This window comes from Bos grunniens, chromosome 28 (genome assembly GCF_055505025.1).
Source record: "Bos grunniens cultivar Pamir isolate PY7600 chromosome 28, Bosgru_T2T1.0, whole genome shotgun sequence".
Taxonomy (NCBI): Eukaryota; Metazoa; Chordata; class Mammalia; order Artiodactyla; family Bovidae; genus Bos; species Bos grunniens.
This window is the reverse complement of record NC_141192.1, coordinates 20,100,946-20,171,804: the sequence shown is the minus strand read 5'-3', so window position 1 is coordinate 20,171,804 and position 70,859 is coordinate 20,100,946. Positions and strand designations below refer to the sequence as shown.

At 50.6% G+C, this 70,859-nt stretch overlaps 1 protein-coding gene and 1 long non-coding RNA gene across 2 annotated transcripts; one reads left to right on the top strand and one right to left on the bottom strand.

Annotated features, from left to right (window-relative positions):
- Positions 1-40,148: 40,148 nt before the first annotated feature.
- Positions 40,149-43,277, bottom strand: LOC147342976 (uncharacterized). The gene is made up of 2 exons (XR_015156677.1): positions 42,559-43,277; positions 40,149-41,217 (listed from the first exon to the last, which is right to left on the bottom strand). It is a non-coding gene; the product is annotated as an uncharacterized LOC147342976 (long non-coding RNA).
- Positions 43,278-43,385: 108 nt separating this feature from the next.
- Positions 43,386-69,004, top strand: LOC147342975 (collagen alpha-1(XIII) chain-like). The gene is made up of 3 exons (XM_086381543.1): positions 43,386-44,256; positions 63,296-63,365; positions 68,838-69,004. Exons 1-3 carry the CDS (start codon positions 43,963-43,965, stop codon positions 68,969-68,971), a joined length of 498 nt encoding a protein of 165 aa, XP_086237669.1. The 5' UTR covers positions 43,386-43,962; the 3' UTR covers positions 68,972-69,004.
- Positions 69,005-70,859: the final 1,855 nt, after the last annotated feature.

Genomic DNA, 70,859 nt, shown 5'->3' with positions numbered 1-70,859 from the left:
GCATCCAGTTCCATCACTTCATGGCAAATAGAAAGGGAAAAAGTGGAAGCAGTGACAGATTTTATTTTCTTGGGTTCCGGAATCACTGTGGACAGTGACTGCAGCCATGAAATTAAAAGACATTTGTTCTTTAGAAGGAAGTTATGACAAACCTAGACAGTGTATTATTTGCTATGGTTTTTCCAGTAGTCGTGTACGACATGAGAGTTGGACAATAAAAAGGGCTGAGCACCGAAGAATTGATGTCTTCAAACTTTGGTGCTGGAGAAGACTCTTGGGAGTCCTTGGGCAGCAAAGAGATCAAATCCTAAAGGAAATCAGTCCTGAACATTCACTGGAAGGAGATGCTGAAGCTTACGCTCCAATACTTTGGCCACCTGATGCGAAGTCAGGCCATCTGACTCATTAGAAAAGACCCTGATGATGAGAAAGATTGAGGGCAAGAGGAGAAGGGGGCTACAGAGGATGGGATGGTTGAATAGTATCACCAACTCAATGGACATGATTCTGAGAAAACTCTGGGAGACAGTGAAGGACAAAGGAGACTGGTGCACTTGCAGTCCACAAGATCACAAAGAGTCAGATACAACTTAGCGACCGAACAACAACAACATAATATATCCAAAATAATGCATGAGAAATACATTAACATTTTTCTGTTGATTATCTGAAGCTAAAATTTATCTAGGTGTTCTTTATTTTTTGTTTTGAATAAATCTGACAACCCTAGCTCTGTGGCTAAAGCTGGCGAGGTTACAGTGGGTTGGAGAAGGATTCCCCGACACAGAACCTTGCAACAGGTGGCTGTGGAGTTGCTACCTCTGGAGAACTTCAGAGAAGATGAAGAGAGATGGTCATTTTGGAAAACACATCATCGTCTGCTTGGAGGGGGATGAGCTTCCAGTACTGTCCCCACTCTAAGTCATTAACTGCAGGCCCTCGTGAGTCTGTGTTTTGAGGATCTGGCTGTATTTAAAGTACTGTGAACTCTGATCTCCCCAGATCTCAGGGGTTAAGCTCAGGACTTCATGGTTTCACATTAGAACTGCAGAAGTCCACTGCAGGTGGCCCTCAATGCCAAAGGGCCTGGAGAATAAAAGCAGAGGAGGGACAATTGCAACAGACATTAGCAGGAAGGGAATCAACTTCAAAATTAGTTTCCGCATATTGTACCCGAGTTTTTCATTGACTTTAATTGTTAAATTGGAGATGGATTCCTCTGGAGGGAAAATTTTGATTTCAGGATGTAATGAAATGACTTAAAAAAAAAAAAAAGGTAAATTGCATATTTAAAGGGAAAATATTTTCCAGTGTAATAATGGCAATATTGAAAGTAAGTTGCCAAGCTTAAATGCAAAATGATTACAAGTATGTGTTTGCATTTGGCCCAGAGTTTCAAAACACCCAGTGACAGCTTAATTGAGCAGAACACAAGGCTCATAAACCTCTTTCCTCAATTTCCTACAGCAGCAGACAGCGCTGTGCTTCTTGGCTGCCTGGGTTGCGTTTCCGGGCACACTGGAGTTGCTGAATTCATAGGTATGATCCAGTTTCCTATAAGCAAAAGCAGGTGGAGGCGTTAACATAAAGCTGAGCAGTGATTCCACAAGTAGCACAGGTGGTCAGGTGGGGGAGGGGCAAACTGCAACGTGATGGGTGGAACGAGTGGTTGCAGGCACACGTCAGGGAGGAGGATCCCATGGAATATTCTAGAAGGTAGAACTCAAGTCTTTATATTTAGAATTAGCCTCTAGACTAATAACAGAACAAGAGCATATTTCTGTGCATTGTGTTTCTTCCTTTGGGGGTCCATCTATAAGCAGGAAGCCTAAAACAGGAAGCTTTGGCCCATCAGAGATACCCTGGAAAATAGCTTTGCAGCACCTAGCAGACACATATGGAGTGACCCACCTCCTAGCGAAGAAGGGAACTCCTCCAGGATTTATTCTAATGTGGGCTAGTCCGCATTAAGGAGCCAGAGTAGCATAGGAGTGGGAGTGGAGGCAGAGGGAGTCGAGACCAGCAGCTGTGGCCCCGTTTTCTGATATTTGCAAGTCTGGCTCCCACTGTGTTTCTCTGTTTCCCTCTTGCTCCACCCTACCTGGCTCCGTCATCCTCAATTTCCGCCTTTCTCCACTTCGCTCTTCTCTGCTTCCACCAGGCCGAGGCGGACCGTGTCCCGGGCCGGGCCATGCCCTTGGCTCTGGCCTCTGTGTGCCGTGTGTGGTGGGTGCACCGGGGGTGGTTTGTGGCTCAGATGATGGAAATTGTTTTCCCCAGTTTGGAACGCTGGCCTTGTGTGGGGGCCGCTCAGATTTTTCCAGACACAGTGTACTGCAAAGAGCTCTGGTGTCTCTGTTTTGCAAGAGCAGGGTTCGGGTGGGGATTTTTAGGCTTTCTTCCCCCTGAAATGGAAAGGTCAGTGAGCAGATGACAACCCCCACAAAGGGAAGCAGAAGGATGTGGCTTTTGGCCAAACCCACAGCTAAGCATAAAGGTAACTACTAAGTGGGTGAATTCAGAGTAACTCTGGAAGGAGAGAGAAGAGACTGGAGAGCTGGAAAGCTTCTGGAGAAGGGCGCAGGGAAGGGTGAAGGGGTGGGGCCTGTGCTAGAGAGCAAGGGAGAGAGAGTGGTTCCAGGGGAGAGAGTTCAGGGTAGGGTGGATACCAGGGTTTGAGAAGAAAGGAGGTTTGGGGAGGGCAGTGCCATGGACGTCTCAGGGGAGAAAGTTTGAAATGGTTCATGTGTCAAGGAAGAAACAAACCTCCTCTCAGATCCAGGATGGGTAATTCTGAGGGCAAGTAAACTCAACTCAGCAGAGCCCCCATGCATGTGGCTTAAACACAGTTATTCATTCTTTTTTTTTTTTCTACTCATCAGACATTTATTAAATACCTACTGTATGCCAGGCTTTATGCTTCCTCCCCTCTGGAAGTTCTTGGGCTGGTGGGAGAGCCCAACTTCCATAAAAATATCCTGTGATATAGTGTAGTAAAGCCTAGATGAACCAGTCATAGTTCAGGTGCTGATGAGAGAAGAGGGCCAGGCCTGTCCATCAGGCTGCTTGTGTGAGGCCTTTGAAGGGTGAGAGAGCTGATTAGTCTCTCCTCCCAGGCTCACGTGAGCTGGCCTCGACTCTCCCATCCGAATATTCAAAGGGGCTTCTCCCCGACTCCAGGTCCTCTGCTCTGTGGACACCGGGCCTTCTTGCCCTGACTCTCCAGAACTTTCTGTGTCAGTCGAGCTTTTGTTCACAGGGTTCTCCTCCCTGTAGATCCTCCCACACTCTATATAACCCCTGGTGTTCTTTTGGGTCACTAGACTAAGCTAATTTGAAAGAGTCATTCCCCCTGAATGTTGAGAATGGATAAAGCCTTCACATCTAGCCGTTCTGAATCATCTTTGTCCCTGTTAACTCCATCGTTGTCATCATATGTTTTGCTTTTAACAATTTCTTAATGACTTTAGGTTGCAGCAACCCAGGTGAAATAGACAAGCAGAGATTCTTGCTCCTGTCTACGTCATCCACCTATCCACCCAACCATCTGTGCGTCCATCCACCTTACAAAGTTGGCACAATCATGGGGAAAGGCTTACTGTGATAAAACAATAAGCATGAGTATTCACTCCATGTGGAATTGGGCATTTCCTTTCTAGATTTTTTACTAAATATATGCAGACATATACATCTATATATTTTTTCAAAGTTGGTACCACTTTTCAGAGAAAGCCTTGTTTGTTTTCATTTAATGATAGGTGACCACTGCTTCATGGGAAGATGAAATACATAGCCTTACGAGGAGTCATGGGGACAGATTCAAGTCTGAGAGTGAGAAAGATGGAGCCCATACACGCCTGGGTGGAAAGCCCAGCCCTTGTCCCTAATCACTAACAAGGTCTCCTTCCTCTGTCTGGGTCTCAAGGAGACGCATCTGCAGAGCGAGGGGATTGTCCCATTGATTTCCAGAAACTCTTTCAGCTTTTGTTTCTCTGTAACAGCTTCTATTTATAGAGCACTTACTGCAAATGAGCTGATTTAATTCCCATGAGCCTATGAGTGGGTGCTATTTCCACCCTCATTTTAGAGACCAGGAAACTTAGGAACAGAGAGGTTGGGTACCTTCGAGGTTGCACAGCAGGGCATGACACAATCAGGACTTGAACTCAGGTCTGTGTAACTTCAGAGCTTGTGTATTTGGTCACCACATCATACCATCTGCTGCATGTCAGTGGACCCAGGAGAGGACACAGCAGGACAGAGAAGGCATGCTGTACTTGGGCTAGTAAAGACCTCGGCGCAGGGTCACCAGCTTGGAGTTCAGAGTAAAGCAAGGCAGATGCATCCTCCCAGACGAGCTGGGCTTAACCCCCAGAGCCTGTGGCATCACAGGGCATCCAGGGATGCTGCCATTTGCTCTGCTGGGCAGGGCAGGCACGACACAGGCTCAGCTGCCCTTGGGGAAAAACCAGTGCTTTTATTCCAAACTGGGTGTCTGGGCCTCCTGGCAGTGTAGGTTTAGGCAGAGTAGTTCCCAGAGACCCAAACACTGTCCTGAGGCTCAGAGGTCACAGGGAGGGTTCATCCCTGGAAACTCCATCTATCCAGAGACTCCAGGTCAGGATCTGGCTGCCTCAACTGAAAATTCACCCCTCCCTGTGAGACAAGCATCCCAAGTGGATCAGCAGGGCCACTGAATGCGACAGGTCTCTGTGTTCTCAATTATTTATCTATCCCCCGCCTCCCGCCACCCCAGTCATCCACATCATCTGGCTGGTCTTGGCGGCAGTGACCAGACAAGGAGATGGCACGCCACGGCTCCCATAGCTCCCAGCGCACCCGCATGGGAGCGGGAAGCCTCAGCCTTGCCTTCCCTCTGCCCCCTCCTCCTCTTCCACCACCACCAGCACCCCAGTCTGCCTGCAATTGAACCCAGATGCCAGGAAATATCTTGGTTGTACGGCTGAAGTGAAAACATATGGGTCTGATGAAAACTCTTCTGTTACAGTTTCATTAGTATCTTCCCCGGAAACTCACAGATGGAGGGGGAGACCTCCGAGGCCAGCGTCTGGCACTCCATGTGCAGGAGGGCGGCACACACGTGCCCTGCTGTCTCGGAGAAGAATCCACGCAGGCTGCTTGGGGGCTGGAATGGGAACGGGGGAAGGGACAGAGGGCCCTCCACCCACCCACTCTGAGCCCTGTTTCTCTCTGCCTTCCCAAGAAACTCAAGATCCTAGATCCTAGTTCTGGCTCTGATACTCACTGACTGTGTGATGGTGGACAAGTCACGACACCCCTCTGAGCCTCAGTTTCCTCATCTGTAAAGTGATGGTAAGTGAAAGTGTTAGCACTCAGTCGTGTCTAACTCTTTGCAACCCCAGGGATTGTAGCCCACCAGTCTCCTCTGTCTGTGGGATTCTCCAGGCAAGAATACTAGAGTGGGTTGCCATTCCCTTCTCCAGGGGATCTTCCCGACCCAGGAATTGAACCCAGGTCTCCTGTATTGCAGGTAAATCCTTTACCATCTGAGCCACCAGGGAAGCCCAAAATGATGATTAAAATGTCCTTTTCTCAGAGTTGTTGAGTGCAGCCAGGGTACTTTGGAGAGTGGACAATAGTCTGAGAATGCAACTGACTGACAAAGTAGACCCTCCCCCCACCACCAAAGCTGTGAGAACCAAAACCTTCTGTGACCCATTTGGCAGCAAAACTTGAGCTAAACTGACATGAGACTACTCATTGAAACTGAGTCCTCGTTGGTGTGAATATCCATATATCCCCCCCCAAATATCATTATGTTTGATCTTGAGGTCCTGCCCCAGTCCCTGCTAGGAGTTTCACATGTTTAAACAGACATTTCAAACCCCAAAAGTTCTGAAGGCTGGAACACGTCCAGCCACAAGGGTTTGGGGTAGGGGTTTGTCAACCTGTTTTTGGAAATGAAGGGGAAATTCATTTGTGGTTTTAGGGGATTTTTTTTAAAAAAGGTCTAGAGTTGTGCTGGATTTGAGGTCTTTTTTCAAAAGACCTCCACCCACATTTCCCAGGTGTTAGCTGTGACCCAAGAATAATTAAGCAGGATTCTATCAAGCACATACTAAGTATCAGGTACTGCACATACAATATTTTATAAGTATTATCTATTGTAACCTCCCAACAGGCCTGTGAAACATTTCTGTGATTTTCATGTTTTACAGATAAGGAAATGGGGGCTCAGAAGGTGGGTGACTTGCTCTTACAGGCAAAGCTGATAAGTTGTTGTTGTTTAGTCACTAAGTTGTGTCCCACTCTTTGTGACCCCATGGATTGTAGCCGGCCAGGCTCCTGTGTCCATGGGATTTTCCAGGCAAGAATACTGGAGTGGGTTGCCATCTCCTCCCCCAGGGGATCTTCCTGGCCCAGAGGTTGAACCCACATCTCTCACATCAGCAGGCGGATTCTTTACCACTGAGTCACCTCAGAAGCCCAGGCTGATAAGAGGCAGATTCAAACCTGGTCTGAGCAACTCCAGAGTAAGTGCCTCAGGGTACCATGAAATCGTGGAGAGAGGAAGGGGCTGTCTTGGGAGGGGTGACATGCAAGGACAAGGTCCTGGAGAGGGTGAGGGATACTCAGCTCTGCTCTCTAGCTGAGGTGCATTCTTCCCAAGCCCAGACCTACATGTCTTTCCCATGCACACCTGGTTCTTGCCCTTCTCCAGCAGGGACCACCACCTCTAATCAGCCCTGAAGCCATGTCTTCTCTTTCCTCAGTGGTAAGGGTGTAAGCTCCCAGATTCTCCTTGGTCCTGTCCTATTGGCCATGGTTCTCAGTCTTCTCAGCCCACCAGATGGACCCCATAAGTTCCAGACAGCTCATCTTGGAGTGACTGAACAGGCTGAACAAGGTCCACAGTCAATGGACTGCTTGGGCATAAGGCGCTACAGACCACCGCCAGGGTAATAGGAGCTGCCCCGGGGAGCATCAGGCCGACATCTCCCTGGGGACATCTTGCCTCTGACCATTTACTCAGCTGCCCCAGCTGCCCTCGGTGGCCAGAGAAATCTACCCTCACTGTCTCCTTTCTCGGTAGATCCAGCTCCACTGGGAGTAGTCCGGGCCTGGGTTTTGGCTTTGTTTTAACATTACACAAGGGGATCATGAACATACTCTCATCAGAAAAAACTACACAAGTGCACAAAGTACACAATAACAGCTCTGCTTTACCTCCGCCCTCTTAAACCTACTCTCTCCCCAGGGTAACTACTGTTTACAGTTCGGTATGTAGCATTGCTGTCCATCTTCTTGGTGTTTATTTGCACATATTTATCATTTGGACTTGTTTGGGGCATTTTATATACACATCTCACATAGTGTTCTGTACTTTGCTTTTTTTTCTGCTTACCATATGTTTTAAAGATCTTCCCATGTCAGGTCATATGAGTCTGCCTCATTCATTTTAACTGTTGCCTCATAGCTATCCCATGGATGTCCAAGGGCTTACATAACCACTGCTCCGCTGATGAACACATAGGTCTTCTGCAGTGAACATCATGTGTTAGTATTATTGTACCTCTGGGTGATTACTTTCTGTAAGAGGAATTGCTGCGTCCAAGAGTGTGATGGTTTTAATTTTTGCTAGGTTCTGCCAAATTGCCCGGAGAAGGCAATGGCACCCCACTCCAGTACTTTTGCCTGGAAAATCCCATGGACGGAGGAGCCTGGTGGGCTGCAGTCCATAGGGTTACTAGAGTCGGACACGACTGAGCGACTTCACTTTCACTTTTCACTTTCATGCATTGAAGAAGGAAATGGCAACCCACTCCAGTGTTCTTGCCTGGAGAATCCCAAGGACAGGGGAGCCTGGTAGGCTGCCGTCTATGGGGTCGCACAGAGTCGGACACGACTGAAGCGACTTAGCAGCAGCAGCAGCAGCAGCCAAATTGCCCTCTAGATGGCTGAATCAATTTAGCATCTCACTAATCCCTTGGGCAGCAAGAGATCACACCAGTCAATCCTAAGGGAAATCACCCCTGAATACTCATTGGAAGGACTGATGCTGAAGCTGAAGCTCCAATACTTTGGCCACCTAAGGCGAACAACCGACTCATTGGAAAAGACACTGATGCTGGGAAAGATTGAGGGTAGGAGGAGAAGAGTGCATGAAAGGAGGAGATGGTTGAATGGCATCACCGATTCAATGGACATGAACTTGGGCGAACTCCAGGAGATGGTGAGAGGCAAGGAGGCCTGCACGCTGCTGTCCACCCCCGTGGACAAAGAGTCGGACACAACTTAGCGACTGAACAATAACAAAATCCCATTTTGGAGTCAGAGGCAGCAGTCTTCCCGGCTGACTGGTCTAGGACTCCCTGGCAGGTGGCTCTGAGATGGCTCGTTTCCCCTCTGGAGAAGTTCTCTGGCAGCAGTGTGGGAAGGGGGACTCTAGCTATGCCAGGGTCATAGGAGGGTAATCAGTATAATAGCGTGATTACAAGCAGGGGATTTGGAGCCATTAAGACCTGAGTTCGAGTCTGGGCTCCATCATCCATGAGCGTTGTGATCTCCAGCAAATATAACTTCTCTGAAGCTTTTCGTGTGAAGAACAAGAGTGGCAATAACTAATCATATTGACAGATGGCCTAAATCTTAAGCCAGATGATACATACATGTAAAGCACTTAGTGCAGTCTCTACATAGAGTAAATGGCAACGAATGGAACCTTGCACTTTATACTGACTCTGATTGCTAAGATCTGGGTCCTGTTACCCAAAACACAGCCCTGTTTCCTCTAGGGTGTCCTTATATCTGTGTCAGCCACTGAGCCCTGCCCCAGTGTGGGCACAGTGTTGGCTGGCTTCTGGCCCATGCCTGTGTCCAAAGCCCACGGGGAGTGGGGGATAGCACCCAGCAGGCAGGACGAGCAGTCCTGGCCTTCTGGCCCCCTGGCCTCCTGGCTAGGAGGGCAGACAGGACACAACTGGATAAACACCAGTAAACAGAGGTGGGGGATCTTACAAACACAGACCTTTGCCCGTGCAGCTTCTCCGAGATAAACACACCGGAGCCAAGTCCCCAGGTGGGAGCAGAGGGAGATGTGGAGTGTATGTGGGTTGTAGGTGGGGACAGGAGGCAGTGGGAGAGGGTGCAGCCAGACAGATGGCACAGTCCGGAAAGGTGAAGTGGAGGACAGAAGTGGGGTGCAGGGGGCTACCCAGAAGATGGCTGTGCTCCTGGCACCCACTGTGGAGGGGAAGATGCCCTGGGCTAGTTGCTACCACAGTCCTCAGTTCAATTCCCAACCTACCTCTTGGCAGCTTGGCCTTAGGTAAATCTTCCTCCTTTTCTAGACTGTGGTTTGAGCATCTTAAAATGGCTTATGTGGGGGTGCTGAACTTGATCATCTAGAATTATTTCCAGCTTGAAACTTCTAGGAATTTCTGCCCTGTAATAAAATCCCTGCTATGACCAGTCTCATCTTGAATTTGAGCCACTGTGGCCGTCACTCTAATCTCTCCAAAGTGCCAGCACTTAACAGTTTATAAACGTTCACATCTGTTTCTTCATCTACTTCTGCCCTATAGCTTTTGATGCAGGTGAAGCTGAAATCCAGATATCATTGTACACAAGATTACATGAGGGACCTGGGGCTCACTAAGATGAAACCACTTACAGGAGGCTGGCATCTTGCCTCTCCAGGTGCCAACTGAGCCTCCAAGGTGCACACAGTGGGTCAGACTGAACCACTCAGTGTCCCCACACACACCACCAGCAAAAGACGTCTGGCTCTGGTCACACCCACCGTGTCAGGCTCTTTGCCCACATCACCTTGTCTAATCCTCATAGCCACACCAAGGTAGGTGCAGTCATGATGCCCAGTGTACAGATGAGCAGTGGGAGCTCAGAGAGGTTGAGTTAGTGCCCAAGGTCATGTAGCTGGTGAGCAGCAGAGCTGAGCTTCCCAAAGCCCCACAAGCAGACCTCACTTCTCCTTTGCTGCTTCCCAGAGAGGGAGCTCACACCTTCACTGACATATAAGAGCTTCACTCACCATTTATTTCACTTTAAACCATTCTCAAGGTCCTGTTCCCTTGCTGTCTCCTCCAGGAAGCCCTTGCCGACCATTCCTGCCACTCCCAGGCATTCGTCCTTTTCTCTTTCCTCTGCACACACTTTTAACCTTTCCATCTGTGTCTTCTTGGTGCTCTTAATCATGTTCTATTGGGTAGAAAAGGGATTCTCCTCCTCTCCAGCTGGAACTTGTCATCGTAAAGTGGGATTTGCCATTTTCTAAATAAATATATTTTAATGTAATGGTAAAACCTGTTTTCATAACAATGAAAACTGTAGAGAACTATTAGGCTAGTACTCTTGCCTGGTAAATCCCATGGACAGAGGAGCCTGGAGGGTTGCTGAGGGTCAGACACGACTGAGTGACTTCACTTTCACTTTTCATTTTCATGCATTGGAGAAGGAAATGGCACCCCACTCCAGTGTTCTTGCCTAGAGACTCCCAGGGACGGGGGAGCCTTGTGGGCTGCCGTCTATAGGGTCGCACAGAGTCGGACATGACTGAAGTGCCTTAGCAGTAGCAGTAGCAGTAACCCTAGAATATAAAGTAGGACCAATCATTTCACAAACGCGAAGCACTATCTTAGTTTGGGCTTCCCTAGAAGCCGACTCTGAGATAAGGTTGTGATTTATTTGTGAGGTTTATGTGGGAGTGGTTTATAGTTGAGTTGGGACATGAGACAGGGAGTGGAAGACAGCCAGGAGAGGGTGTGTTTCCACCAGGTGACCATTATGGACTGTTCTCCATCTTGCTGGAGAACTCAGGGAACCAATTAGGACCCACGACATAGAGTTACCTCCCTGCAAGGGTAAGGGACCTGGATGTTTAACCACAACTCTGTCAGTCACTGGTGGAGAGCTAAGCCCAGGCAGAGCTGGCTCCAGTGGCCAGAGAGAAACCCCAGGCAAAGAGATACAGGTGCTGGAGGGCATGGGAGCTGTTGATGGGGCACCGAGAGCAGCTTCCAGGAGTACCTGCAGGTACCTGGCTCCTGGTAACACAGCAGTGAAGGAGGTAGACCAGGTGTCTACAAACAAGGAACTCATAACCTCTTGTAGACAGAAAAGAATGGAAAACTGCAGAGCAGATGGGACTTCCCAGGTGGCTCAGTCAGTAAAGAATTCGGCTGCAATGCAGGAGACCCGGGTTTGATCCCTAGGTCAGGAAGATCCCCTGGAGAAGGAAATAGCAACCCACTTTAGTATTCTTGCCTGTGAAATCCCCTAGACTGAGGACAGAGGAGCCTGGCAGGCTATAGTCCATGGGGTTGCAAGAGTCAGACATGACTTAGCGACTAAACCACCACCACAGAACAGATATCAGCATAAAGGGACAGAAGTTCCCAGGTCTGAAGTCAGATGGCCAGGATCGGAATCCCACGTCTGCCACTAGTTTTGAGCCAGTTATTTAGTTCTCGATGGAGCTCAGGTTCCTCATCTATAAGACAGATATTATAGAAGTAGAAACATCTTGGAATGATTTTGAATTTGTTAAAATTAATGCACACAAAACACTCAGTGCAAGGCTCATCATTTGCTGTTGTTCAGTCACTCAATCATGTCCAATTTTTTGCGACCTCCCTGGACTGCAGCACAGCAAATTTCCCTGTCCTTCACTCTCTCCCTGAGTTTGCTCAAACTCATATCCATTGAGTTGGTGATGGCATCCAACCATCTCATCCTCTGTTACCCCCTTCTCCTCTTGCCCTAAATCTTTCCCAGCATCAGGGTTTTTTCCAGGGAGTCAGCTCTTCATATCAGGTGGCCTGTATTGGAACCTCAACTTCAACATCAGTCCTTCCAATGAATATTCAGGGTTTATTTCCTTTAAGATTGACTGGTTTGATATCCTTGCAGCCCAAGGGACTCTCAACAGTCTTCTCCAGCACCACAGTCTAAAAGCCCCAGTTCTTTGGTGCTCAGCCCTCTTTATAGTTCAACTCTCACTTCCATACATGACTACTGGAAAAACCATAGCTTTGACTAGATGGACCTTTGTTGGCAAAGTGATATCTCTGCTTTTTAATACATCAGAAAGTGCATTCAATGTTACCATCATCATTCACTAGACATCATTTATGTCCTTAGACTATAAAAGAGGGCCTTGCCTGAGCTTGGAGTTCCACTTTCACAGAGGAAAGGGAGGCTTCCAAGGCTAGTGCAGGGGACCAGTCCTGCCAAGGCCTTCTGACCACCCAGACCACCCAGCAAAGGCCTTGTCACACAGACCACCCAGCAAAGGCCTTGTCACACAGACCACCCAGCAAAGGCCTCGTCACACAGACCAGCCAGCAAAGGCCTCGTCACACAGACCAGCCAGCAAAGGCCTGACCCACAGTTACCTAAGTCTCAGTGTAACATGTAAGCATTTAGCTGCTGATGCGCGGGAAGATAGGAGTCTCAGTGTGGGTCTGGAGGGCTACTGGGGACGGGAGAGGTGCCCAAAGTGCCCTCTGACCCCAGGCTGGGCCCATCCTGTCAACTTGCAGGAAGAGAAAGGAAGTGGAACTGGGGCCTGACGGGTTTTGTCCACACAGGTCCTTGCTCTGGAGATCGGCGCTGAGGAAAGAGGGAGCTGCCCTCCCCTGGCCCTTCTGCCAGTGGCCCCATAGCTGTGGTTGCTGGTGGTCCCTGGCGGCCAGGCTGCTGCCGGCAAGTGCTTCGCACAGCTGCCGTGTACAGCAGCCAGACTCCGAGGCAGCTCCCCGGCCGAGGGAACATTCCAGGACAGATTGGACTCATTAAGCACTCTCTGCTCCCTGCTCCTGGCAAAAGCGTGGATTCGGACCCAGGCCCTATCCTGCCGCCCGCCTTTCTCTCGCTCCCCTTAATAGCCTGTGAGCCTCGTGCGGGGAGGGGACAGGATGTCGCTCAGCCCCTCAACATCGCGTCCTTTCTCTAGATGTGTTTCCCTCTTCTCCCCATGGTTCCGTCTCCTGCCGCTCAGTGTGAAACGAGCCACGACAGCCCCTGGAAGGCAATGAAAGGAAAGCTGGGTTCTGGTGTCGAGTCTGCTGTGTGACTCTGAGCAGGTCACCTAACCTCTCTGGGCAGCTGTCTGTTTGGATTGTCAGCAGGAACTCCTGGTCCCCACCTTCCCCACCACTTTGTGGAGATGAGGAAAGCGTGCCCGGAAAGCATTGATGTGGGAAAACGGATGCTCCCGGGGGCTGGAACACATGTTATCTAGAGGGGTCAAGCCTTGGGCATCTCAGAGCACGCTGAAGCAGAAAACTGAATATCAGAAGCATCCAGTGAACCAGCCTCGCTTTACAAGTAGGGAAACAGGTCCAGCCAGTGACCAAGCAAGCTGGGGTTGGAAGCTGGCCTTCTTTGCACTGTACCACCTTGTCATTTGAAGATGATGATGACCAGACACATGACTTTTGAGCATTTGTGGGCCAGATCCTAGTCTTCATCACTTTCCATGGGCCTGTCTGTTCATTCTTACGAGGTGGTGTTAGTAGCATCCTTCAGAAGTGAGACTGGAATGGTGAGTATGGCCATGCCAGAAATCTGTTCGCTTAAACAGCACTTTTTTTTTCTCCTGGGCCCAGAAACTTCTGAGGATGTTTTGCAGACAGAGAAGGAAAAATTATCTTTCAGGACCTGGGAGTGTGCTGGATGAGAGAAAAGCTTAGAGATATGTGCTGGGCCCCGAGGGGCACGGCCACCTTCTGGGCCCAGTGTGTCTGGGAGTGGGGCACGAAGGGGTGGATGCTTCTCTCACACTCGCTTCTCAGCTTGTGCTGGGGGCACAAAGCAGGGTGGGAAATCTCCCTCGGAGTTGGGGGCAGGGGCCAGCACTTGTGCAAGGGGAGGCGAATGGACCTAGGGGGTATCACCAACTCAGGTGTGACTTCCGACTTCAGCCTCCACTAGCTTTGCAACCCTGGACACATGACAACATATCTAAGCCTGTTTCCCTACTTGTAAAACAGCCCGTATTCAGCATTTAACATTGGAGAGACTTGGAATAAACCGCTGATAGACTCAGCGCGGCAAGCCGAGTTCTATGGTGAAGGCACTGGACAAAGGACAGTGCAGGGTGCGCGGAGCTCAGCCTGGGGAGGGAAACTTGACCCCAGCAGAGGTTAGCTGGCAACAGGGCAGGGAGCCCGCGGTGGGACCTCTCCAGTCCCTCCAGCACCCTCCCAGTAGAAGCTGGTGTCTGCCCAGACACCTCTTGGCTAGGGGCTCCAGGGGGCCCAAACCCAGCCTAGCTCAGGCCAGACAGGCTTTGACAGAGGCCCCCCCCCACCCCGGCCCCCGCTTTCTCCTCCTAACAACATCCTTCTCCCAGCCAAGGGCAGTGAGAGGCGGGCCAGGGAGCTGACAGTGCCAGAGAGACTTCCTGTCTCCCTGCCCTGCCCTTCAAGTTTGGGTGTATCCCGTGGTCTCCCCGCCCAAAGGTTTCACTGGCTATGAGGTAGTGATGGAGTTACACATCCTCCTGCTTCCTGGGCCTCTGGGAAGAGGGACGTGGCAGCTCAGGTGGCTCTGCGCCTTTGTCCTTCAGCCAAGGAGCCCCTCAAGGGGACAGAGCTGAGTCCTCTTCTTCAGGCAAGGCCCCCAGCACAGGGTCCTGGCCTCAGGGTCATTCCCAAGGTGCTGAGAAACCCGCTATTCTCCACCCACCCACCCATCTTAGAAGAAAAGAGCCTCTCCCAACACGGGCATGAGCCCATGTGCGTGTGTGTGCATGTGTGTGCATGTGTGTGCCTGAGCGTGTGTGCGTGGGTGGGGAGGGGTCTGGAGCCGAGGTCCAGAGTGAGCTGCCGACCTCTCCCCTCTCTTCCTTCTGGGAACTCCCCTTCTGTGACAGCAACATGATGACAAAAACAAAACGATCTCAGAGAACAAAGCACGGCAGGAAGAAATCGAACAGTGGGCCTGGGGAGCCGGTGTGATGGGAGCAGGGGCAGGCTGTCCTTACCTCCCTTCTCCTCTCTGATTTTTTGGGGGTACCAGGGAATGAAAGTGAGGTGTGAGAGCTAGGAGGTTCAGAGAACACTCAAGGGTGGTGGGCGAGGGCTGTGTAAGACCCCCGGGGCTAGCTCAGCACTTCTGGACACACCCATGCATGTGGGGCAGGCAGCCAAGGTCTTGGTCCTGGAATCCCAGCGCCCCACTCTCCCGAGGCAGAGGTGGCATCCCTGTCTCTTCTGACAGCCACGGAATCCCTACTCTTTCAGTTCAGAGGCTGGTAGTTTACTTACTGCCAGGGGTAAAAAGGAAGAAAAAGGGAAGAAAGAGGAAATTCCATTATAAACTCTTGATCAAAGCGCAAGCCTCCTCCCTTCCTTCCACCTTCCCCTCCCTCCTTCCTTCTTTCTTTCTTTTCTTCTGTATTTCTCAAGTAGAAAGACCCAGGGAATGTAAACAAAGAATCTCCTAGCACAAATCAGGCTGCCTTGTTCCCAAACCCCAGGAAGAACATGTTTTCCTGGAAGCTGGAATCTGAGAGGTCTGCATGGCCAGCTGGGACAGGGATGTGATCAGGGCACGGCTCAGTCTGTGGGCTTCCTATGGAGCTCTGAAATAGCTGCCACTTAGGTCCAAATGTGCTACCTGAAGGAGGGTCCCAGAGAAGCCAGAGGGGTCCATTGAGGTCACCTGGAGCCAGGGTGCCCTGGGAGCTGATTTGCTCAAAAATGGATCTCAAAAAGTAGGATGAGCCTTGCTGTCCGCAGAGTCCTCAGCCTCTTCTGGGAAGGTCCTTCCGACCTGCAGATGACTCCATCACGTGTACATCGATGCACAAATGCCCCCTCCAAACATTCTGCCCACTGATGGCTTTGTTTTCTTCTGAAATGAAACCCCTAACAAGAAGCAAAGCCCCAGTCGTATCAGTCACTTACACTTGAATATAAATGGGTCATCTGACCCTTTTCCAAGGGCGGGGTTTGGATACAAGGAAGGGAAAGAGCATGAGAATGCTGGGTCTCCAGTAGGGGTCACCTGAGGGGGAATGACCCAGAAAAGGCAGGGGAAGAGCAGGAGAGAGTGTTCTCAGACGTCATACTTTAGGATGGGGCCAACACTTCCTTGAATAAAATTAAGGCTTTGCAAGGCCGTGCCAAACCAGAGATCAGAAAGTCTACCTTCTCATGAACAGTGTGTGTTGAGAAAGGCAGAGGTAACAAGTCCTGGTGCTAGGTGTATATCAAGTGCTGCACCCGTGGCATTTCATGCAATCCTCACAGTCCTTTGTAAGGCCAAGACTACTCACCCCATGTGACCAAAGAGGGAATGAAGAGGCAGAGAACAAGCTGGAGCAAGGGGCAGAGCTTCGGGGGAATGTGGACTCGCATCTGCAGCTTTCAGAGGACCTGCCTTTGCTACCACAGCCTGCAGCCACCTGTGGTGTGCTCTGGCTGTTGGGGCACGAGTGTGTCGATTCCAAGGCTCAGAGCCCAAGGCTCTAAGGCTAGAGGTGGGAAGTGATCTGACCAAGATCATGCAGAGAAATACCAGCACATGTGCAAATGCTTGGTTCAGTGTCTTACACACATTGAGGGCTGGATAAAATATGCACTGTTATCGATATTATTATTACTCCATAGGGATGGAACAAATATCCAGCCCAAACACTATCACAGGATATCAGGATGTCAGGGCTGGAGGTACCCTCTGAAGCAGATCCCCCAGCATGGCCATCCCCCCGTGACAGAATAGAAGACTGAGGTCCATTTATGGGAAGCGATTTGCCTAACGTCACATGCGTGTGTGCCAAGTCACTTCAGTCCTGTCTGACTCTTTGTGACTCTTTGGACTGTAGCCCACCAAGCTCCTCTGTCCATGGAATTCAGGAAAGAATACTGAAGTGGGTTACCATGTACCTCCTCCAGGGAATCCTCCTGACCCAGGGATCGAACCCACGTCTCTTATGTCTCCAGCGTTGGCAGGCAGGTTCTTTACCTCTAGCGCCATCTGGGAAGCCCTGCCTAAGGTCATATAGGTTACTAAAAAATGTGCAAAGTTGGCACCAAACCCCAGCCTGCTGACTCCATGAATGGCACCCTTTCCATTCTCTTTTGCCCAGCTTTTCTGGTGGAGTGGACTCAACAAAGCCCCTTAAATCCCTGTCCTAGGCCTCCTTTCTCCTCCAGCTCCTGTCTCCAAGACAGCATCAGAAGCTGATTTCACTCTGAACCATGGGGCCTGGAGTCTACAGAGGGACCTCCCCAGGCCATATGGCTGGAACAACATCAAGAGACACAAACATCAAGGAGAAGCAGGCTCCCCACTTGAACCTAGTTCCCATAGCTTCCCAGATTCCCTTGGGCCCATGCCCATGGCTGTCTGTGCTGGGTTTGTGGGGATCTGGAGAAGGAAATGGCAACCCACTCCAGTGTTCTTGCCTGGAGAATCCCATGGACGGAGAAGCCTGGTAGGCTGCAGTCCATGGGGTCGCACAGAGTCGGACACGACTGAAGCGACTTAGCAGCAGCAGCAGCAGCAGCAGGGGAAGCCAGAGGTTAATGATGGCAGGTGAAGCATTCATTGGGCCTCCAGCACCAGACAATGAGCTCCCTTCCCAAGATCAGGCTGTGCAAGCTGGCCCACAGGCTGGGGTCTGGTCTAGGGGTCCCATCACAGGGCATTTGGCACCAGAGGGAAGTAGGAGTACAGATGGAACATCCCTGCTTGGACCTGGAATTCTGTCTCTGGCTGAATCTTCTGCCTGCCTGCCTTCCTGCCTCTCCTTGCTTGCTACCACTTTACATTCATCAAAATTCTAGCCTGGTGACACGGAGCTCACACTTGTGACTAAGGGCACAGCAGAAGGAAGCCGTGGTTATCAGCAGACTGGCCCGTAGGCAGTGAAGAGGTCAGCTCACTTAACTGGGGAACCACCAGCCCTGAGGACTAGTCCAAGTCTGGCCATGGTTTCCTGAATGACCTTTGGTAAGTCACAACAACACACTGGGCAGTTCCTCTGCCCACAGCTCCTCTAAAGGCTCTTCCAGGCCTGATATTCTTGTGTTCTTTCATGGTACCTGCCAGCAAGGCTCAATGGAGAACAAGAAACTAAGCATTCATCCTGTGCTATGCAGCCACTAATGCTCAGTACTTTACACTGACCTTTTGGAAGGATGGTATATCGGTTAGCTATTGCCACAATAATGCTGCATAACAAAAGAGCCCAAAACTCATTGGCTTGCCACACTGATCGTTTATTCTCAGGGAGGTTGACAGAGGTTCAGATGGTCTCAGCTGGGCTTGTCTTACACTACTTCTTGCTGCAGGTTTGTGGGGATGAGTCTGCTCCTTGTGTCCCTCATCCAGTGGAGGCAGGGTTGGGGGGATTGGGCAGGACACTGTTCCTCCCATGGAAGTGGCAGAGGTGTACGAGGGAAGCAGAAACACACGAAACTTCCTAAGAAGTCAGTGCCTTGGCCAAAATAAGTCATACGACCTCACCCAGAGTAATGAGGCAGAGAGAAAAGCTCTACTGGGGTGAGCCCATGCCAAGGCTTGGCTGCCAAGGGAACCTATCAGCCAATTCAGCATAAAAGGAATGATTCAGCTTCCTTTACAGGGAGGTTAAATTATTTACCTGATTTCTCTATCGCACAACTGAATACAAATATTTCCCTTTCTTTCTGCATCTAAGGATTGAAGATTTGAGATTAAGCCCTTCCTGCGTGTATGTGCGCTAACACATGTGCTAACACAACACTTGAGTTGTGTCTGACTCTTCATGACCCCATAGACCATAGCCCACCAGCCTGCTCTGTCCCTGGGATTCTCCAGGCAAGAATACTGGAGTGGGTTGTCATGCTCTCCTCCAGGGGATCTTCCCAACCCAGGGTCTTCCTTCCACAGGAAATTTGGCTTGTAAGAACTCCACAGGAGAGGGTAATGGATAGTCCAAAGGAGTGACTGTCTAATAGTGAAATTTTGTTAAACATAGCCACTAGGGGAGAAGGGATTATCAGACATCCACATCTGTAGTTACTCTCTTCATGGATGCTTAAGTCCCATCCTGATTATCATGGCCTAGAAAAGTTTTCCAGCAGTTTCTCAGACCCATGCCATGCTCTTTTCACATTTTCTCTTGCTAAGCCACGATTCTTTGCTTCTAGAAACATAATACCTCTTCCGAGAGAAGTACTATGGAAACCTCACCACAAATACACTCCTGTCCCTGACTGTACCCAATTAAAGGAAGACGTTGGTGGAAAAACGATTTTAAGGAAACATAGCTTTATTATTTTTAAGTTAATCCACTTGCTCAAGTGAACTAACCACTAAGCATTCCACAGAGCTGGTCTGTAGGGGACCTGCTGTAATGGATTTATTGGATGATCCATTAGTTATTAAACATTTATTGCACAACCGCCATGGGCCAAGGGCTGGGGATTCAAAGCTGAGTAAATCCCAGCGTCTGCCCTCCAGGAGCTCAGTCTGGAGGGGGAGACAGACATATAACCATGATTTTAAAGAGGAGTGGATTGGAAAAGACCCTGATGCTGGGGAAGACTGAAGGCAAAGGGTGGGAGAGGATGAGATGGTTAGATAGCATCACCAACTCAAAGGACATGAATCTGAGCAAACTCAGGGAGATAGTGAAGGACGGGGAAGTCACAGACATGACTGAGCGCCTGAACAACAAAGGAGTGATGAGAGTGATGTGTATGGAGACTGCTGGAGCACAGAACAGGGCAACTGTAGAAGGGTGGAGACTGGGGTTACTAGGGAAGATTTCTAGACGGAGGAAAAGCGGACTTCCTACTTGGGTAGGATGAATAGGTGCTTGCGGTGGTAAAGTTGGGGGGTGAGATAGAGCTGTCATGGGACTTCTCAGGTGGGGCACAGCATGTACAGAGTCTCACAAGGGAGAAAAAGTGGGATGACTAGAGACACTGACCACAAATTGGTGTTCCTGGGATGTAGCATGACGTTGCGGGGGAGGTAGTAAGACCTGGGTCTAGAGTCGTCAGCAGAAGCCAGATCCTGGAAGCCCAAAATCCTTGGTAAGGGTTTGAACCTCATCATACAAACAAGGGTTGGGGGACATTCAAAAGTTCTGAGCATGGAAATGATACAAACAAATCTGTGTTTCAGAGAGAAAGAGACAGCATGGAGGATGCGCTGGAAGCAGTGGGATTGGCGGGGACAGACTGGGAAGGAAGTGGCAGGGCCTCTCCCTGGTAGCAGGAGGAGGAATGGAGGGGAGGAGATGTTTCTGAGAAATGCTTAGGGACAGAATTAGTAGGACCTGGTGATTTATGGATATAAAAGAAAAGAGGGAGAAGGAAAATGGCAGAATCACAGATTTACAGCTTGGGTTACAAAGCACACAGTGGTCCCTTCAACTGAAATTGAGAATTCCAAGGGAAAGCAGTTTAGAAGGAGAAAAAACAGGATCAATGTTTGATGTGGAGTTTGAGGAACGTGTGGGTGGGACACCAGTGGAGAGACAGCAGGCAGCTTGCCCCTGTGGAGGAAGATCTGGGCTGGAGGCAAAGATCTGACAGGCATGCACATTAGAAACCACAGAGGGGGGATGGGATCATTCGTGTGCTCATCAGGACACTCTAGGCTTCAAGGAACAGAACAGACACTTGAAAGTGGCTGCAACAAACAAGGGCATTTCACTTAATTTCGTTATTTCACTTAATAAGTTTAGGAGGTCGGTCTTGGGCTTCTTCTCAATATGTCATCAAGGATCCAGAACTTTGCATATTTTAGCTCTACCAACTTTGTCCATCCATAACCGTGTGTCCCACAGTAACGTGAAGATAGATGAGGTTCCCAAAGGACTTGGAATCCGAGGGAAAGAGGGTAGAAAACACTCTCTCTCAATTTGTTCATTGTAGATGAACAAATGTGACACCTGCCTTTTGTTGTGTTTGGAAAGAGACAGCAAAGGGATAGGCTCAGGGAAGAACTGGCTGGTTGATGAGCAGGAATAAGAGGGAATTAGATGTCTACTCATTAGTACTTGTAGGGGTAGAAGAGACAACTGCTTCTTAACCCTAAATGCTGCTGCTGCTGCTAAGTCGCTTCAGTCATGTCCGACTCTGTGCGACCCCATTGACGGCAGCCCACCAGGCTCCCCAATCCCTGGGATTCTCCAGGCAAGAACACTGGAGTGGGTTGCCATTTCCTTCTCCAATGCATGAAAGTGAAAAGTGAAAGTGAAGTCACTTAGTTGTGTCCGACTCTTTGCAACCCCATGGACTGCAGCCCACCAGGCTCCTCCGTCCATGGTATTTTCCTGGCAAAAGTACTGGAGTGGGGTGCCATTGCCTTCTCCATAGCCCTAAATAGTAAAAGGTTAAATTGAAAACTACTTTGAGTGAGAAAGGCTGATGAAAACTTACCCTGTGTGGATTTCTGCTTTGGACTATGGGGGAGTAACAGATATTGGATGAACCCCCACCTACCATAAACAAAGAGAAAAGTGGGGAAATTATATGAAACATCTGTTTTCAGACATTGGATAACCAGCAGAACAAGATTGTGTTCCCCGAGAGAAGGAAAACAAATGAGATGAATTCTATGATCAACCTGACTTTTTGCCTACGGCATTTACCAGACCATAGCCTGGGAAAGGGGGACCCAAGCCCCACAGAAGTCTCACTGTTTTGAGGAGACAGAGATCAGAATTCAGAGAACTGAGGCAGCTGGAACTGGCAAAGAATGATACTGGAGAAGAGGGAGTTATGCAGAAAAAGAGCTTCAGAAAATCACATAGAAATCCTTGTGAGCTCTTTTGGCTAAATACTAAACTGTGCATGTGTATAGTGGGGCTCCCTGAGGTTGGCCAAAGAACAAATAGTGGAGAAAGAATAATCACTGGGAGTTGTAAACTGAATGACTCTCTGAGCTCAAGCAGTTGGGAAATGTTCAAGTTCAAGACAACCAAGGTGGAGAGACCTCACTGAGCTCCCAGCGTATTTAGTGGAAACTTCAGAAAGGTCACACCTTAAGAGCAGAGCTAAGCTAGTCTACTAACTAGTCTATCAACTACTCGCTCAACTAGTTTAACTAGCCCTGGGGTGAAAGCTATTATAGACTCATCATAACAAAGCATAAAGACAAGCCTTGAAATGATCTAACTGATCTCCAAGTAACTTGCCAGAACAAAAGTTGATACTCTTTAAAGAATGATAACAAAACAAACAAAAAAGAATGATAACAAAATCCAGGGCTCAGTAAAATAGTATTCAAAATGACTGTCTTTCAGTCAAAAATGGCTGGATATGAGAAGCCAAGTAATGACACTCATAATTAAGAGGAAAAAAAATCAATCAATAGAAACTGAGACATGACAGATGTGACGGAATTAGCAGATGTGAATTTTAAACAGTTTCTCCCGAAGCAAGCGATCCAAGAGAGAGAATGAGAGGAAGGCTAATACAGAAGCCACGCTGTCTGATAACCTAACCTCGAAGTGATATTCCCTCACTTCGGCCATACTCTGCTGACCACACTGTCCCACCCTAGCACAGTGTGGGAAATGCTTATGCAACATAAACTCTAGGAGGTGGGAATCTGGCCACCACAAAGCCCGTGAAGGAAACAGAGAAGAAGACATCAAGAGAGATGGGGTGATATCACAAAGGCCAAGGCAGAGAGTTCCAGAAGAGAAATGTTTAATGGTTTTCCAACAGTGAGAACCGGTAGCTAAGGACCGAGAAATGTCCACTGAATTTGTCAAAGTCATTAAGAACATTAAGAGCAATTAAGAGCAGCTTCAGTTAACCAGTTTGCCGTGGACTGAAGTTTAAATAGGTGGTGAGCAATTGGAAAAGAGACGATGTGGACTACTGTTTTGAGAAGGTTGGATGAAAAGGAGAGAAGGGAGATGTGGGCAGAAGCCAGAAGAGGACGTGGAGAATTTTGTTTCGGGGGATGTAAGGGCCTGAGAAGATTTTTACGCTAGAAGAAACAGCCACTGGACTGAGAGAGGTGAAGATCCAGGAGAGGGAAGGATGATGGATGGAGTAGCCTCTCGGAGGAGGCAGGAGAATTGGAGGTCAAAGACACAGGTGGGATGCTTGGCTTTGAACAGAGAGACACCTCATCCTCTGAGGCTGCAGTGAAGAAGGCAGGATGTCTGGCTAGGGCAAGACCTGAGGGCGCAGATGCCTGGGAATTGAGAACTCGTACCTGATGGCCTCAATTTTCTCAGGAAGAGTAGGAGGCAAGGTCGCAGTGAGCAGAGAGTGAACAATGATGTCAATTACCATGATGATTGCTTACATATGAAGAAAGTCTCAGAAACAGTCTGTTCTCATAGGCAGGGCAAGCCCTTCCCTTGTAATCTAATTTCACTTTATATCTCTCAGCAAACGCATTTTTCATAGTTGGTGATGTCTTCGGACAGCACCTGTCTGAGTTACCACAAGGTATGGATTAATGGGGTTGAAATGTATGAGGGTGGGAAATACTTCTACTCAGTGAGCGTGAAAAATCATGACATCTAAGTAGGGCAGGGACCTCCAAGGTCTCATTGAACGTTCCACACAAAGGTCTGTCTTGTCATCAAGCATTTGTCCAACTTCTGCTTGATCATCCCACTGACAGGGAACTTACTACCTCTAGGGAGAGTCTTCCCACTTTCAGATGAATCCTTAGGTCTTTTCCTTCAGCAGGGCTGAAGTCTGACTCCCAGTGTCCCTCAGGTCCTATAGGAAGTCCCAGATCAAGCTTGTCTCCCACTTGACAGCCTTCAGTGATATTTCTCCCCTAGAATAAATCTCCACTGTTTCTTCACCCTCCCTTATATGGCAGGGTTTTCTGATCCTCTCCTCAGACCCACCTTCTCCAGATTTCCTTCAACAAAAACAATCGTTCTCAAGATTCAGCTATGACCTGGCCCTGCAGCTTTCTTCTGAGTGCCCAAAGTTCTTAGATGAATGTCAGGCAACTCACAACCACCCAGTGCTTGTGGGTGATGGAAACTTCTTCAGTTCTTGCTCTCCCAGGATGGTGGTCTACGGGTTTCTCACCATGGATAAGCATGACTGAATCCTTCATCTGGCCTGCAGAAAGAGGTTCCAGATTTTCCTTTTGGATCTATGGCTGGAATGGCTTTATGTTTATAGGTCACTTAAATCTCTCTGAGTTTCAGGGGAGCCTTGGCAACACCTTAGGTTAGTGTTTTGAGATGTTAAGTAATGTTTCATTTCTGTGGTATTTCCCCCTTCCATACTTGGCTCCTCTCCTCTCGTCCCAATCCAACTTCTGTCCTGTGCTCTTGTCTCGGGGGAGGACTGTGGCCTCAGGAGGCAGGGGAAGAGGTCTCCTGTTTTGAGTTGCAGATGCCTGGCCCATAAGACAGCAGAAAGGGCTCACACCAGCAAAATGTGGAAGAAAACTTGAGCCATGATTCCACTCCTCAGATTTGCAGAAATTTCCTGCATACCAGGATGGCCCCGCAGAATAAGAATGACCCAAGAGTGGCAGGGAACTAGATGAGAGAGACTGGCTAAGTGGTCTTGTGAGGGGACAAAGGCCATCTCCATGGCAACTTGCAGGGACCATTGAGCCAGGACAAGCATAGTGATGGGCTTCACAAATGATCGTGAAGCCCTGGATGACTGGATACCACTTAAACTTCCTGGAAATTAAAAAGGTGAGGACTCCAGCTTGGCTGGGATGACACAGCTACTGTGTGTGTGTGCTCAGTTGCTCAGCTGTGTCCGACTCTGCCACCCCATGGACTGTAGCCCGCCAGGCTCCTCTGTCCATGGGTTTTCCCAGGCAAGAATACTGAAGTGGGTTGCCATTCCCTCCTCCAGGGGATCTCCCCGACTCAGGAATCAAACCTGCATCTCTTGCTTTGCAGGTGGGTTCTTTACTGCTGAGCCACCAGGGAAGTCCCAACACAGCTACTACTGTGGCATAACAAGGCTTTGAAATAGAAACGGAGTAGTGAAGACTATGGGCTTCCCTAGTAGCTCAGCTGGTAAAGAATCCACCTGCAATGCAGGAGACCCTGCTTTGATTCCTAGGTTGGGAAGATATGCTAGAGAAAGGATAGGCTACCTACTCCAGTATTCTTGGGCTTCCCTGGTGGCTCAGATGGTAAAGAATCCACCTGCAATGCAGGAGTCCAGGGTTCGAACCCTGGGTTGGGAAGATCCCCTAGAGGAGAGAATGGCAACCCACTCAAGTATTCATCCCTGGAGAATCCCCATGGACAGAGGAGCCTGGTGGGCTACAGGCCATGGGGTCGCAAAGAGTCAAACACGACTGAGTGACTACGTACAGCAAAGACTAGGGACAGTTCTTTCTCTGTCACACCTGACCCTAGAATTCATACTCACTGCTTCATGTCCTTCCCAGTGCTTCACTCTCCCCACTCTCCTTTGCGGTCCTCTCCCCCGTGCAAAGGAGCATGTCATCCACTCTAAGAGGTTCCAATATTTTTCTCTCTCCTGAATGAAGCACAGAGAGGTTGAATGATGACTCCAAACCACAGAGCTACCGTGATTCCAGTATTTAGTGTCTACACTCCCAGAGCTCCTGTATCGGCTCCAGTCCTCTTAGCCTTGCCTGTCTTTCCTGGGCCATATCTCTGTTTAGCCTAAGCTCCCATCCCCTACGCATCATCACATCTTTTAAAAACTGACTCATTCCTCTGCTCTTCTCAAATCCTTTGTGCTCAAAACACCAAACGCTTACAATGTGGAAATGGCAACAACCAGGGCTCATGATCTAATGCAGTCAATTTGTGACAGATGAAGTTTGTAGTTATAATATTTGCCTGTGGGTTCTCATGTAGTAGTAGTAGGTAGTTTAGAAACCACCGTAATGCTGCAAGATGTAATTCTTGGCTTTGCTTTCAGCTTGTCAGATTGGTTCAAAGAAAGAAAAGTCCTGGCCAAAAAAGCAAAAAGCTAATTAAGGATGAAGTCGTTATGTGACCATGAAGGCTCAGGTCCTACGGTTAACCCCTTGAATATAATATGATGCTTTCATAAAGCCCTTTGAGTTTTAGATGAAGAGACACAGATTAAGGAAGATGGCAGCAAAGATGAACACGTGGCCTGTATAGTTCTGCGTCTCTGCCCTACTCTTCCCTGGACCCAGACATCCTCCCCCTCTCTCTGGAGTCAGGTTCCCCTTCCCCTTCCGCTGAGGGGTACGTGCCAAGGCTGGCCCAGTGAGTCCTGCCATGCCTGCCTGTGCCCCTCCTCCCCCATTTCTCAAAACACACAGTTCCAACTCCACCTCTCATTCGCCCTTATTTCCTTCAGCCTGTAGAATAGCCTGCCTTCTCACATCCTACCTCCCCCAGCTGAGGTCCCTGAAGAGCAGGGTTGCATCTCATGCACATCAGTGCTTATTGAGCGGCCAGCTGAACCTGGCCCTGGCAGACACTCAGTGATATCTACTGAACTGGACACGATCAAAGCTACACAGTAGGGCAGTGGACACGTGGTCCCACGAGTTATGAGATTCTGTTGACTTGAATTCCACAAGAACGTCTCAGTTGGGTTAAACTTAGCTGCCTGGGACAGACGGGCTGAGCAAATAATATGTGGAATGAAAAATACACAGCAAAGCTCTTCAAATTACTTAGCCATTTGAGGAAGGGCTTGAGTAGGAATTTGTAGCAAACCATGCGCATTCTCTCAGAAACATTCCCACCAGCCAGGCTTCATTTCCCTGGGGAGTGACCCATACCCCGCCTTCCCACCCCTGCCCCATGATGCCTCTGTAGGGGTGTCTTTCTCTTCTCTCTTTGGAGCACCTCTTTCTCCAACATTTCATGGTAATGATATCACTAATGATGGCCTGACACTGTGACTTTGACCCATTATAGACAAATGCTTTATCTTCTTAATAGGCTCCATGTTTCGATACCCTCAAGCAGAAGCAGCGAACAGGGAAGGAGTGTCCTCATGGAAAGCCTGGGTTCTGCCCAAGATGAATCAGGCGCTTTTATCCTAGGGTGAGTGGGGGTGGGGCTAAGTTAAACATACACTCTCTCAGTCAGGACACATTGGGGTGCCAGTGACAGAAAACCCAATTCACCGGGCTTGAACAACAACAATGAAAAGGAATTATTAGGACGTTTTCCTGAAAAATCCAGAGTAGGTCTAGCTTCAGGTGCAACATATTCCAGGGTTTCAAATTGTCACCAGGAAGCAATCTTGGTTCATTTCTCCATCCTATTCTTTTCTGGTAGTCATCATAATTGGGCTCCAACTTGTGGTTAGATGGCCATCAGCAGCTCCAGGCTTTTCCCTCCCAGATTCAAGCTCAGTAAAAAATAGAAGAGATTTTTTTCCTTCTCTAATTAAGAAAAACAAGTGCTTAGATCTGGCTGTCATTGGCCCAGATCCAGTCACGTGTCTATCTCTGAGCCAACCACTGAAGCCAAGAGGGTGGAACTGCGCCTGACTGGCTAATCCCGGGTCACATGGTACCACCAGGTCAACTTAGGTTGCATGGTCCCATTCAAATCACATGGACAGGGAGTAACAAGGACAAATTATTCCCCCAAGAAAATTTGGGGTGCTAGTTCCATGAGGAAGGTAAGGTGCATCCATGTAGCATGGATTATGGGCTGCTAATAATGTGGTTCTAGGCTGTAATAAAAACAAATATCCACTACACGACTAAAGAGAGAACCACATTATTAGCAGCCCATAACCCATGTTACATGGATGCATAGTTGAGGTCCTAGGAATACCTCCATCTATATGTGTGTGATCAGTTGCTCCTGTCGTGTCCAACTCTGCGATGATATGGGCTGTAGCCCACCAGGCTCCTCGGTCCATGGAATTCTCTAGGCAAGAATACTGGAGTGGGTTGACACGCCCTCCTCCAGGGGATCTTCCCAACCCAGGGATCAAACCTGCATTTCCTGCAGCTCCTGTATTGCAGGCAGATTCTTTACCATGTGAGGAATCACAACGCTTTTTGTGCTAATAAAACATTTTAATGTGTTTTTACTGATAAAGACATTGTGGGGTCCACAGCACCATGAACCATGTGGGCATTTATTGGTTACCTCTCAGGCCCCAGTTGCACCTCCCAGGAGCCCTGTTTTCTGTGTGAAGATAATATTCAGGAGGGTGGACCCTACCCTCACTCCATATCAGGGGTGAAACCACTTAGCACATTCCGTCCTCCTGCCCACCAGGATTGGTCCACAGTGAGCACGTGACCCGAGCCAGTCCAATCAGAATGAATCTTATTACCAGGACTTTTGCCGGCAATGCTAGGATAAGATGCACTTTCTCTTTCACAGGATATGAATGAGAAAGCGTAGATCTGGGAGCTGTGGGTAGCCATCTTGGGACCACAGGGAAGAGAAGCTGAAGCGGGGAGAATGGAGGGAGAGAGGAATAGAAAGTGAAATAAAGAGAGGAAGATAAGGGAAGGAGGGAGGGAAGGAAGGAAGAAAAAACTGAGTCTCAGTGACCCTGAAACTCTATAGCAAACATCACCTGAAGCCAGACCTGCCTATGGGTTTTTCACTCATTGAGTCAATATCTTCACTTTATTATTCCAGCCAGTTTAAATCAGACTTTCTATGACTGGCCATCCAGAACATTCTAAACATTTTTGAGCTTCTTCCAGGTCTGGGCAGTCTGTGAAAGTGGTTGTATACAGGCGTGTCTACCCTGAGTGTCACAAGAAAAGATGGAGGGCAGCTCCCCTCAGAGTGCCTGGCAGACTTCCCTTCAGAGATCCAGTGCTCCTGGGTATCTTGGAGGATGCTTGACATACAGAGCTATTTCAGAGTTCTGTGGCCTGGCAAGAGGGCTAGAATTCCATCGCTGGGCAGCTGTGTGCCTGCACCTCCAGGCACCCCATGGATGGAGCTCTGGACTCAGAGTGGGGCCGAGGGAGAAGAGAGGAGCTCAGATGCAACCACTGAAATGCCCGTCTTGAATTTCCCTGTCTTGGTGGCCACGTGGATGATGGCAAGGAGTCAGGTGTGTGCTAAGTTACGAGTTCAGAGAGGGACTTGGGTCTTTTCATCAAGAGTCTCCCTCCTACTATACAGCTTTTAACCTTGTATAGTTAATGCTGGGACCACCCTGATATCCTCCAGGACAGAGCCACGGGTTCCCCAGTAATAGGAGTGTTGCTACTGATGGCTCACACATGGCTGAAGGGAACAGCCCCACCCCAAATTACCCTCCCTCCTTGGGGAACAGTACTGAGCTAGTGAAATCCCAGGACTAGAGCAGGAGTGGAGGTACAGAGACCAATCCCCCTCAATCCAGGACTCTCTGCAGGGCATCCCCACTCCCAGCTCTCCATGGAGTTGACAAAGACCTCTTACTACAGCACTTACACTTCTGCCTCTGTCCCTCTGCCCTGGGTCTCTGGTATAACCCCTGCATGCAAATCTCTTTCTCAAAGCCTGTCTCCTTGGGGATCCCACCCAACAAACGACACTAGTGGAGATAGGTAGCTGTCTATATGACAGGGTATTAGAAGCCTGATCCCAATTACTTCTTTTCCTGAGTGTATGTTAATAGTGCTGAAAAGGAAAAGGAGGGTAAAAGCACAGACAACTGGTTTGTGTTTTGTTTAAACGAATAATTATTTTTCTTGTTAGGGAAGCAATGATGATTTCTTGTGATTTGAGTTTAGAAATATACTTTGAGTCCTTTCTATGTACTAGGTAGCTCATGCCCTCCAAGACCCCATGTGGTAGCCTCAGTCCTCCTTTCTGCAGATCAGACAAGGGAGCCTTTGAGCGGTGTAGTGACTTATTGGGCAAAGAGCAGGTAGATAGTGCTCATGGCTTCTGACTTCAGATTCACAGCCTTCCTCATTGTGTCCCAGACCAACGAATTCATGTCAGAGATTCTGGAGCACATACTTGAATGGGGCAGAGTGGCTGATATGGAAGGAAGTCCCTAGGCCAGGAAACAGAAGACTTCCTTCTAGTCCTGGCTCTGCCGTTTACTTTCTGAGTGGCCTTGGGCCAGTACTTTTACCTGGCACATCCTCAGTATGGGGTCACCAAAGTGCTTCTTCAGATGCTGAGTCCGACTCTATTGCCCTTTCCTTCCCCAGGGGATGTTCCCAACCCAGGGATCAAGCCCATGTCTCCTGCTCCCACTGAGCCGTTTTGGAAGCCCTACCAATGTGCTTAAAGTTCTCAACATTCAGAAAACTAAGATCATGGCATCTGGCCCCATCACTTCATGGGAAATAGATGGGGAAACGGTGGAAACAGAGTCAGACTTTATTTTTCTGGGCTCCAAAATCACTGCAGAGGGTAATTGCAGCCATGAAATTAAAAGATGCTTACTCCTTGGAAGGAAAGTTATGACCAACCTAGATAGCATATTGAAAAGCAGAGACATTACTTTGCCAACAAAGGTCCGTCTAGTCAAGGCTATGGTTTTCCCAGTAGTCATGTATGGATGTGAGAGGTGGACTGTGAAGAAAGCTGAGCGCCAAAGAATTGATGCTTTTGAACTGTGGTGTTGGAGAAGACTCTTGAGAGTCCCTCAGACTAAGGAGATCCAACCAGTCCATTCTAAAGGAGATCAGTCCTGGGTGTTCTTTGGAAGGACTGATGCTGAAGCTCCAATACTTTGGCTACCTCATGCAAAGAGTTGACTCATTGGAAAAGACCCTGATGCTGGGAGGGATTGAGGGCAGGAGGAGAAGGGGATGACAGAGGATGAGATGGCTGGATGGCATCACCGACTCGATGGACATGAGTTTGGGTAAGCTCCGGGAGTTGGTGATGGACAGGGAGGCCTGGCATGCTGCGATTCATGGGGTCGCAAAGAGTTGGACATGACTGAGCGACAGAACTGAACTGACCAACTGACCAATCTCTGCTGCTGCTGCTGCTGCTGCCGCCAAGTCGCTTCAGTCGTGTCCGACTCTGTGCGACCCCATAGACGGCAGCCCGCCAGGCTCCCCTGTCCCTGGGATTCTCCAGGCATGAACACTGGAGTGGGTTGCCATTTCCTTCTCCAATGCATTAGAGTGAAAAGTGAAAGTGAAGTCGCTCAGTCATGTCCAACTCTCAGCGACCCTATGGACTGTAGCCCACCAGGCTCCTCCATCCATGGGATTTTCCAGGCAAGAGTACTGGAGTGGGGTGCCATTGCCTTCTCCGAGCCTACTATAGATACTGGTTAGCAGGTGCAGTGGTGCTGGCAGCCTGCAGGGGGCACCACCGAGAAGGAAAAAAAACACGGGAGGAGTGGGCTACCCCTCCCAAAGCCCACATTCCCTCTGTTGAACACCCCCATTCGGCATCCCCCTTAGGCTCTCAGGGGCACTGGAATGGATGCTCCTGAAGCCTTGGGAGCCTCCAACAAAACAAAAACCACCACATCAGGGTGGAGCCCAGAGCTGGAAACTTCTGGGTCTTGTAAAAGGCTTCGTTTATCTTTTTTAGTTCTCTTTGGCCCAGGGAGACGACAGGAGACTGTTTTACTTTCTTTCTTTTTTTTAAGGAAAATTTTCCATTATGGAAATGGCACGTGTTTATTTTTAGAAATCCAGCCACTGGGATCTATAACTTCCGTGGGAAGGAGGCGGTGGCGCAGGGGCCAATGCTGACCCTCCTATATTAAAGATGGGTCTGAGTTTCTTTAGACCCTGGGTTCCTCCCTCCTAGGCCTCTTTCATTTTGTCAGCAGAGCAGGAGTCTTGCTCATAGACAAGAAAGAGAATGACAAAGATTGAAGTCCAGGGATTACAGTAGCGATAGCATCAAAAAAACTGGCTGCCATTCATTGAACGCTTACTGTATGCCAGGCACTGGGCTATGTGCTTCATACCTTGAATAATTCACTCCCCATAACACTGAGAAATAGGAACTATTACCTGTACTTTACATGGGAGAAAAAATCTAGTCTCAGAGAAGTAGTAACCAGCACAGAATGGTGAAGTAAGAATCACACACAGGTTTGTCTGACCCCAACACTACTCTGACAGTCTGTCTGAACAAAAGCAGAGGGCTGCATGCTCACTACTACAGGTAAGGGCTCTCTGTTGGGGAAAAGGAGTTGAACCCCAAGGAAGAGGCAGGCAGCTCCAAATAACCCAGCTCACCTCGATCAGGGCTCCACCCTCAATGGGGGTGGCAGGACCAGGCAGCTCCCTAAAACACGTGGCTTCTTCCATGGGACCCACAGAAGTTCACTGCCTCTCCAACTGGCCCCAGGCCCTCCTTCTGGAAAACGCTTTCATGAGTAGAAGGGGATGGAAGAGGAGGACTTCAGGGAAAGGACTGGATCAGAGGCATTGCTGAGGATGGAGTTCACCCTGATCACACTTCCCATTGTGCTATGATAAGTTAGAGGGTGGGACCTGGTGCCAGGCTGCCTGGCTTCCCACTCTGACTACCGTGGGAGGTTTTTTGGCCGTACTTTGAGGCTTATGGGATTTTGGTTCCTCAACCAGGGATTGAACCCAAGCCGTAGTAAGAGCAGGCAGTCTTAACTACTGGACTGCCAGGAAATTCCTCCACCCTGCCTTTGTAATGGTGCAACTTTGGGTGAGTCATATAACCTCTTCTCTCTGAGTTTTCTTCTTTGTTTAATGGGGAGTAGGAATACCTGGGCTTCCTTGGTAGCTCAGCTGGTAAAGAATCTGCCTACAATGCAAGAGACCCCAGTTCAATTCCTGGGTCAGGAAGATCCCCTGGAGAAGGGATGGGCTGCTACCCACTTCAGTATTCTTGGGCTTTCCTGATGGCTCAGATGGTAGAGAATCTGCCTGCAATGTGGGAGACCTGGGTTCAATCCCTGGGTTGGAAAGACTGCCTGGAGGAGGGCATGGCAACCCACTCCAATATTCTTGCCTGGAGAATCCCCATGGACAGAGAAGCCTGGTGGGCTACAGTCCATGGGGTCACAAAGAGTCAGACATAACTGAGCGACTAAGAACAGCACAGCACAGAAATGCCTATAGTTGCAATGATTTCATCATGTGAGGTGAGGTATGGAAAACACTTAAAATGGTCCCTGGCATACAGTCAGCGCTTAACAAAAATTAGCTGCTATTATTCTCCAAAAGTAACTCACTTTCACCAAGTAGATCACAATGAATAAATAGTCACATATAAACAAAGTATAAATGATTAGACAGGTGATAAAGTCCTTTTCTGTTTGTTGTCCCACCTCAGGTTCATCTTGCCTGAACTCCGGAGACACTTAGAATTCTCCAAAGGACCTGATGTGGTTGGAGACCCTGGGGTTTCTGTTCCAGGAGGTTCTAATGCACTTCTGAAGTCCAAGGTGGTACCATCTGGGACTCTTCTATTCAGGTTCAACAAGGATTTATTTAGCTAAGAAAAACCATCTAATGTTCTGGAAGAATTTGTTCTTCCTCCCAGCCTAATCCTTTCTTGGGTCTTTTGGGTCCATGCCTCTAAGGTATGTACCCAGATTAGATCGGTAACACCTTAGCATCTTGAGTGACTTAGCATTCAGCACAGCATCCTCAGCAGCAGCACCATGATGGATACTGCCATCATCACCTGTGTCATTCCCATTCAAGTCCCCGTCAAATCTGAACCATCCTCGCCACCACCCCCATTTCTGGCAGCACCACTGCACCGCTATAACCACTCCATCACCGCTGCTGTCTTTACAGTCTTCGTTTTCATCTCATCACTGTCAGGCTTCTTCTCACGTGATCATCTTTACTCTTCCATGATCACCTTCTGCTCGGGGGCAGTCAGAACCCTTTGGTAGCAAAAACTCAAGTCAACTAACTTAACCAGAAAGGGCAAAGCCTTCTTCGGGGTGACTATTCCCAAGGGACTCAAAAAAACCGAAGGATGCTCCATCTCTTATCTCCACTTCTTCCTGCTCTTCATTTAATTTTCTTCTGGAGACAGACCTCTGTCCATGTGATCCAGGGATTTGCATCCTGGCTTCTCAGTGACCCTGAAGCAAAATAATATTCATTGCTAAAGCTCAGATTGAAAATTCCCATGGAAGGTCCATGATTGGTTCAGTTTGGTTACCTTTTGGGCCAATTACAATGGCTAGAACTGTGTGTTCTTGTGATTAGCCCAGATTGGTCACATGCCAAACACAGATATGGCAACGGGGAGAGATGTGGGGAGCAGGTGGGTAATTTAGTTTGCAGCCACATTCACCTGCCCCACCTACCACCACACCCCTGTCGTCTCTACCACAGCCTTCACCACCACCATCACTACCATTCCTACCAAATCACCCTCGTCCTGAGAATTATAATGTGCAAGTCCTAAACTTCAAATTCCTGAATTTGGAATTTCAACAAATTGGAATTTGATGAAGTCTCCAGCCCTTCAGGAATTTTCCATCTCTGGAAAACAAGAAAGCTGACATGTTCAAGGAGCTGGACTCCTAGTCCTTGGCCATGGGATGGAGCAAAGAGGAGAGTTGTGGGGACAAGTTCCAGCACCTTCGCAGCACTGGCGCTAATCCCTGGGCAGGCCCAGCATAGCAGCAGCGTGTGTCTATCCCAGAGAGGGCACCATTCCTTCAAATGCACAAAATTCCCAGCCCAGAAGCTGTGCTTGCAGGAGCTCTCAGCACGTCTGCCCCCCTTCTCTGGGGGGATGGGGCTTGCTTTTGGATCCAGGCCTCCTGCTCCTGCTCCATCTCCAAGCAAACATCTGTTTCCAGATGTTGTCCCCGAGCCATATAAAGCCAAAGGAAGACTCAAGTTAATATATCTACAGCAGACCCGACTGTCAGCGGCTAGCTAGTGTCGGGAATGGATCACTCAAGGAAAGCAAGAGCCCTCATTTCCTGGTGGGACATATAGGAAAGACAAACAGGGCATTTCCCCCGCAATGTTTAGAAATGACCTTAACAAAGCAACAGACTTCAGGAAAAGGAGAAAGAAAAAGAAGGCCTTTGTAATGAAGTTTACAGGAACAAATGTTCCAGGTGGTTCTGCTTTCACAGCTACTGCTGGCCAAGGAACAAGAGGGAGTGAAGCTCTGTGGGGAGGGCAAAACGTCCTCCAGATTTACCGGCCACCGACTGCGGTCCAGACTCTGGGCCAAACTTGAACCTGGGGGCTGTGCTATACCTGGTGGGGAAGAGACCTGGCCCAGATCCAGTGCCCCCACTGTCTGCTGTGTGACCTTGAACCGCATTCTGACCTCTCTGTGCTCACTTTCTGCAGGAGTCATATACCAGTGGAGCCTTGGGAGATTTATAAAGGTTCTTCTGGTCTAGGGATGGCGATACTCTCCACTTCCAACCAGGAGAGCCGCTCCTAAGACGAGGCTCAGAGACAGAGGTCCGTGGTCAGGGCAAAGAGTTCCGCAGCAGTGGGGGTGGGCAGCGAGCTGGGGATATGAGAACAGAGACACAACACCCTAACTTGCAGTTCCCAGATGCTGGTAAACAGGGATCTGCTTCAGTAAACGAATTGTGCTCTTCATTACTCGTCTGTCATCAACCAAAAACATCTGTCTCTTAACCCACAGTTGCCTGCTTTTCTGACAGCTTCCCCACCCCTCACCCCATCAGGGAGAGCTCAAGTCCTGGGCTTCTTCTCCAAGCACATGCTTGGGGCGCCCTTCCACCATCCCCACGCTGAGGCCCAGATTCCAATCCCTGTTTCTATGGGCTGACAGCTCAGAGGGGCTGCGTCTCACTCTCACCCCTCAGCTGATTGTTCTTCCTCCAAAAAGCAGCAAATAGAGCCCTAATGGATGCATTTGCTCGAGCCTTCTGACGTCTGGCTGCAGCGTGATCATTCACCATCATCTCATTCGGATTTTGTGCTTTATTAGAGTTTTGCACACATGATCTCATTTGAGTCTCTCGGTGCTCCTCTGAGTAGGAATTAATATTCTCTTACCCCAGGCAGGAGGCTGAGATCCAGAACAGTGAAGATACTTACTGAAAGGCGCACAGTTTGCAGATGGAGAAGCCAGGACACAGCATTTCTGGATTTCAAAGATGGTGCTTTGTTTCAGCTCAAACCTGAGTCAGCAAATTGGTTTCACCCCCCCACCCCCCACGCACTAACCTCATTAGACTGATAATAGCTTTCTGCTTTGAGAAGCATAAGCAGAGTGGTTGTGTGTCTGTGAGTGTGTGTGTGTGTGTGTGTGTTAGGAGTGGTGTTCTATAGTTGATTAGTCATGTCTTCTGGTGATGTGGGAATGGGAATGTTGGTGTGTATGCCAAACATGACCAGACTATGCCACCTGAGAAGAAAGGAATGGAAGGGACAGATGATTAGGGTCAGGTGGTCACATGATGTATCTCTGGCAAGGGCTTACCACAAAAGTTTGGAACGTGTGCTCTGTTACCCCAGTCCTCTTCTCTGTCTGGATCTTACCATGTTTGAGGCACCTGTTCAGTACTCACCTCTTCCAGGAAGGCTTCCTGCACCCTCACCCAACTCTGACTCCCCACCTTTCTTTCCTTCTCCAAGCCCTGAGTCATCTGCATTTGTTTGGTCTTCAGTTCATTCTGCTGGGCCCTGCTGTTCTCTTTCCTATGTATGTAGCGTCCTACAAAGGCCCCATGGGACTGCACGCCCTGTGAGTACCTGACACAGAGCCCTGTTTTTACCAGGAGCTCAGCAGTAGATGTGCAGTACTGATGGATCAGTGACCCACACCATCCCTCCTCTCAGCTGCAGGAAGCCAGGGCTTGGGAAGAGGTGTGAACTCTTGTTTGGTCTTTGTCATACGTCCTGAGTCTCTGCAGCTATTCTCATGGCATTGATGGGCTGTGTTGAGTACTGACACGGCACTCAACACGTACCATCTCATCCAATCCTCACAACAGGAGACAGGAATTTTTCTCCCCATAGTTCAGATTTTAAAAGCAGGTGCAGAGTGGCTACACAATTTGCCCAAGATCACACAGCCAGTTAACAGTGGAGCCAGCACCTGAAACCACTCAGAACAGCCTCCAAGTGACAGGAAATGAGTCTCAGAGCTGTCCATGCCTGACCTTGAAATGAGGCCAGGTAGAATTCTGCTGAATTATCCTTGATCCTCCTGAGACCAGAGGGATGGGGGCTATTTGGAGCCTCCAGATGTTCCTGCAAGAGGTCATCAGGAGAAAGCTGGGAAGGATCTGGGCAGTAGAGTGGACAGTTGGTCATGGCCCTGGCTAACCACAGTATTCCCCAAATCTGACTTTTTAGAGTCAAGTGATCCTATGGACAGGTCCACTAGCCCACCATACTAGGCATTCTTCTCAGGTTGGGGTAGATAGCTACATCTGTGGATTTCATCTGGAACCAGGTTCATAGGTAGGTCCCTCCCCCACAAAAATCTGGGCTTCCCTGTGTGACTTGTTTTGGCCAGTGAGACATTAGCAAGTGTCACACAAGGGGAGGTGTCATAAGCACTTGCCACCAGCACTGGGTGTCTTGGAATTTCCCTTTGAAAGCCGGCCACCATGCTGAAAAAAGCTCAAGATGTACCATGAGATGTTGAGAGGCCACTCTAGGTGGGGGACAGGGGGACAAGAGGCCATCTTGAACGTTCCACTCTCAGCTGAGCCCCCAGCCAAGTTTCCCCAATGCAGCCTCACGTGTGACCTCAGCCATGTTACTTGGAACAGAAGAACCACTCCACTGAGCCCTGTCAACTCACAGTATTATGAGAAATAATCGATCATTCTGTTAAGAAACTAAGAGTTGGGTCCATCTGTGATACCTCTACAGACGCCTGAAATACTGTCCTTGGTTGCTGCCTGATGACTCCTAGACACAGTTGGGGTCTGGATCACTTAGAAGCACGCACCTGATCTCATATACACATCTTGACCAAAGCAGATTGCTCATGGGCAATTTAGCACACACCCATTCTTGGCACAAGTGTGAGTGCACATCCTCATGCACACACTCACTGGCGATACCTTAGAGACAGCCCAGCCGTACTGTGGGCAGCTCCATTCATCCACTACATTTGCAGTCCTCTGCATGTCCATGCTTATACGTGTGTGCAGAAATGTGCATGATCTATGTACCAAAGCACAAGAGTAGATACACACAGTGAGACCCTAGGTTGAGGGAGCTGGGGGGAGGGGTCACACCCACACACACATGCACACAATCACTCATGGCCTGAAACTGTGAGTCTCTGAACTCCTCTAAGAACCTGCAGCCTGCTGAACAGGGTCCCCCAGCGTTTTCATCAGTGTAGCCTCCACACTTGGCTCTGCTCTCTTCTTAATGAGAGAGTTTGTTTTGGCCCCAGTTAACAAGGCTCCCAGGGCCTCCTGGGCAGGCTGACCCTCCCCCGCACATCTGCAGCCCCTGCTCCTCGACCCCCATCCCCAGCTCTGCAGAGTCACAGCCAGGGAGCTGATTGGCGTGGTTGCGTGGGAAGGAAGTGGGGACTCAGGAAAAGGCATTTCCAAATGTTCGATCTTCAGCTCCAAACAGGGGCTTCAGACTGAACCCCAAAACACTCTTCCCCAAGACATGGCATGCTACTGTCCTCTAACCTGGGGCAAACTAATTTAATCTCAGAGCCTGTAGAAGGGCAAGATTGAGGGCTTGAGCCCGAGGGAATGCCTGCAGTTCTCACCTTATTTCTACCCTGGGACTGGCCTTGGTGCATTCTCTTTGGGATCCCTATCTGGTGCAGGTCAGTACCTCCCGACACCCTGCACAGGGGTACAGCTCTTCTACTGGCTCCCCTTTGTCTTTAGGGGACTATCCTGCTCAGCCCCTGACCACCTCTCCAGCACTTTACACTCCACTCCACTCTTCCCCTTTACACTCCACATTTCAGCCACAAAGAACACTGACAACTGCCCCAATCCCCCAATTTCTCCACCATGCTGTTTTTCCACTCCAGGCTTTTGCACAGACAGCTCCCCCCATTTGGCATGCCCTCTCTGCACCCCTTGATCTGACTAACTATGCTCATCCTTCAGGCCTCATCCCCCAGGCATCCTCTCTGTCCTGCTTGGTAGCACTGATCCCTGTTGGCCTCCACCACTAGTCTGCTGCGCTCACCACTGTGTCCTCAACTCCAGCAGGGCCTGGCACTAGAAAGTGCTCCATACATTTTTACTGAATGGATGAATGTTTGAGCTAGGAAGGCCCTTATACATCCCAGTTTTCCTTTCCCTTCTTTGCCCATCAATTTCTAAATCTTACATAAAAGGAAGATGTACAGGTTAATATAGCTGGGAGAGAGCCAGAAGTAGAATCCATCCATCCATCCATGCTTCCATTCGCCCATTCATTCATTCAGACCACCATTTCTTGGGCATCTACATGGTGCTTAGTGCAGAGCATACAGAGATGAGTACAGTCATCCTGCTTTCTAGAAACTCACAGCCTAGGGGAGGGGACAGAGAGGCACAGGTCATAGTTAGGACATAGTTTAAGCTACACAAGACAGGCCAGTGGCTCAAATGGGGTAAGTTACTTCAATCATGCGAGAGTCTAGGCTTCTCTGACAACTCAACTCCACTCCACAAAGTCACAAGGGGCCCAGATTCCTTCTGTCTTGTTGTTCACTACATGCAGGAGTTGGAAGCAGAGCTGAGAAACAGGGCTGTGATGCCAGTGACCATAAAGCCTGGGAGAGAAATAAGGAAGAGTCTATGATGCCTGGAGGAGATTCTGGTAGGTCCGCAGACCTGGCCTCCTTGGGTGAGGTTTCCCAGCTGGGGCTACTATGTGGGAGAGTCGGACCTGTGTAAAGGACTAGGCATGGAGAAGGCAATGGAGCAGAGAAATCCAAAAGGAAGAGCAGATTGGAAAGAAACTCAGCAGGTGCAATCTACAGGACCTGATCCCAACTGGATGGAGCGGGTGAGGGTCAGGAAGGAGACACACATCCAGCCTGAGCCTCAGGACAATGCCTGTGCCCTCCACCAAGGGACTGAAAGCCAGCGTGCTAGGGGAGCTGACTGTGAGGTGAGGTGGGGGGGAGAGTGCCAGAGGGAGCGCCAGAGCAGCTGGACGTGGGTGAGAGATGCTGGGGGGTGTGGGCTGTGGGTTCTCATGGGGAAGGCATCACCAGAGACGGAAACGAGCTTCAGAGGACAAGTTCTCCCAACTGCCCCGTGGGCAGTGCAGTCACCTTGAATATATATCCCCATCCCTTGGGGAGCTTCTATAAACTGGATGGGAACCTTGGCTTACCTGTGCCCCTACTCCCACCACAAAGAGATTCTGACTCGGTAAAATGGAGTGAACCCCTCTCTGTGGTTCTAGGTTCTTTTATTTGCAAGAGAAGAAACCCAACTCAAATAGGTTTGAGAAAAAATGAGTCCTGTAACTGAAGAGTGCAGACACAGATGAGCTTAAGCACAGTTTGATCACAGAGTTTAAATAACGTTTAAATAAATAGCAGCCTGTCTCCACCTCTGCTTGCCTCCTGTGTTGGTTTCATTCTCAGGCAAGATCTTTAAGAACATAGGCAAGATACCCCCTGTGGTTCAGTTCAGTTCAGTCATTCAGTCATGTCCAGCTCCTTGTGACCCCATGGACTTCAGCATGCCAGGCTTCCCTGTCCATCACCAACTCCCGGAGCTCACTCAAACACATGTCCATCAAGTTGGTGATGCCATCCAACCATCTCATCCTCTGTCATCACCGTCTTCTCCTGCCCTCAATCTTTCCCAGCATCAGGGTCTTTTCCAATGAGTCAGTTCTTCACATCAAGTGGCCAAAGTACTGGAGTTTCAGCTTCAGCATCAGTCCTTCCAATGAATATTCAGGATTGATTTCCTTTAGGATGGACTGGTTGGATCTCCTTGCAGTCCAAAGGACTCTCAAGAGTCTTCTCCAACACCATAGTCCAGAAGCATCAATTCTTCGGCACTCAGCTTTCTTTATGGTCCAACTTTCACATCCATACATGACTACTGGAAAAACCATATCTTTGACCAGATGGACCTTTGTCGGCCAAGTAATGTTTCTGCTTTTTAATGTGCTGTCTAGGTTGGTCAGCCCGCTGTGGTAGCTGATACTCTTTCAGAAAGCCTTTTACAAAGAAATAGCATTCCTTTCCCAATCATTCCAGCCTGATTCTCCTTAGTCTGAGTTTGGCCACAAGCCCATCTCAGGCCCAAACACTGTAGCCAAGGGAGATGGAGATGCTAATTGGTTAGATTAGCTCACATACCCTAGAGAAAGGAATGGGGTCAACGCTGCCAGAGCCACAGGGACTCAGCTTGGCATCACTGGCAGGATTTTAAGGTACAGAAAACGGGTGAAGGATGGACTTCTTGGCAGAGGGAACAGCAAGAGCTAATATGTGGAAGCAGAAAAACACAGAAAATACTTTAGGAACAGTGAAGCTTGTATGCACAGGGACATTTTTTTCTTAGCTCTCCATTGTGGTACCCAGAGTATCTGTTTTTATCTCGGAGTGTAATCATGACCACAGATTAAACTCAAACTTTTGCGCTAGCACTGAAAGTCTATCTTCTTGCTCCAAACAAGAAATCCTGTTTTCTAGAGAGGTTGATTAACTGCAACATTGACAGAACATTGATCCAACGTCGACAGAGAATTCCCAAGTTTCTCTGACACCAGAGGGCCCCTGGATGCCTCAGGGTTCATACAGGTCATTTCTGAATGCAGGGGTCAGGCTAGGACTGCTGCACCCTCCCCTTCAGCTCCCAATCACAGAGGATGCCCCCAAATCTTTTAGATTTCACTGCCTTGGCATTCCTGAGGGCCCCTAAATTTAGTGTTGAAAGGGAAAACATCAGCTTGTGGAATAAGAAAGGGAAGAAACTACTCTCCTAGTTCCCTTCCTCCATATTCCTTCCCTTGCAGTTCCTCCCTCTGCAAGGGATGTGAACTACATCCCTCGATCCCCTCCCTGGCATATACCTCTTAGTGCAGAAATTCTCTAGCGCCCCCTGGTGGTCACCAACACTGATGGTTTCTCTCAGGGTTTATTCTGAGCAGCCCAATTGAGACATCCATCACAGGGTAAGGAAACAGGCACACTTACCCCATATCCCATATTAAGGAAATGCTAGAGCTGGAACGGACCCAGAGCTCCTGGCCACCAGTCTTTTCTGCAGCATCACTTTCTATCTGCGGCATCACTTTCTATCCCTGTAGTCCTCCCTAGTGGCTAACTGACCTGGCAGGCAATGTTATAACACTTATTATTTATGATGTAAGTACTTTATTACTATGTTGCTCTATCAAATACACCTGCCACACTTTGACGTGTGCCATGATACTGGATTATATGTTAACATTGATCAGGTCAATATATAAAATGTGCAGTTGGCAACGCTGTTACTCTAAAATGGAATCACAGAAATGCTCCTGTCACCATACCCACTACCCACATTTGTTTTACATTTCAGGAACCAGTCTTTTATCCCCCCATCCCTTCTCGATGTTCCTGGGAAGTAAGCTTTCTCCATAAACTCAATCCCACCTCCTCCTCATTTGCAGGAATGTCAAGAGGTGCAAGGAGATAAAGTCTCTCTGGGATACAAATGTTACTTAAAATGGGAGAGGTGGCAAGAGAAGAGAGGAAACTACAAAATAGCCTTCAGGCAGCTTTCTCTACTGGACCGTAGGAAATGATAGCGGAAGGGAGCCAAGGAGAGAATGGCTTACCTTTAATGGCTGCAATGGTTGGGGGAGGCTGGTCTGTCAGCGGAGGGCTGGAATGAGTCTCAGATGCAAGGCAGACAAGAAGAGGAGGGGTCAGGACTGGCAGGCGGGAGGACTGACTGGCCTGTTGGATACCCTGAAATAACCCTCTGCTCAGTTTGTATTCACCTGTATCCTGAACCACGAGTCCTGGCCCTGAAAGAGAGACAAGGGCACCAGTTCTGCTGCCCCACCCCCACCCCCACCTCAGAGGGTTGATTTTTCACCCCAGAGTAAAGCTGTGATGGGTGAAGTGAACCCCACCAAAGGCGCTGGGGCAGCTGGAGGTGCAGAGTCAGGGGTGGAGCTGGTTTGGGGAGGAAGAGAGGGGATGAGACATGGACAGGGGGTGCTCAGCTGCAGCTCAAGGAAATCAGACAGTCCTGCTCAGGAGGTAGACATCCATCTAGATCCCTGACAGTAACTCAACTGGGTTCCTTGGAAGATCACAAAGACTGGCTGCGCCGACTTGTCAGAAAGCAGAGTGATGTCTGGACCCGTGACTTAGCAGGAAGGCAAAGAGGACCTTCAGTGTGGATTGGGAGAAAGGGAGAAAAGCAAGCTCCAGCTCCACTCCACACCCCCTTCCTGCCTATAAATAACCCCAAGTGTCACTTCAAAGGGGACAGGGAGCACAGGAGAGGGGCTCCCGTGGCCAGTGGGTTGGGGCAGCGGGCCCTGCACACCACGCCCCCCACCCCGGGCGAGTTTGCATAAATAAACAAACCCAAGCCGTCGGCCCCGCAGGAGGTGGAGGAGGAGAGGGGAGGAGGAGAAGGGAGGGGGGCGGGAGAGATTAGTTTGGGAAGTAGCACGGATTGCTCATCCGATCCGTGCAGCCGCGGCTAGTGTGTCAAGTTACAGAGGCGCCGGAATCGGCCCCAGCGCTCCTCGGCAGCGGCCACGACCCACCTCTGCCCATGGGGCCCTCCATGTGCACCCCTTCGCCCCGGGACTGAAACTGGCTCGCCCAGGCGACGGGAAACACCAAGAAGGACAGACAGTGCTGAACCCACTCCGGACTGCAGATACTTGAAGGGAAAGACGGGGCAGAAAAGATAGCCGGCCAGATTTCCCTAACTTTCCTGGACTTGGAACGTTCTTCGAAGCAACTTTTTTTTTTTTCACCTGGGTGTACCCCCCGATTACTGCTGGTTTTTGTGTTTGTTTTTTTTTTTTGCTCCCCCCGTTCCCCCTCCAGCTGCTATTTTTTCCATCCTCTTTGCTGAGAGCAAAGGAAAGGGACATTTTTCCAGCGACACAAGCCTTTTCCCTACTGCCCCGGAGCTTGAGATCGCGCTTTGGGGCAGCGGCTCTCGCCTTTATTTATTCTATTTATTTATTTATTGGTTCTCAAGACGCGAGGGGATGGTAGCGGAGCGCTCCCGCAAAGCGACAGCCGCCGGTGCCCGCGGCCCTGCGGAGCTGGACGCACCCGGGACAGTGGCGCTGGCGGTGGCGCCGGCGGAGCGCTGCGCGCGGCTGCCGAGCCCGGGGTCGTGCGGGCTGCTGGCGCTGGCCCTCTGCTCGCTGGCGCTCAGCCTGCTCGCCCACTTTCGGACGGTCGAGCTGCAGGCCCGGGTGCTGCGCCTGGAAGCGGAGCGTGGGGAGCAGCAAATGGAGCCGGCTATTTTGGGACGAGTCAACCAACTGCTGGATGAGGTCTGTGCTCTTTGTTGCTGCCTTTTATTCCTTCCCCAAGGCGCCCCCTCGCGCAGCCTCCAAACTTTGGACCAGCCAGTGCCCGTGGGCTCTCCGCCGCGCGGTGCGCCCTGGCCTCACCCCATTTGTCTGCGGGAGGGATGGGGCCAGGGACGGACGCTGCCCTGCCAGCGGGCAGGAGGACCTGGGCGGCTAGCGCCGGACCCCTCGGCTCCCGCCTAGAGCAGGCGTCTCCCACGTTCCGCGCCGGGAGCGCCCTGAGCGCGCGGGGCAGGTGGAGGAAGGCTAGGCGCGGAGGCGCGCAAAGGCGGCCAGGCTCTGTTTCTCCCTCCCGGCTCCTCGCCAGGGCAGTGTGAGAGCCGCCCAGCGCCCACGCGGCGGGACTTGAGCCCGGTGGCCCGGGGCCGAGGCTTGCTGGGCCCCCGCAGCCCTCCCCATCCATCCCTCGACGATCAGTGCTGCCTTTTATTGCCATATTCTGTTGGGAAGAGAGAGGGAGTGAGTTATCTTAGGGACTGAGGGGGGACAGGGAACAGTCCTTGCAGGAGGTGGTGGGCTGGCCTCTGCCTAGACCTCTAGGGCCCAGGTGTTGGTGGTTTCGGTTCTGCTGTCCTTGGGCACAAACAAGCCCTCACTGTCTTGTTCTGAAGCTGCGTTTCTTGTCCCTGGTCTCCTGGAATGGTCCCCAACAGTTTGTGTCTGTGTGACTTTCTGGGAAAAGGATGCTGAGTTTTCTCCCATTCCCAAAATGTCCTTGAAGCTCAGTGTATTAGAAGCCACTAGTGTCTCTTAGCCAGGACAATCCTGAGAGTCATGAAGAGACCCACAGTCCACAGAAAGTAGGGACACACAGTCTCAGGGGTGCCACCCGACTAAGCGACTGGCGAGGAGACCATGAAGCCAGGTGACGTCTGAGGATGTGGACAGCTCAGGGGACCCAGGGCCTCCTATGAGGGGAGGATCCACAGGTAAAGGCCACGGCTGTCTGGGAAGAACTCCTGGAACAGGCTGGCCATGGACAGTTTCTGAGGGGAAGAACTGGGGGTGCATCTCTTACTTAGTAGGAGGTGGTGTATGAAACAGTGAAGAGCGCGAGGTAGAGCCCAGCAGGCCTGGCTTTTATCCCCACTCTGCTACTTAGAAGCTGTGCCTCCTGAGGCAAACACCCTAACCCCCTAACCCCCTGAGCCATCACAATGGTGGTGCTGATGGTAAACGTGAGAGCCCATCTCTGACTGCAGCAGTGCCATGGCCATACTGGCACGATGCCCCAGTACCCTACAGCCAGGCCCTTCTTGGTGCCTCTACCAGGCAAAGGCTGGCACTTGCCGAAGCAGCTCTCCGGGGATATCACGGAGAGCGAGGTCAGAGGGCCAGAGCAGAGCAAGTTTACTGATGCTAGAGGTGCACCCGTGACTGCTGCCGTTAGCTCATTCCCACGCCCTGCCGGGCCCCAGGGAAGCTGGAGGGCTCCGTCAAGCCACCCACGGTCCCCTGGGACTCTGAGGGAAGCCGGTGGAATCCGCAGTGCCGGCAGACGGCCTTTGCTGGCTGGTTGGCAGTACACAGGGGACTGCTCCGTGGTAGGGAGGGTGTTGGGATGTGATACCCCAGGTATCCCTGGGGTCTTGGCTGCTGAGGGACAAACGTCTGGCCCTGAGTGTCCTGCCCAGTTCCTCTCTCCATCATCTCCCCTTCCTGGCCCCTCCTTCTGGCCAGGGCGTGCCCCTGCCCTTTCCTCAATCCTGGCTTCCTCTGCTTAAGACTTAGCCAGGCCATGTCTCATACTCTCAGGACCTTGGGGCTGACAGTGTTATCTACCAGGCTGAGCCTTCCTGTCTAAACTTCTGACTGTCAGACCCCCATTTTACAGATGGGGGAACTAAGGCTCAGAGTGGAGCAGTAGATTTCCCAGGGTCACGTGGCGAGATCCAAAACTAGAACAAGCTTCCAGGGGCTCTGCCCCCAGTGCTCTCCCCAGTCTGTCTGCCACCTTCCATTGCCCACCCTCATGCGCTTATTCCGAAAGTGAACCTGAGAGCCAGCTGTGGGTCAGGCATTGTGGGGTGGGGGGCACATTTCTGTCCTCTCGAACTTACAGGCAAATAGGACACGGAGAAGGGAGTGGACAGGGACTGTGTCATGTGAAAAATGCTATGAGAATGGAAGCGGTAGAGGTCTAGGGCTCCTGGTGGCGGTGGCTCCCTGGGAAAGTGATTTTTCAAATGAAGACTTACAGGGTGACTAGGAGTTTTCCAGGCAAACAGGGATGAGTGTGGGGCAAAAGGAACAGCTTCTGGAAGCTGAAAACCAGAGAGAGAGAGAGGTAGCCGAGGTCAAGAGGGGCCTTAGAGACACTTTGATCTTTGTAAGAGCAATGGGGAGCCATGGAGGGGTCTTGAGGAGGGCAGTGATGTACACAGAATGAGATGAAGAGCCAGGAAGAGCAGGGATGCCAAGTAAGAGGTTAGTATGGACCAGAGAGGACAGTGGCCTGGCCAGGGGCACTTGTGGAGAAAGAGAGGAATGAATGGAAATGGCAGCCTTGGTGGTGGGACCTGAGGTCATAGCAGAGGGCATTGGGACAGAGGGAGGGAGCGGTCCTGTGGGGGGAGGGGCAGGTGACCTGGTCTAAATGGCGATGACCTCAGGAGCCCTCTCCTGGAGGGGCCTGTGGGCCAGTGGCTCTGGAAGGGACTCTCTCAGGGCTGCACTATCTAGTATAGTAAGCACTAGTCACATGTGACTCATTAGACTTAAGTTAATTACAATTAAATACAATCTAAAATATGTTTCCCCAGTCACACTAAGCCACCTTTCATAGAACTGCTTGATAGATATCTGAGTGGCCACCAGACAGGACAGTGCAGCCTTAGAACATGGATGTCACCACGTAAAATTCCATGGGATGACGCTGTGCTTGGAGCAGGCAGGGTCTGGGCCAGCAAAGGTGTTCAGGAGCAGCTCCACCCTTTCCCTCCTCCACCCTTTCGTCTCCTTGGTCTGTTCTCCCAGGTCAGAACAAAGAGCAGAGGTGAGGAGAAAGGTGAGAACTGGGGCCACTGGAACCTCCCAGGTGAATAGAACAGGGGAATGGTTTTGTTGCAGAATAAGTCTGTGAAATGGGTATGCAGAGGATTCCTGCCCACGAGGGCCCAGAGGCACCCCGTGTGCCAGGATTCCAGCTGGGCCTTGCCAGCCGTGTGGCCTCAGGCAAGCCATGACACACACCCTCTCCTCATACCCCTTTTCTGTGAAGCCCTGGCCCTGCCTTCCTCTGGGGGTTGCTGTGGGGCTCTCAGGTGATGGCAGATGGAACAACACCCTGAAAGGTGCCACCACAACAGGTCACGAGTGCCTCTGGAGAGCTCCCTGGAGCACGGGGCAGCCAAAGGCAATCCGTTCCGGAGCCAGTGAGCCTCGGTCACTCCCCGAAGGATGGAGGAAGGGCCATGGGCAGGGCCGTCCTGGGGAAGCACACAGCCTGAGCAATGGCCTGGAGGCAGCTGTCCAGGGGCACCTGCTCACTACCCATCCCAGCGGGGAAAGCAGCGTGCTGGGGGTGGAGGCCGTGTCTGGGAGACAGGAGGGAGGGGACCATAGGAGAGAAGCCTGGAGTGAGGTAAGGCGAGGGCAAATGTGAGCAGAGGCTGCGATCTGAGTGATCTGAGCTACTGGGAGGGGGGTGGGTCAGGGCCAGGAGAGGAGTGTGGGGGCGGGCACCCGCTCAGGGGAGTTGGGAGTGTGGCTTCCAGACCGCAGCTCCAGCTCTTCCCCCATCAGCGCCTCTCTCCCAGTCTGGGACCCTTAATGAGTGCTCCAGCTGCCCGTTAGTTGATTTGCTTGCTGTGAAAAAAAAAAAAAAAAATGGAATGTCCCAAATGGAGGAAATCTGATGTCACCTAGGGCTGGGCAGACAGTGTGCGATGACAGAGAAGAGGGTGGAATTTAAACTTGCCAAATCCATTTTGCAGGCTGAGGGGGAGCAAGGGGGTGTCAGCAGCCACCTTCAAGGTGAATGCTGAGGGAGGCCAGGCTGATTCCCCTTCCCCAACCATAAGAGTAACAGCAACCCTGATAGGAGGGTATGTACAATGGCCAGTGCTATGCACATTATCTCTTTCAATCCTCATAACTTCCCTAAGGATTGACACTCTTATTATCCCATTTTACAGATGAGAAGACTGATATCACTGTACCTCCATCCCACTGTCTCTGATTCAGTCCTTTGGGTATTGATGGCATTTTCCACTCCAAGAATCCCCTGGGAGAGGAAGTAATTGAAACTCCCAGGCTAAAATGTCAAGGAACCCCAGGCAGACTCTTTCATCCCTAAAAATAATAATAACAACCCTTACAAGAGCAAAGCCTCACATTTATAGAGTGTGTACAGGAGCCCCTTATTGAACTCTTTCCAGGGGCATTTGGAGGAGAGATCAAAGCAGTGGCTGAGAGATTAGGGCTCTGGATGGGGTCCTCTAGGGATGAAGTACTGAGATGAGACAGGACCCGGCTCTTAAACAGAGAATGTATGTGTGGCATGACCTGTGTACAATCCAGGAACCTGGACCTCAGTTCATGGACAGACCTTAGATCCAGGTGTCCTCAGATATCGCCAGTGCTCCCCTGAGTCAGTCTTAAAACTACTCCTCTTTTCATGCTGTGAGTACATGACTGGTCTTAAATGACTAGTTTTAATAGAGGAAAGACCCTCAGAGACCCTGAAGTCTAGTCCCCTCACTCTACTGATGAGAAAACAGGTCCAAATCTTCACCCCAGGCATCAGATGAGCCTGAAGGTAGGACCTCTGTCTCTGGTAGGCATCTCTCTTCCACACCACACCTCCTTTCTGGACAGTAGTGTTTGGCCAAGTGGCGGCCAAGACAAGGCAAGAGTGTGCTTCACTCTGCACTTCTTGGCCCTCAGCAGACCTTATTAATCACTTGCCACACACTTTCTCACTGAGCTTACGTACAGCCTTAGAATCCTGTTTAACACAGGAAACTACCACCCCGCTAGCAAGAGCTGACATTCAAGACAAAGAGCTATTGAGGAATTCCCTGGCAGTCCAGTGGTTAGGACTCAGTGTTTTCACTGCCAAGGACCTGGGTTCAATCCCTGGTTGGGAATCTATTTCCTGACTCTAATTTTTTAAAAATATAGAGCAATATTTACTGACTCTAATTTTTTTAAAAAATACAGAGCAATATTTACTAGAGATAAAACTAGGGAGAGTTGTTAAAGTTTCATTACTTCTCTGAAAGCCTTAAAACTAGCAAGTAGCTCCAAACCACACTGAGGACCCCCAGCCCTCATAGGAAGACGGTGGGAAAAAGTCAAAGCATCTGAAACAAAATGCCGTCTGCCTTATGCATAGTCTCACAACTTGACACTCTCAGAGAAATGCCTATTCCCCTATTCCAGACTTGCCCCCATGCCTCTGGAAAGGCTTCCGAAAACACCCTGACCCAAAATGGCCCTCCCCCCTGCTGACTTCCTGAAGAACTGCCTGGCCGTGCCAAGTATCTAACTCAGAGAAGGAAAACAGGGCACTTGCTGACTTCTCTTACCCCAGAACCACAGCAGGCATTACTAATCACTCAACACACGCCCAGGGAGCCTACCTAGGTTTCAGAATCCTTCTCAACACAGCTCTCCAGATGACCACTCCCAGTCTACTAGAGTTAATGCACAAGATAAAATCTGTTGCCAACCATGGCTTAGCTTCAGACACATTGTGCAGTGAGCCCTCCTCTCCACTGCCTTTCAACATCTTATCTCTCCATTTGATCACATACAACCGAGGCGAGGGCGAAGGCAGGAGCTCTCTGGTCTCCAGTCCTTCACTGAAGCTAGCCTGGGGCTTTGCACAGAGTAGGCAGCCCTTACCAATTAGCTGCTGATTTAAGGTCCCACTGCCACAGGCCAGTTAAGCCATCTCAGAAGTCAGCTATCTTCCACCCACTCCCCCAACCCAGACCCAGCTGTCTGCCCAGCGTTTGCTGAGGGGGTTGTGCCCTGGAGCTGGTGTTTTGCAGCAGTCAGAGGCTGAAGCGAGGAACTCCTCCTGAGTCAGAGCTGCACCACAGGTCCCAGCTGAGAGTGGGGATGGCTCAGTGTGATGTGTCCTCACCTGGACAGAGCAGCTGGGAGCACCCCTCCTCTGCCATTACCTACTTGTGTGACCTGAGTCTCAGTGCCCCAACCTGAAAAATGGGCACAACATCCTCTTAATAGTGTTGTTGCAGGATTCAGATAATAACAACTGGAACAATTACAGCCTCATCACTGATGAAGACAAAAATGAGGCTGCATTGTGTCCACAACTTTTTTTTAAGTGTAAATAGAATTTTTGATAAAAGTGAAGTACAATTTTGAACACACCAAAATGGTTAGTTAAACTTATGCGGAGAGCCAACTCTTTGGAAAAGACCATATCTATTAATTAATTTAGTTCTCACAATAATCCTATGAAGTGGTTATATTTTTACTATTCGCTTCTTACAGAGAAGAGTGTGGAGGCCCAGAGAAGTTGCTTTACTTTCCCAAGATCACACTGCTTCTAGTAAGTGGCAGAGCCTCAAACCCAGGTGGTCTGGCCCCAGAGCTGGCATTCAGAGCCACATGTGTAGACGATCTGTATAAAGTACCACGTTGCCCTAAGTCAGCTGAGGCAGGTCAGAGAGGCCAGGCTCAGGGACTGTTCACTTCAGTTTGGTTTGTCACAGAAGTGGCATTGACCGAGCTGACTTGGTGTCAGCTCACATTACCATCTCTGCTTTAAGAATGGCACCGAGGCTTACATCAAGTCTTGGTGATAAGGACCCTCAGGAAAGTCCCTGTCCAGCCTTGGCTTCCAGAATGTTTGGGCTTCCAGGAGGGAGGGGCTGGGTCTTGTCCTTTGGACACTGAACTGTCCTCTAAGGAAGCTTAGCCCCAAATCTGGGAGTCATCCCCAGGCAGAGCAGAGTCGTTCAGGCAGAAGATTCTGCACAAGCCCCAGTCTCAGCCCTGCTGTGTCACCCTGCGCTCGCTTTTGTTTCTCCCTCTTCTGCCCTGCTGCCTTCCTATAATAACGTGCATCTATCTGTCTGCCTATGCAGTTTCTTGAGTGTTTCCTTTTGGATCAAGATAAGGATAAAAGTCCTCTAGAAACTTAACTTTTAAAAGTGACTCTCCCCTCCTTCTCTCATGTCTGCACACCCTTAAAGGCCTGCCCCTGGACTGGTGATGGGTCAGCTGCATAATGGTACCTGCAGGACTTTCAAATATACCAGGGCTGACTCCCCTTCCCTAAACCCTGATGTGAATCCCCGTGGGCAGGGTCTGGCAGTGGGTTGTCCAACGAGCTCCACAGTTGACAGTCCCTCCCAAGTTGTTCTGCAGCAAACATTGCACTTATTTTTATAAAGATTTCTTTTAACTAACCATTTTGGTGTGTTCAAAATTGTACTTCATTTTTATCAAAAGGGACAGAGACAGAAACTGTATCTGTTCCCCTGAGCCAGGAGCACCCTGTGCAGTTTACCCAGGGCCCCTCGCCTGAGTCCAGAACAGTGCTTCAGGGGCTGATGGTGGCAGAATCATGAGGGTCACGGCGAGATTCAGTAACAGCCCTACCATGCACTGCACGGTTTGAAAGTATGGGAAGGTTAAAGAAGGGGAAGCATTGGGGTTTATTTTTTTTGGAGCAGGGTATTGGGTTTTGGTTTTGGTCTTGTGTGTCCATGCTGAATCACTTCAGTCATGTCTGACTCCTTGCGACCCCATGGACTGTAGCCCACCAGGCTCCGCTGTCCATGGGATTCTCCAGGCAAGAATACTGGAGTGGGGTGCCATGTCTTCCTCCAGGGGGTCTTCCCCACCCAGGGATCAAACCAGTGTCTCTTAACATCTCCCGCATTGGTGGGCAGGCTCTTTACCACTAGTGTCCTTTGTTTTTATGTATATATATATATAGTTTTTTTTTTTTCCTTTGGCTGCAGAGGCTCTTCTTTGAGGTACACAGGCTTAGTTGCCCTGCAGCATCTTAGCAGTGGGATCTTAGTTCCCGATCAGGAATGGAACCTATGTCCCCTGCATTGAAAAGTGTGTTCTTAGCCGCTGAGCCACTTGGTCTTAGTTTTTCAAAGAATAAAATCAGCTGAGAGTTTGCCATCCATCCAGAAGAAAGGAGGTTACAGGAGAAGCCTTAGGAATGCTTCTCCCATCTCTTTTGGTTGGATTCTTCCCCTCCCAGAAGCACTTATTGAGTCCTCAGTAAACTGGAAAGAAAGTCGGTGAGCTCCTCCAAGGGAAACTGAGGCCCGGGTGTAGAGAGGGGCTGGGAGGGCCTGAGGAGGCTGGGTCCTGGCTCTTCCGCTTGCCATCTGCTTGGCAGGCAGGCCTCAGCAGCAGCCGCAAGTGGGCACTCCTGTCTCGTGTCTACAGACCTCCTGCCCAGGGTGCTGGCCTCCCTGCAAAATCTCTTTGTGCCCCACAGGGCGGGGATGTGGCTGTTGGCAGCAAGGACTCCTCCAATCCTTCAAAGGGTGAGGGCAAGCCAAGTACAAAGGGGCGGAACTGCCCTCCTGAGAGGCTGGGTACAGCCTTTCTGGGAGACACTGGACCCCTGTCTCCCCTCCTGGAGATTATTGTGGGTTTTCCCAAAACCCTGTGTGGCTGGAGTCTACATAGACTGGGCCTCCTCAGCCCCCTTTCTTCATCTTTCCCTCGTCCCCACCTTCCCTGGCCGCCCCGATGCCCACAGTCCAAAGCGAAGTCTCTGTCTTTCCTTAGCTCAGCTCACAAGCCGCCACGGGCAGCTCTGGTCCACCCTGCCCCCTGCCAGGAAGCTCATTCCTAAGTTCAGCCAGGGAGGCCCTACTGCCCCTGGGGGACACATCTTCCCCACAAAGGCTGTCACAGGACGTGGGACTCTGCCATCCTCGGGACTTTACACCTGTAGTCTCCTGGTACACTACAGACGTTCCGTGAAGGTGCCTCTTCAGCCACCACTTGGAGGTTTTCTGCATCGGATCATGTTCTGACAAGGTGGCCTGTGAGGCAGGACAGGAACAGGGATGAAGAAAGGGGGCTGGTTAAAGGGGCATTAGCTGGGGTTCCCCCAGAAACAGCCTAAGTGACTTCCCTGGGAGCTGGGGAGGGGGAGACTTTGAAAGTGACATGGGAAGTGAGGGTGGCCTGCCACCTCCAGCATCTCCCTACTCATGGAATCAGAGTGTTAGAAGGAAAGGAGTCATAGGCTGGAATGAATCCCCAAAACACCCCTGGTTCTCAGACTTACACACCCTCAGTAACGGGGAGGTCACTGCCTTATGCAGCTGGCTGCTCCATGATTAGACAGCTCTGGCTGTAATGTGTGTGTTCTTCATGTCCTCAGAGCTCCAGATCCATCCTACACCTGCCATCCCACCCCTCCAGCATGTCTTGAAAGCACCTCATATTCAGCGTCTCTCAGCTAAGCAGGACGTCCTCCCCTGCACACCCAGCACCGCACGTCCTGACTCCAGGACAGACTGAACTTTCTCAGCCCCCCACAGAGCCATCCCCTTCTGTGCATCATGCCTGCCTCGAGCCCCCCTTGGCTCTCCCAGGCCATGGGAGACCCTCACCCATCTGCCCCTGTTCACTCTGCCCTGCCCCCTTCATCATCTGCACAGCAGCCAGGATAATCTTTCAAAATTTGTAAGTATGATTACCCCAGTTCTCTGATTACAGCCCTTTAGTGACTTCATACTGCTTCTTACTGTGATCCATGAGGGGAGCCCTTGCCACCCTCTCTAGCCTCATGGCTCACCTTCTACTTTTAGAGTCCAGCCAAATGGCTGGATGTGGTCATGGCTAAGAGCACAGAACCTGGACCCAGATTGCTGGATTCAAGCCCAGCTCTGCTAATTACTGGCTGTGTGACCTTGGGCAAGTGGGTTAACCTCTCTGTGCTTTGGCCTGTATCTCTATAAAATGAGGTTAAGGATAGTAAGAGTATCGCCCTCCTTTGAGTGTTGTTTTTAGGATTGAAGAAAGTTAAAACAAGTGCTTTGAGCAGTGCCTGGCACTCCAGGAATAGAAGTTGCAGTGTCCTGAAAAGAGTCAGTCTCCCTACTCACCCACTCACTTAGGACAGGCACAAGGAGAGGCTCATGGGCGCAGAGCCACGTTCAGATCTTGCCTCTGCTGTTCTTGGCCGTGTGCTAGTTAATTCACCTGTCTGTCTCAGTTTCCTCGTTCATGGGTGGGTTTCTTTGAGTGCTGAGTATAAGACTACTGCCTGGTTTCCGAGAAGCACCTTATTATATCAGATCTTAGCTGTTTCCCCCATACCTGGGCCCCTCCTCTGGTAGGTTGCTGTGCATCCTCAGATGTCAGCTTAGCTGTCACTTTCCCATGATGAACCAGCCTAGTAAGTGCCCCTGGACTGGCTCTCGACATCTCACCTCTCCTGCCAGAGCTCTGATGACAGGGGCTGCTTCACGGTGATGTGTGTGGTTTAGAGACCCTTAAGTGCCCCTCCCTAGAGAGTAAGCCCCATGAGGGCAGCCTCCATGTCTGCTCTGCTCACATGTGGGTCCCCAGCACTTTGCATGGAGAGTTGGAGACAACTGAGTGACTTCCCTTTCACTTTTCACTTTCATGCATTGGAGAAGCAAATGGCAACCCACTCCAGTGTTCTTGCCTGGAGAATCCCAGGGACGGGGGAGCCTGGTGGGCTGCAGTCTATGGTGTCGCACAGAGTCGGACACGACTGAAGTGACTTAGCAGCAGCAGCAGCAGCAGCAGCAGCAGCAAACAAAGATGCTTGATACCCACTCGTGAGAGGGAGAGAAGTGGGGGAGAGGGTCTGATCTCCGTCCCAGCACTCTTGCTCCCAGCCCCTCCCCACTCTGCTGTGGGGGACCCTGCTTCATCCTGCACTGGGTGCAGGGATGATCTCAGGCCCCCCAAAACTGGAGGTCCTAGGCCTCGTGCTAACCCAGTGCCCATCCTGTTTCCTGTCTCCTGAGGCTGCAGCAGAGTCAAAGCTGAGCTGGAAGAACTTTCTCATACGAAGGCTGGAAAGTTCACACCGGGGCGTGCACCTCTGTCCCCGAGTTTTCTGGCCTGCAGAGCCTGGAGCAATATCTCTGTGATTCTGGTGAAATGGGGAGGCAGCAGCAGCTCATGGCATCTAGAGAGTCCCCTGTTTTGTGGCCCTGGTAGTCTGTGATCAGACGCCAAGTCCCTTGCACAAAGAGAACGGGGGAGGAAGGAAGAAGACAGTTCCTCAGACTGCCCCAGGGCACCCGCTCCTGGCCCCCAGCACACAGGCTCCCAGAGCAGACAGGGTGAGTCCAGTTTGGGTGGGTGTAGGCTGAGTGTCTCGGTTTCCTCCACTTTGATTTCATCCCACTGAGCTGCCTGCGCTCAGGGGCAGGCAGCCACACGAAGGCCCGTCCCCTTAACAAATTCCTCTGTTCCTCTCCTGCCTTCTCTGGGATCCAGCCTTTGCTTCTCCCTGGATTGCCCTCCCTTGCCCTTTTTTCTCGGAGAAGGCAATGGCACCTCACTCCAGTACTCTTGCCTGGAATATCCCATGGACAGAGGAGCCTGGTGGGCTGCAGTCCATGGGGTCGCTAAGAGTCCGACACAACTGAGCGACTTCACTTTCACTTTTCACTTTCACGCATTGGAGAAGGAAATGGCAACCCACTCCAGTGTTCTTGCCTGGAGAATCCCAGGGATGGGGGAGCCTGGTGGGCTGCCGTCTATGGGGTCGCACAGAGTCAGACACGACTGAAGTGACTTAGCAGCAGCAGCAGCAGCAGCCCTCTTTTCTATCTGAAAAGGCCAGAGCCCACATGGGACCACAGGGATGGATCCTCGGGGGTGGGGGAGGCAGGCCTAAAAGTAAGTAATTTGGTTCGAGTGTGGATCAGTGACACTGGACCAGGCCCTGCCCTCAAAGGGCCGCCTCAAGTCTCCAGCAGGGCACCAGCCCCATAGCAGCTATAGCATGAGGTAAGGAGAATGCTCCAGCAGCTGGGATGGTGCACACACTCTGTGCCAGGCATTGTAATCAGATGCTGGCACAGAGCTTTGCCCAGCCTGGTCATTTCAATGGGCAAATCCTTCTTTCAGCTTCTCGTTCTTGTGGTCAAAAGGCAGGGCGGCAGACAGGTCCCTCACTCACCCTCCCCCTTGTAGGAAGAAGGGGTCTGATTTTCCCAGGAGGTGGAGGGGTAAGACCACGTGTCGGCAGCAGTACATGAGGCCAGGCCAGCCTCACTGTGGCAGGTGGGAGGAGGCAGGCCTGGCATCAGCTCAAGAGAGAAGTGGCCTTCATCTGGTCACTAAGAAAAACAGGCCGGCATAGCAGGTGTTCGCCCTTCTGCACATCTGGAGCCCTCTTTCGATTTTCTGGTCTCATTTCATCTTATCCCTCCAGCTGTCCTGTGTAGTCCAGTGGTATCTAATAGTATTCCTGTTCTATGGATGAGGAAACCAAGGCCCAGAGGGGTAACACCTCTTGCTTTGCAGTTAGTGGGAATGTTGGGACTAGACCCCAAGGTCCTAACAGTCCCAAAGGTAGCTCCAGTCTGTATCAACACCACATGCTCCATACAGAGTGATATTTCGGCAGGGTGGTGGTGGTGGTGAGGTGGTTGGGGCATGCGCTAACCCCAAATAGAATCCCATTGCAGCCTCCAAGGGCAAGTGGGTTTTCATGGGAGTCATACACTAATATCAAAAATTAATTATTAGATGCTAAAGCACTTAGCAGAGTGCCTGGTATATACAGCTCCATACGGATAGCTATTACTATTAATCTTACTCCTATTTAATAAGTCTACCTGTTAAATACTTCTTGGTTTCCAAGGCACTTCCCACAGCAACACTTGAGAGGTTACTGTTGCTCGATCATGTCCAACTCTTTGCGACCCCGTGGATTGTAGCCCACCAGGCTCCTCTGTCCGTGGGATTTTCCAGGCAAGAGTACTGGAGTGGGTTGACATTCCCTTCTCCAAGAGATCTCCCTGACCCAGGAATCAAACCTGGGTCTCCTGGCAGGTGGCTAATATCCCCATTTTGCAGATTCTCTGGGGAGAGGTGCCAGGCTCAAGGTCATGACTATTATGGAATTCGGAGCTCACCTGGCCTCTGTTCTGGGCTCCCTCCCTCACACCATGTATTACATGGACACACCCATGTATTACAAAGGCCCAGGCGGAGCCTGATCCCTTTAAGAGCCCTGGGGCTGGGCTCAGGGAGAGAACGGGCCCTAAACCCCAGGCCAGACCGGAGCTGCATTCTCTGGGGAGAGCGAGTGGCCACTTGGCATTTTCCCTTTGATACTGATACAGGCATTTTAATAGCTGCAATGATCAGGCAGGTGGTATTTCAGCTCTGGCCATGAGGGGCATTCCAGGAGGCCCTGGCTGCCAACGGGTGAAGCAGGAAGGCTTCTCTGTCCAGGCCGGCTGGGGGTCCACCCCAGGGACTCTGTAAGTTTTACACCTGCCCCAGAGCCTCAGCGTGGGGATTTCAAACCAAGAGTCTCAAACTCAGATGCCTAGGGGGGGCCAGGCTAGTGGCCTAAGGCAGTGAGGCAGGCCAGGGGGAGGGTACTGTGGTGGTCTGGATAGCACATGCCCACCTGAAAGGGGCAGCCATCCTCCCATTTACAAGACAGATCAGAAATCTAGAACTACATGAGATCTCCTGAGCAACACGTGTTTACTGACCACCTATCATGTGCCGCCGGGCCATGCTGTAAGCACTGAGAATATATTAATAGCAATGAATGAAACAGATCAAAATATTCATGTCCTTGTATAGCTTGCCTTCTAAGGAAAGGGGAAGCAATAAGTAAGCTAAATAAGACAATGACAACGACAACAAAATTGGAAGGAGAAAATGAAACAAGGAGGAAGGCTAGCAAAGCTATTACAGAAAGGCCTCCTGGAGATCAAGCCAGGAAAGAGGCTAAGAGCCTGGTAGGAGTGGTCCAGGGGAGAGCAGGGAAGACACCCTCCATCAGGGAGTTTTTCTAGGAAAAGAGCTAAGTAGAGTCCATGAGGATTTTTCATTTCTTTTCTTTTTTTTTATGATGGGAGGAAGAACAGCATGTTTGCATAAAGATTGTATCAGAGGTGAGCAAACAAGCACTGAATCCCATTGGAAGGCTGTTTTAGTAAATCCGTTTTTATGGGAACACGGCCGTGCTTATTTTGTCTTTCACCTACACAGTATAGCTGAGTGGTTGTGACAGAGGTCGTATGGCTTACACAGCCCTTCACAGAAAATGTTTGCTGAGGCCAGGCCCTACCCCCACACCAAGTTCATCCTGTGCCCTGTCCATTCCTTCTCCTGTGTACCCCCTTCCCTTCATCCGCCGCTCTCTATCAAGCTGCCAGGCCATAAACACGACCTCCAGTGTCTCTCTGTTGGATGCATGACTGACAGCCTCCAGAGAGGAACCTCAGCCTCCAACCTTCTCACTGTCCTGGTCTTTCTCAACATGCTGTCAGACCACCCAGATTTGACCACATGCTTCCTCTGCTTCAGGCCCTTGGTTGGCTGCTTTGGGCCAAACCCTTACCCGGGCACAGAACCCCCGTCACCCACTCAGCTCTCAAAGTCTGCAACCAGCTGGACACTACTCAACACGTGTCCCCCACATAAAGTTCAAACTCCTTTGGTGATGGGGACTGTCTTGTGCTCTGTTTTGTAGTCTTGCAATTAGTAGGAGCGCCATATGTACAGGATGAATTGAACCAAAGTTTTGAACCAGGGCTTTCCTGGGGGCTCAGCGGTTAAGAGTCTGCCTGCAGTGAAGGAGACCTGGGTTCGATCCCTGGATCGGGAAGATCCCCTGAAGAAGGGCATGGCAACACACTCAAGTACTGTTTCCTACAGAATCCCGTGGACAGAGAAACCTGGCAGGCTGCAGTCCATAGGGTCACACAGAGTCAGACACGACTGAAGCGACTAAGGAGCAGTAGCCATATATACTGGATGAATTGAACCAAAGTATTGAACCTGGCTTCGCTGGTTAGCTCAGCAGTAAAGAATCCTCCTGCCAATGCAGGTAGACGTGAGAGACACAGATTTGATCCCTGGGTCAGGAAGACCCCCTGGAGGAGGAAATAGCAACCCACTCCAGTATTCTTGCCTGGGGATCCAGAGGAGGCTGGTGGGCTACAGTCCATGGGGTCGAAAAGAGTCCAACATGACTTAGTGACTGAACAGCAACACCACCGCGACATTGAACTTGAAGGTGGAGGACCTGGAATTTAATCCCTCTGTGGCTTCCCTGTTCAAAGCAATCCCCTTTTCTCTCTGAGTCTCAGTTTCCTTTATTATTAAATGGGGCTGTTTGTGGCCTGCCTTGCTGGGGAGCATGGATATGACCCTGGTCAAGGCAGCTCCTTCAGCTGAGAGTGGTTCCTAGAGAGGGGCTGAGCTGTCAGCAGCCACTGTACCCCACAGCTCAGGATGAGCCTGACCGCGAGAGCTGGATGGCTCACCACAGCGTCTGTACTAGCTCTGGAGTTTTATGGCTGTCAAGAAGCTGTGGAAATGTCACGAATCTGTGTCCTAAATTTCAATGCCTTTGCCAGCACCCCAATGATCTGCCTTTCCCACCACATTCCTATCCTTCCTTCCTTGCCCGAGTCACTCCTGCCACACTGTCCCTTCTCCTCTTCCTTGAAAATTCCACACGCAGCCCTGTCTCTGAGGCTTCGCTTCTGCTGTTCCTTCTGCCTGGAACACACTTCCTCCAGATCGCTTCCTGACTCATTTCCTTACTTCAGCCAGTTCTCTCTTCTCAAACGTGCCCTGCACAGAAAGAACTCTGAACCCTGAGTTTACAATACCACCTGTCACTCTCTGTCTCCTTACCCTGGTTTAGTTTTCTCTATAGCACTTATCACCGCCTGGGTTATACATTCATCTGCTTCTCTGTTCATCGTCTCCTTCACTGGAAGGTGAACCCAGGAGGGCAGGGCTCCTGTCCACCTTGGGCTGCTCACTCCATCCCCAGGGTCCAACCTGTGCTTGGCATCTTGCAGTTATTGAATGAGTGACAGTCCTAATGGTTGCAACCTATAGCCAAAATGCTGCACACTCAGTCAATGGCTTGTTAGCCATTGACCAGCTCCTTCATTTAGCAGAGTTGGGTCACACACCCACTTGTGTGCCACGCACAGCCACAGAGAATCCCCTTGGAGAGCCTTCCCTTGGTGGGAAGGGATGTGGAAGTGGGTATGCACAATCCCTTTCTGAAAAGTGGTGCTAGTGAGCTGGGTTCAGAGCTGGGCATCACAGGGCCTTCCTCCAGACCTCATTCTGGGATGTCCTCGATTTTCCCAGTGGCCACTCTGTGCCCACCTCAGTGTTCATCTACCCAGTATTTGTGTGCCAGCCTCCCTTTCTGAGTGAGGGGCTCCCCTTAGGGCTGTTCCTGCCTTTCTCCTCCTATATGCATTGACCTCCTGTCCTCTTCTGCCCTCCCCTTCAACACAGCGTGTCTCTACCCCAACACACACACACACACATACACATACGCACACGGGGGCTGAGCTCCCTCTGCCAGGGGAATGTGTATACATCAGCATGTAGTAGACTTTGCATCAAAAGGCCTGAGTTCTCATCCCATATCCACCACATACCAGTCCAAGTTCAACTCACTTGGTCTGTCTGAGCCTACTTTCCTTCATCAAGAAATGTGATCACTATTTGGCTTCCCTGGTGGATCAGAAGGTAAAGAATCCTCCTGCAATGCAGGAGACCTGGGTTTGATCTCTGGGTTGGGAAGATCCCCTGGAGAAGGGCATGGCAACCCACTCCAGTGTTCTTGCCTGGAGAATCCCATGGACAGAGGAGTCTGGCGGGCTACATTCCATAGTGTTGCAAAGTCGGACACTACTGAAGCAACTTAGCATGCACGCAGAGTTTGATTATGAAAACTAGATGAGATTCCCTGTGTGAAAGCACCCAGCTCAGTGCCAGTACACAGCGGGGGCTCAGCAGATATTAGTTTGACGGAAATCCTTGGGAAGATTTCCTGACCTTCTGTCTCCACCGCCAAACTAGAGGTGACACCAAACCTACGACACCTTCCAGGTGACTTCCTTTACCCTCTCCCTGAGTGGCAGAACTGCACAACAGGGAGGAGGCCAGTGCTGGGGAGACGCTTATGAGGAGCCAGCTGGCATCATAACCGGTCAGCGCGTTGGAGTGGGGACCACAGTGCACAGGATGGTCAGTCACAGCCATCCACGCAGTAGAGGCCCTGGGTGGCTAGATCTTCCAGTTTGTTCAAAGGAAATTAGAAACACGGACTTTCATGTGAAATCAGCCTCTTCAAAAGATTGGTGACAAATTCATTGAACAAAAATCACTTTGGAGCCAAATAAAATATATCTAGGGGCCAATTTGACTCTGGGGCTACTGGCTTCTAACTGCAGTCCTAGCCGCAGAGAAACGGGTCCAGATCTCAGCCTTCCTCCACCATGGTTTTGACAGGTCAGCCTCCTCTCTGAGCCCAGGTCCCTTACCTATAAAAGGAATGTAATTATTGTTGTTGCTCAGTTGCTAAGTCGTGTCTGACCCTTTGCGATCCTGTGGATTGTAGCCCTCCAGGCTCCTCTGTCCTGTACTATCAGCTAGAGTTGCTCAGATTCATGTCCATTGAGTTGGTGATGCTATCCAAACATCTCATCCTCTGCCACGCTCTTCTCCTTTGTCTTCAATCTTTCCTGGCATCAGCGTCTTTTCTAGTGAGTTGGCTCTTCACATCAGGTGGCCAAAGTTTTGGAGCTTCAGCTTCAGCATCAGTCCTTTCAACGAATATTCAGGGTTGGTTTTCTTTAGGATTGACTTGGTTTGATCTCCTTGCTGTCCAAGGGACTCTCAAGAGTCTTCTCCAGCACCACAGTTTGAAAGCATCGATTTTTCAGCACACAGCCTTCTTTACGGTCCGACTCTCACATCTGTACATGACTACTGGAAAAACCATAGCTTTGACTATACAGACCTTTGTCAGGAAAGTGATTTCTCTGCTTTTTAATATGCTGTCTAGGTTTGTCATGGTATTGCATCCAAGGAGCAAGTGTCTTTTAATTTCATGGCTGCAGTCACCATCCACAGTGATTCTGGAGCCCAAGAAAATAAAGTCTGTCACTGCTTCCACTTCTTCGCCTTCTATTTGCCATGAAAGTGTAATCATAGCTAACACTAACTGATGCCTCCTGGGGATCAGGCACCTTTCTTTCTATGCAGCAAACTCTTTGATCCTCTCAGTAACCTATGAGGTCGGAACTGTTAACAGCTCAGGGTCTGAGAAAGGCCACGAGTCCAGCAGTCTGGCCCCAGAGCATACCTGTTAACCTCTGGCTTCCCCTCCAGCTCCCTCCCTTGGTGGTGGCGAGGATGAGGGTGCTCAGCACCTGCCCTTTCCAGGTGTCTGGACTGGCAGCTGTGTATGTGTCGTCCTTTCATCTCCACAGAAGTGGCAGCTCCTTGGGCAGGCATCTCAGTCTGCTTGTTGCCACGTCTTTGGTGCCTTCCAGATTGGCTGAAGGGTAAGGAAGCTGATGAGGAAGGGGTCTGATGGAGGGACAGTGGTCCTGCCTGTGTCTGGCTCTGTGAGTGACACCAGAAGAACAGGGGTCACTGTCCCTGCCCCCGGGATGCATAGACACTCAGAAGTAGACAGGAAGCAATTAGCAGAAAGCCGAGAAGCGCAGGTTGTTGTGCTCATGATTGTCGGGTGCAGGAAGGCCAAACTGCTTTACAGGGTCTTGTGCTCAAGTTAATATTCTTTAGAGCTCTCCAAAGACATCAGACCCCGAGGTGACTGGGGTGACCTTTCCACCTGCTTCTGATTACCCAGATGCCTGGTGGCCAGTGTTTGATCCAGGATCAGTGCCCCTGCCAGACCCCCTGTCCCCCATCCCCCTCACTAGCCCCCTCCCCTCCCCTCAATCCCTAGTTGCTTTCCAGGGCTTGGCATTTACGACCCCCAGTGACCCCTCTTCTCTGTCTCCTCGTGCAGAAATGGAAGCTCCACTCACGGAGGCGCCGGGAGACCCTGAAGACATCCCCAGGATGTCACTGCCCGCCAGGTAAGGAGCCCTGTGCAGGGGTGACAAGGACAGGGACACATACCAGAGGCCCTCTCAGTGGCCAGACCACACTCTGTTCAGAGCGTCGCTTTTCATTTGCAAAATGGGAATGACAGTCTGCGATGTTCGCCTCCCGTGTTCCCATTGATTGGCCCCCCATCCCCATCCATCATTCATTTACTTATTCAAGCTTCATTTATTCCTCAACTCTTCGATGGGCCAGATACTGTGCACACCAGGCTATGAGATCATATATGATAATGAAAATGGCAAATTCTGCAATGTCGCCCAGAGTTGAAAGAAGCCCCTGAAGACAGGGACCCAGCTCCTCTGATTCACCTGTGCCCGATAGAATCAGTTCAAAGACACTTATTCCCAAATGAATGAATTACCCCATGATTGAAAACCTTTGCCGGTCCCACCTAGGTTGCTTAGGGGGCTGTGTGTTCACTATCTGGTGTCTAGGCTACACATGCACACACACACTCACCAACAAGGTTGAGGTTGCTGGGTGATGTGGTGTGATCAAGCTAACCAATCTAATGTGGATTCCGAGTCATGGTCCATGAAGACTTTTCCAGGTTGCCCACCATTGTTGTTAAGCTATGAAAATGACAGATGGGCAAGTTTCATTATCCCCATGAGTAACTGGAATGGGCAGCACCCCTTTGGGGGTAAGGGAGGAGGCTCCAAACAAGGGTGTGTGAGGCAGGTAACACTTGCAAGGAACTGCAGAGGGTTCACCCTGCTCCAGGTCTCTGCTGGCTCAGAGTCAGACCCCTAGATGCCCACTGTAGCAGGACACTCCCTGGGTGCTCTGGCAGGCCCTCCGCTGGGCACAGGGGCTGAGGAGCTGGCACTCATGGGTCCCAAGCCAGGGAGGAGCAGCCAACAGATGCTGAGCTTGTGGGAAACGGAGAGACCACATTTGCTTGCGGGTGAATGGGCTGAGTCACAGCTGGGAGTCACAGTTCAGGTGGCACGGGAGCTGGTGAGACCGTGACGGGCTTCAGCTGGCCTCAGTCAGAAGAGGGTCGTCTGGGTTAATTAAAAGGGTGTCCAGGAGCCCTGGGAAGCGCCTTCCCTCCCTTGGGGCCCCGGAGATTGAGCCCTGGGATCTGGGATAGCTTTTGGGAAGAGAATGCCAAGATTAATGAGATGAGATGAAGATGAGGCTGTGTTGACGGGGCCTGGGCAGAGCGACTGTGTGCATTGGGGTTTCTGAGGCAGCCCAGATTGCAGATCATGGTGTCTGTCATCCTCATAATTCCTGGTCAGTTGCAATTGTTCTTGCTTGAACTACAGAAAGCTGGTGAATGGCAGGAGATTTGGAGCCAGGGAACATAGAGATTTGGATTCCAGCTCTGATATTTACCAGCTGTGTGATCTTCAAGGGAGTTATTAACCTCTCTCTGCCCCGATGGTCTTGTCTGAGAAATGTGGGTAATACTCATCTTGCAGGCATGTGGCGGAGGTTCAGAGAGTTCCGTGGAGAGTACTTAGCGCTTTCCTGATTCCTAGTTAGAACTACTAGTTTTTTGGGGTTTTTTTCTGTTCAATTCCTCTAGCACTTTAAAGATCACTGAAATCCTTATCAGACACTGTGTCCTGGTGTCAGAGGCACATTTACAGGCAGAAAGAGGCTTGGCTGTTTCCCTTCCGTGCCTGATAGGGTGTCTTATATCCTGCCTGCCGTCAAAGTGGGGACTTAACCAAGAGGGATCCATTCTGTGCTTGGGAGGGTCCAGCTCAGGTGGTCCTGGGAAGCTGGGAGCTAGGAAGGGATGCCACAGGAGGGAGGAAGAATCTAGAAGAGTACTGCTTCAGCTCTTGGCTGGTGAGGAGGAAGCCGTGACGCAGCGTGAGTGGCTCAGGGATTCTGGAGAGAGGAAGGGCGTACGCAGGTCCTTGTGGGAAGGGTCCCCAGTAGGGACTGATTCGGCCAGGAGATGGGAGGAGAGTGAGCAGGGACATGTTCAGAGGGTGTCCTGAGTGTTGGGAAAGTCCCTAGAGGGCAGTTTGGCCCAAAGTACAGATCAGAGCCAGGTGGGCAACATCAGGAGCATTTAAAGGCCCCGAACTGAGGCAAAATCAGAAGGAGAGTAAGGTGTGTTCCCAGCTTTTTGGAGAGTCAGTAGAGAAGGATGTGAGGGCTGCATAGAGGTGTCTCGGACAGCAGAACTTCAGAATACAATCCATCTCCTAGGACAGGCTGGGTCCCACTCAGTCCCTGGACCTGTCCCCCTGCCCGACCTGAGGCTTCCCACCCCGTGGTAAACGTATCTCCTCTGCACGCAAGCCTGGGCCACGTGGCCAACCTGTGCTGAGTAATACTAGTCACTGCCCCTGCCCCTCACTGGGCAGCCAGGCTGTGCCCGGCACAGTACTGAACACTTGACGTGGACAGATGACCTTCCCCAGAACACTGGAAGCTGGCACAATGGAGTTCTGGCATTCTGAAATGTCTGCAATTCCCATAGTCAGTAGAATACCGCTCTCATCTTTGTACCTGAATCATGCCTCTCCGACTATTTCCTTAGGGTCAGAGTTTATAAACCACTTTACAACCACTTTTAGTCTCCTGATACTTGCAGACGAGGACTTACGTAATTGTCAAGTGTCACATACAAGGCAAAACATTCACTTTTTTTTTTGCCAGTATCTAATATTGTGCTCCACATATAGTAAATGCTCAGTGAATATTCACTAAATTATTATCAATTATCATTCCTGGATGATTAGATTCTTTCTGGTGTTCTCCATCTGACCTCGGGTTGGTTTTTGACACCTTCTCTGCTCCAAGACCCCTCGGTGTCTTGCCTGATGCCGAAGTCACTTGCTGTTAGGACACAACAAACAAGCACACACTCCCTCTGCCCACTATGGCCACAGAATTCGGAGCCCCAGACCTGTGCCTGCCCTCAGTTTGCCTCTGTGGCCAGCCGGGCCAAGGCTGGAGCCCTGCGGTGGGTGTGTTCTTCCTTGTGGCAGCCTCGGGCCCCTGGGCGGCATCCAGAGAGGGCTTGGGACACACAATCATGGGCAGAAAAGCCACCTCTTTCCCTTCCTACTCTGACCTCGCCAGCATCCTCCCAGGATCCTCCCTGTCCCAAAATAGCCATCTGCTGCCTGAGATCTGGCCGCATCCTGCTTCTGGGCTGCGTGTACTGGTTGCCCCGGGAGTGATGGGCCTGCAGCCTGGGACGGGATGCCAGAGGTCGAGCCTTGTTAGAAAGGTCACAGTGGCCAGAAGTTCAGAGGAATAGGTGTGGACAATTTGCAAACCATATTGCCTGGTGGGACAGGAGGAGGGTCTCAGGAACAGATATAAAGGCCGTGGGACTTCCTGGGCCACTTGAGAAGAATACACAGCTCAGGCAAACTCCCCTTTCTCTGTCCCTGTTCTCAGTAACAAACCAGGAGCAGGACAATATAGGCTCCAGTCAGCAAGGAAGCAGCTACTTGAGACCCGCCACGCTGGGGCTGGGCGGGGCGGGCAGCGGGTGGGACAGTCCGCGGTCACACACACACACAGAGGGAGCTGTGATCAGCTGAGCCTCTGGATCAGATCACTTCACAGGCTGGGCCTCATCTCTAAGGCTCAGAGTAGGTCAGAGTCACATGTTGACCACCAGACTGAGAGGTCTGCACTTTAGGAGCAGGGGCAAGTGGGTGATACGATCAGGTTTGGGCATTCACGCCATCACCAGCACTGGTCCAGGGGAGGGATGGAGGAGAGAGAAGTTGCCTTCGGCCAGGATGGTGGGAGGGGCCACAGCCATCCTGCGGTTTAGGACTGCCAACGGGAGGTGTGCATGAAGTGTGGGGGATCCCAGAGGAGCCTGGGGCTCTGGGAAGACTCCACTGAGGAGGTGGTGCTGGAAGGTGGTTGTAAAGAACAAGAAGCAGATGGGAGGGCACATAGAGTACAGACTCAGCTGCGACCATAACCGAAGACACCCTCCCCACATTCCCCCACCAAATACAGAGATTTCAACGAGGTGGAGGAGGATGACTCTTCCCTAGCAGCCCGGGGATGGTGGTCCTGGCTGGAAGGCTGGCCTCCCATCTTCATCATGTGGCTTCTGTCTCTGGGCTGCTGGCACTGCTTTGTTCTCACCATCAAATGGCCATTGTGAAAGGGAAGGGGCCCAGGAGAGTATATGCCCAAACCCTTAAAGGCAAAACTTGGGGAAATAGTTAAAAATGCATCACTTCCCTTCATATCTCATTGGCCAACACTTAGCACATGGTTGCCTTCTGGTCCAGGGGAGGCTGGGCAGTGTTTAATGCTGGGCGGCTGTGTGCCCAGACACAGATTTATTGTTATGGGAGAGCATGTCCTGGGGAAGCACTAATAGTCTGCACAGAGGGCATTCCAGGCTGAGTCATGACATGGACAAAGACTCAAGGAGTGAGAAAAAGACATGTCTGTTTAGAAATGGCAAGCAGTTGAGGGAAGCCAGAGCATAGAAGTAGTGATGGGAAACACAGGTGGAAAAAGACAACAGAGAGACAGGCTGAGGCATTCTGGCTCTCTGTGTTCAATGGGAGGCAAACGATTATCATCCTGAGGATGGTAGTTGATTGGTAATGTCTGCCTGCAAGACTGTGCTGAGTTAGATCCCGAGGCTGCATCCAGGCCCAGCAGAAAGTGTGGAGGTCATTTAATGATGTCTGGCATGGGTATAGGAGTCGTAGGCAGTGAGGTCTGTGTCCTGGCTTTGTTACCCACAGAGAGTAAGATGTAGTGTCAGAGAAAGTTTGGGGACATGGTGATGTGACCTGGTACAATTCATATTCTGGAGCCCAAACTAGCAAGGATGTGGAAGGCAGAGAAACCCCTTCCAGCAACACAGTCTGTGATTCTGTGGACAGAACTTTATTTTCTCATGTGCTGCTATTTGTGTTGAGGTTGAAACTGCCTCTCGGGCTTGGTTATTTTCCATAGGTGCTGAGGGCTGGCATCCACATGTCCTGAAGTCTTTCTTTTGTCTAGCCTGGCCCTGTCTGTCCTGGCACCAGATTTCACCTACAAGAGCCTCGTGGTGTTTACAAGATCAGAGCTATGACCAGAGCTTCTATCCCAAACTGGACTGCAGTAGAGCAGATCCATCACCTCCTGTCTGTTTCTTTTCAGTTCTCCTTAGGTCAGACTTGGCTAACCCAGAAAAGGGAGAATTCAGACCAAAATATTCCTTGCTGCCATTGGTGAAGAAAAGGATTAAACAGCTGATGGTTAGGGAGAACATTTAAACTAAAGAAATACTGTTGTCAGAAACTCTGCTTTACATGCCAATCACTGATGGTTAATTCTGAGTCATTTTGGCTATTCTTTAAAACACATCCCTAAGGACCAGTCTGGGAAGAGACCCCGCTATTCAGTTCAGGCTCTCCCTTGTTCTGCTTTCACATGCTGAGTCAGCTTCGTTCTCCCCACCCCCATCCCACCTCCTCCTCCTGACTTTGCAGGTTTGACCTCCCACTCAGGCTCCAACCTCTTGTGGCAACATCAATGCTCCCTTTCCCGTGCCCACTGCTCTCCATCGGTGGCTGGGTTCTGTCAGTTCCACTCCTCTGCTCAGAAAGTATCCATGGCTGCCTAGTGCTTGTAAACACCCCCACTCCAATGGTAAGTCCACATTCTCTCTCTAGCCTAGTCTCTGATCAGCATCCCACGTGCTGTACTCCTTTATGTTCAGTAAAATCGGGCTGTTCACCTGCCTATATACCAGTGTCTCACCTGCGTGTATCTGCTCATGCTGCCTCTATAACTTTGTTCTCCATTTCTACCTCCAGACCTGCTACAGTATCCCCACAGTTCCTTCCATCTTTCTCTCCCACCCTAGTTCTGCTATTAAGTTACTATGGTAACATATTGCCTGGTGTGTGCTCAATGTATAATCCAGGCAAAACCACCTACTGGGACAAGTCATTTGTCTTCCAATGAGAAGTGAAAACAGACCAAGATGTGTACACCTGTGAAGCTTTCTCCTTGGCCACGAGCGTCAGTGATTTGATTTAGATTCTACAGGTGCAGTCCTCAGTGTGAGGCACTTACTCAGTGAGAGGAGCCTTTGTGGGTTTCCCGCCAGGGAGAACCTTCCCTGCCTATGAATGCCACCAGGCAGCCTGCTTGATATCTCCCCCTGGATGTGTTCCAGGCCACCCATCCTCAAAAGACACACAGCTGAAGCCAATGTCTCTTCCCCACACCCGGCCCTTTCCCAGTATTCCTGCTCCTGAGGAATGGCGCCGTTAGCACACCTAGGCCAGAACTTGGGCGCCAACCTGAAGACTACCTGTTCTTTCCCACCCCCTAGATCACTAAGTCTCAGGTTACCACCCTGCCAGTCCCTCCACTTCCACTACCACCATCATCGGTCTGCCACCATCTCTCACCTGACTTGCTGCGATAGCCCCTAACAGGCCTCCTCCAATACCCTGTCACCCAGAAGTCAGCATGTGCTGTGCTTGTTGTGCTTAGTTACTCAGTCATGTCCCACTCTTTGTGTGACCCGAAGGACTGCAGCCCGCCAGGCTCCTCTGTCCATGGGGATTCTCCAGGCAAGAATACTAGAGTCGGTTGCCATGCCCTCCTTCAGGGAATCTTCCCAACCCAGGGATCGAACCCAGATCTCCTGCACTGCAGGTGGATTCTTTATCACCTGAGCCACCAGGGAAGCCTGAAGTCAGCATGGTCTTTTTTAAACTTAATGCATCACCCTACGGCTTCCCTGGCAGCTCAGGTTCAATACCTGAACCCCTGGAGGTCAGGAAGATCCCCTGGAGAAGGAAGTAGCAACCCACTCCAGTGTTCTTGCCTGGAAAGTCCCATGGACAGAGGAGCCTAGCAGGCTACAGTCCATGGGGCCACAAAAGAGCTGGGCACAGCTTAGCGACTAAACAATAAGGCTTTAACTAGGCTTTAACCTTCAGCGCTTTCTGTCCCTTCCAGTATAAAGGCCCAAACCCCTAATGTGACCTGCGCACCCCCCAAGTCTCCCCTCCTGCCAGTCTTCCAGCAGGCTCCCTCGTGACACCCAGCTGCCACTCCTCTGATGGCATTTGGATGGAGAGGCTGTAGATGAAGGGAGCTGCAGTCAAGCCAGAGCAGCAATGCTGTGCTTTAGCTATTAGACAACTAGTTCAATAAAGCCTGGATGCTGGGCTTCAGACAAAGGCAGGTCCTGGAGTCTCTGTGGCCTCTTTCAGCTCCAGGTTGTCCCAGAAGAGGGCTGGCTGTGGCCTTAGAAAGGGCACCGAAGCCCCTGGCCCTCACGAGAAGGGGAGGATCAGGGAACAGGCTTGGGAAGGCCCACACAGCCGGGATCCAGGTGCTGCCCTCTAAGAAAACACTGCCCCCCACCCGTCCCGGCCCCCTGGAAGCGCCTCCCCTCTCAAGACCTTCAGCGGGAGGTTTAGAGCCGCCCAGGGAATTCTCTAAAGTTAATTTCTTCCCCATTTCCTCTCGAAAGCACTCCCAGACCCCCA

Excerpts from the sequence above, each read along its gene's own strand:
- LOC147342975 (XM_086381543.1), top strand. The coding sequence starts at position 43,963 with ATGGTAGCGGAGCGCTCCCGCAAAGCGACAGCCGCCGGTGCCCGCGGC. Across the intron at positions 44,257-63,295 it reads TCAACCAACTGCTGGATGAG|AAATGGAAGCTCCACTCACG; the intron begins GTCTGTGCTCTT and ends CTCCTCGTGCAG. Across the intron at positions 63,366-68,837 it reads AGGATGTCACTGCCCGCCAG|GTTTGACCTCCCACTCAGGC; the intron begins GTAAGGAGCCCT and ends CTGACTTTGCAG.